This window comes from Garra rufa, chromosome 20, assembly GCF_049309525.1.
Source record: "Garra rufa chromosome 20, GarRuf1.0, whole genome shotgun sequence".
In the NCBI taxonomy this organism is placed as follows: domain Eukaryota; kingdom Metazoa; phylum Chordata; class Actinopteri; order Cypriniformes; family Cyprinidae; genus Garra; species Garra rufa.
Window position 1 is genome coordinate 17,001,357 of NC_133380.1, and position 72,089 is coordinate 17,073,445.

General features: G+C 38.2%; 5 protein-coding genes across 5 annotated transcripts in view; 1 reads left to right on the plus strand and 4 right to left on the minus strand.

Moving 5' to 3' along the window:
• Positions 1 to 17,254: 17,254 nt before the first annotated feature.
• fam83d (family with sequence similarity 83 member D) lies at positions 17,255 to 25,937 on the minus strand. Its single transcript, XM_073826253.1, has 4 exons — positions 25,449 to 25,937; positions 23,403 to 23,570; positions 23,191 to 23,315; positions 17,255 to 18,651 (listed from the first exon to the last, which is right to left on the minus strand). The coding sequence occupies exons 1-4, from the start codon at positions 25,920 to 25,922 to the stop codon at positions 17,769 to 17,771; spliced, it is 1,650 nt and encodes a 549-aa protein (XP_073682354.1). The 5' UTR covers positions 25,923 to 25,937; the 3' UTR covers positions 17,255 to 17,768.
• Positions 25,938 to 28,571: 2,634 nt separating this feature from the next.
• Positions 28,572 to 39,258, plus strand: zhx3a (zinc fingers and homeoboxes 3a). Its single transcript, XM_073825662.1, has 3 exons — positions 28,572 to 28,892; positions 34,558 to 37,634; positions 38,129 to 39,258. Exons 2-3 carry the CDS (start codon positions 34,720 to 34,722, stop codon positions 38,160 to 38,162), a joined length of 2,949 nt encoding a protein of 982 aa, XP_073681763.1. The 5' UTR covers positions 28,572 to 28,892; positions 34,558 to 34,719; the 3' UTR covers positions 38,163 to 39,258.
• A 571-nt stretch (positions 39,259 to 39,829) lies between these two features.
• On the minus strand, positions 39,830 to 56,692 carry top1a (DNA topoisomerase Ia). Its single transcript, XM_073825997.1, has 21 exons — positions 56,557 to 56,692; positions 56,129 to 56,153; positions 52,418 to 52,514; positions 52,072 to 52,186; positions 51,879 to 51,925; positions 47,315 to 47,404; positions 47,082 to 47,163; positions 46,877 to 46,974; positions 46,578 to 46,693; positions 46,120 to 46,241; positions 45,908 to 46,030; positions 45,629 to 45,816; positions 45,405 to 45,549; positions 44,149 to 44,292; positions 43,705 to 43,890; positions 42,227 to 42,295; positions 42,032 to 42,146; positions 41,833 to 41,960; positions 41,607 to 41,701; positions 41,338 to 41,487; positions 39,830 to 41,253 (listed from the first exon to the last, which is right to left on the minus strand). Exons 1-21 carry the CDS (start codon positions 56,587 to 56,589, stop codon positions 41,151 to 41,153), a joined length of 2,271 nt encoding a protein of 756 aa, XP_073682098.1. The 5' UTR covers positions 56,590 to 56,692; the 3' UTR covers positions 39,830 to 41,150.
• Positions 56,693 to 60,085: 3,393 nt separating this feature from the next.
• Positions 60,086 to 67,088, minus strand: cyld2 (cylindromatosis (turban tumor syndrome) 2). Its single transcript, XM_073825494.1, has 13 exons — positions 66,666 to 67,088; positions 65,579 to 65,705; positions 65,093 to 65,337; positions 64,842 to 64,995; positions 64,623 to 64,755; positions 64,432 to 64,539; positions 64,214 to 64,293; positions 64,027 to 64,141; positions 62,953 to 63,085; positions 62,513 to 62,621; positions 62,279 to 62,397; positions 61,953 to 62,157; positions 60,086 to 60,466 (listed from the first exon to the last, which is right to left on the minus strand). The coding sequence occupies exons 1-13, from the start codon at positions 67,086 to 67,088 to the stop codon at positions 60,294 to 60,296; spliced, it is 2,124 nt and encodes a 707-aa protein (XP_073681595.1). The 3' UTR covers positions 60,086 to 60,293.
• Positions 67,089 to 71,512: 4,424 nt separating this feature from the next.
• tp53inp2a (tumor protein p53 inducible nuclear protein 2a) overlaps positions 71,513 to 72,089 on the minus strand; it is a 3,801-nt gene continuing 3,224 nt past the window's right edge. The window contains exons 3-4 of the mRNA XM_073826370.1: positions 72,074 to 72,089; positions 71,513 to 71,962 (exon numbers count right to left, since the gene is read on the minus strand). The exon at positions 72,074 to 72,089 is cut by the window's right edge and continues 84 nt beyond it. Of these exons, the coding sequence (XP_073682471.1) occupies positions 71,707 to 71,962; positions 72,074 to 72,089 (272 nt within the window). The 3' untranslated portion in view covers positions 71,513 to 71,706. The remainder of the gene's footprint in view (positions 71,963 to 72,073) is intronic.

The window sequence follows — 72,089 nt, forward strand, 5'->3', positions numbered from 1 at the left end:
GACTAATTGTTTGATGATTGCATTAGCTTCTCAATCTCTCAAACATGTAATGTAACCCCCTGGGCTGCTGAAGGGTGAGTAAATGTTTATCAATGCACAGTCACCTTCTGTAGTAAAAAGCATTTTGGCCAAAGGATCTGGTGTGTGATGTGAAAGTGATTACCACAATAAAAGATGAAAAAATAAATATTAGTTAATTTTGCAAAAGGTCGGACAGAATAAAGAGTCATTCTGCCTCTGGCTGTATAATAATGTGATAGAAGGTGCTGCTTCTCTGTTGCTAATTTTACATAACAAATCCTAATATCAGTTTTTTTGTTTTGTTTTAGGACTTTGCAGTACAAAAAATATTTTCTCGATCACTTCTATGTATGCAAATTGTATAATATCCAAGGCACGCATTTCTAGTAATTGTTCAGTTAATTCTCATATTGTATTTTCAGAGAGTTTTGGAATATTTGTCCTCTCCCCAAATTTTTCACTACCGAAACACAGTAATATAATTTAATGAGAAGGGTTATATTGACCTATTAAGGTTTTGCTTACATCTACTTAATATATTTACATCCCAAAACATCTCATGTTTCGGTTGTGATTGCACGTTTTCAAAGAAAACAAAGATGTCACTATGTTTTGGTTGTGTCTGTTACGGTAGTGACCATTTTATGGGATAACACCCAAAAAAACTAAAATGTCACTACTGAAACTATACCAAATGTTTCGGTCATGTCTGTTACGGTAGCGAAAATTTTATGGGATAACACCCAAAAAATACAAAGATTTCACTACCGAAACTTCACCAAATGTTTTAGTCGTGGCTGTTACGGTAGTGACCATTTTATGGGATAACACCCCAAAAAACAAAGATTTTACTAACAAAATTTCCAATGTTTTCCGGTCATGTCTGTTACGGTAGTGACTATTTCATTGGATAACACCCAAAAAAACTAAGATGTCACTACCAAAACTTCACTAAATGTTTCAATCGTGTCTGTTACGGTAGTGACAATTTTATGGGACAATACCCAAAAAAAATAAGATGTCAGTACCGAAACTTCACCAAATGTTTCAATCGTGTCTGTTACGGTAGTGACAATTTTATGGGATAATACCCCCAAAAAAACTAAGATGTCAGTACCAAAACTTCACCAAATGTTTCAATCGTGTCTGTTACGGTAGTGACAATTTTATGGGATAATACCCCCCAAAAAACTAAGATGTCAGTACCGAAACTTCACCAAATGTTTCAATCGTGTCTGTTACGGTAGTGACAATGTTATGGGATAATACCCAAAAAAACTAAGATGTCAGTACCGAAACTTCACCAAATGTTTCAATCGTGTCTGTTACAGTAGTGACCATTTTATGGGATAACACCCCAAAAAACAAAGATTTCACTAACAAAATTTCCAATGTTTTCCGGTCATGTCTGTTACGGTAGTGACTATTTCATTGGATAACACCCCAAAAAACTAAGATGTCACTACCAAAACTTCACTAAATGTTTCAATCGTGTCTGTTACGGTAGTGACAATTTTATGGGATAATACCCAAAAAAAACTAAGATGTCAGTACCGAAACTTCACCAAATGTTTCAATCGTGTCTGTTACGGTAGTGACAATTTTATGGGATAATACCCCCAAAAAAACTAAGATGTTGTCAGAGTTCTACCACAACAAGATCCACCAACCACGCCCCCTGAAGACACACACACACGTTCACTGTCACCTGATTACTAATTACTCACCTGCATCCAATCAGCTCCCCTATATATACCCGGACAGATTCATTCCTCGTTGTCTGATCTACCGATCACACCCCTGCATGCTCTTCCCGTGGACTCTATGGTTTCCTGGTTCCATAGTTGGATTTACTTACCTGAACGCTGGACATCTCAGATAAGAACTCTTACCTCAATACCTGCTTCAATATACTTACCAAACCTGTTAATAAACTTACCTTTTATTTTATACACTCACCTCCGTCTCTGCCTCCCTCTGTGCAGTGACAGAAGATCAGACCAACAACATAATGGACAACGAGGAAACACCTGCACCAGATCAACTCACCGAACTCATCAAAGTCTTCAAAGCGGCGCTAACACCATCTCCCGCGCCGCCATCTGCCTCAGGAAGTCCCATGGCTTTACCAAACACATATTCGGGTGAAGCGGCTGAGTGTAGCGGTTTCCTACTGCAAGTCCAACTATTCATCAAGATGCAACCACAGCAATTTTCTACGGATGAATCGAAGGTAGCGTTTCTCATTTCCCTACTCACCGGAAAAGCTCTACAATGGGCGAAGTCAATATGGCAAGCTAAAACTCCTTTAATTCAGTCTTTTGAGCAATTCCCCTGTCATTTCTCTGAGGTTTTCAGTTCAAACACAGATGTACTCACCGTTTCTGATCAGCTCTTCCGACTGCAACAAGGTTCTTCTTCCATCCACGAGTACACCCTTCATTTCCGGACGCTGGCGGCGGCTAGTGGCTGGAATGAGACATCGCTGCTGGGTGCCTATCGTCACGGTCTCCACCCGGATATTCGCGCCGCTATGGCCATCTATGACGACAACATCGGGTTGGAGACCTTTCTACAGCGAGCTACGAGGGTATCCCAGCGCCTAGCCGCCTGCCAGCCACCTGAAACCGCTCCTCAGTCCGCTATGGTGGCAGCTTGCTCTCCAGTACCAGAACCCATGCAAATCGATTCAACACGTCTCTCATGGTCAGAACGTCAACGCCGCATCAAGGAAAGACTCTGCTTATACTGTGGACAACCTGGTCATCTTCTACGAACCTGTCCTGTTAAACCCCCACGTCCGGTGGTGAGTACTATTCAATCAGACATTGAAACTGCTCACCTGACTCTTATACCTGTGACACTGCGTACTGCTGAACAAGATCTTTGTGTTTCTGCTCTCCTTGACTCAGGCTCATCGGGAAACTTCATCTCACAAGAATGCATAGATCTCTTACGCTTGCCACGTCACCACCATAGCCCTGCACTTTCTGTCAAGACCATCCAAGGAAAACCACTCGGACGTGGGCGGATCCGGTATTCTTCACCATACATTACTCTGCAAGTTGGTTTATTTCATCAGGAACAAATCAAGTTTCTGGTACTGGAGAACTCCACGGTTGACATCATTCTGGGACGTCCTTGGCTCCATCGTCATCATCCAGAACTCCGCTGGGATCCATGTGATATCATCGGGTGGAGTAAACATTGCCTGAAGAACTGTTTTACCCGTTTACCCTCTCCAGCTTCTGCTCCACTGACCGTCGCATCAACCAAGATTGAAAGTCCTGAGACTGACAGTAATGTGGAGATCCCAGCAGAGTATGAGGATTACGAGGACGTCTTCAGCAAGCAAGCTGCCACCCAACTTCCTCCTCACCGGCCATGGGACTGTTCCATCGACCTGCTACCTGGGGCTCAATTACCTAAAGGACGCGTCTACCCTTTGTCCAACCCGGAGCGCCAGGCGATGGAGGAGTACATCCAGGAAGCTTTGAAGCAAGGATTCATTCGATCATCCACCTCACCAGCTGCCTCAAGCTTCTTCTTCGTGGGTAAGAAGGATGGAGGTCTCCGTCCCTGCATTGATTACCGTCAACTTAATGCCAACATCCTCCAACAACCATACCCTCTTCCACTCGTTCCTGCCACCCTCGATGGAACTCCGTGGGGCTCACATCTTCTCCAAGCTGGACCTGCGGAGTGCTTATAACCTTGTTCGTATTCGTGCGGGAGACGAGTGGAAAACAGCATTCATAACACCTGCTGGCCACTATGAATACCTGGTTATGCCCTACGGTTTGTCCATCAGTCCCTCTGTCTTCCAAACGTTTATGAACGAGGTGTTCCGGGAATTTCTACATAAGTTTGTGGTCGTCTATATTGACGACATTCTGATTTATTCCCGGAACCAGGCCGAACATCGTCAGCACGTCCGTCAGGTCCTTCAAGTCTTGCGCCAACATCAGCTGTACCTCAAGCTTGAGAAGTGTGAGTTCCACCAGACTAAGATTCAGTTCCTGGGTTATAACATCAGCCCCGAGGGTGTGCAAATGAACCTGGAAAAGGTGCAGTCCATCCTGAAATGGCCCAAACCCAGTACAGTCAAGGAACTTCAACGCTTCCTGGGGTTTTCCAACTTCTACCGCCGATTCATAAAGGATTACAGTCTCATCACTGCACCCCTGACCTCCCTCCTACGTGGTCGACCCAAACATCTGGTCTGGACCACCTCTGCCCACGAAGCATTCCAGCAACTTAAGAAGATTTTCAGCACTGCTCCTCTCCTACACCATCCTAACCCCGATCTCCCGTTCGTAGTTGAGGTAGATGCATCCACCATCGGCGTCGGAGCAGTGCTGTCGCAAGCAGCAGGTGAGTCCACTCTCCTCCATCCCTGTGCCTACTATTCCAAGAAACTGTCTCCGGCGGAGCAAAATTACGATGTAGGCAATCGTGAGTTACTTGCCATCAAACTCGCCTTGGAGGAGTGGCGTCATTGGCTGGAAGGGGCTAACCATCCGTTTACCATCATCACGGACCATAAAAACCTTCAATACCTTCGAGAAGCCAAACGACTCAACCCCCGCCAAGCCAGATGGGCATTATTCTTCACACGTTTCCAGTTAAGATAACCTACCGTCCCGGATCCAAGAACATTCCTGCTGATGCTCTATCCAGACAATTCTCCCACAATGCCGTGGTTGAGCCTGAAACCATCATTCCCTCAGATCTCATCGTTAGCCCCATCCAGTGGGACATTGACACCTGGATCCACGAAGCCACTCTCCAAGAGCCTGCTCCGCCGGAATGTCCAGAAGGTAAAATCTACGTACCCAGCTCCCAGCGTCAACACCTTCTGGACACAGTTCACCAGTCTCCAGGGTCTGGACACCCAGGTAGCAGACGGACCCTCTCGCTCATCCAATCTCGGTACTGGTGGTCCAGTATGACCCGGGATATCATCAGGTACGTCCAAAGCTGCTCAGTCTGTGCCACCTCTAATACTCCTCGTCATCTGCCCACAGGAAAGCTGGTGCCACTACCCATCCCGCAGAGACCCTGGTCCCATCTCGGGGTTGACTTTGTGACGGACCTCCCAGAATCTGAAGGTAACACCTGCGTGCTGGTTGTAGTGGACCGTTTCTCCAAGGCCTGCAAATTTCTCCCCTTGGCAGGCCTACCTACGGCTATGAACACCGCCGAGTTACTCTTCCAGCACGTGTTCCGTCACTTTGGTCTCCCCGAGGAGATTGTGTCGGACCGGGGTCCACAATTCATCTCGCATGTATGGAAATCATTCTTCAAGTCACTTGGTGTTTCTGTTAATCTCTCATCAGGATACCACCCACAGACCAACGGCCAGACTGAGAGGAAGATCCAGAAGCTTGGACGTTACCTCCGGTCATACTGTTCCGCTGACCAACACAGCTGGAGCAGGTTCCTCCCGTGGGCCGAGTATGCACAGAACTCACTACGCCAAGAGACCACCGGACTAACTCCCTTCCAGTGCATACTCGGTTTTCAGCCGCCGCTGTTTCCCTGGACGGAGGAACCCACGAATGTTCCAGCTGTAGACTACTGGTTCCGAGAGAGCGAGAGAGTGTGGGACTCAGCTCATCAACATCTACAGCGAGCCATCCGACGCCACAAGGAATTCGCCGATGTTCGTAGAAGACCCACCCCATTATACCAACCTGGAGACAAGGTGTGGTTGTCTACGAGAGACATCAGGCTGAGGTTACCGTGCAAAAATCTGAGTCCCCGCTACATCGGTCCATTCGAGGTCCTGAGGCAGATCAACGAAGTGACTTATCAGCTTCAGCTCCCACCCAGGTACAGAATCCATCCCACCTTTCATGTATCACTCCTTAAACCGTACTTTCCCTCTGCCACAGATAATCCTGGAGCTGAAGCTGATACCCCTCCTCCGGAGATCCTGGATCAACCTTCCATCTACACCGTGAGTGAGATCCTGGATTCCCGACGTCGGGGCAACCGCCTGGAATATCTGATCGACTGGGAGGGGTACGGACCGGAGGAAAGATCATGGGTGGCCAGAGACGATATCCTCGATCCTCAACTTCTGACGGACTTCCACCAGAGCCACCCAGAACGTCCTGCCCCTCGCGGTCGAGGTCGTCCTCGACGTCGGAGAGGGGCGTCGGGAGCCGCCCCTGGAGGAGGGGGTAATGTCAGAGTTCTACCACAGCAAGATCCACCAACCACGCCCCCTGAAGACACACACACACGTTCACTGTCACCTGATTACTAATTACTCACCTGCATCCAATCAGCTCCCCTATATATACCCGGACAGATTCATTCCTCGTTGTCTGATCTACCGATCACACCCCTGCATGCTCTTCCCGTGGACTCTATGGTTTCCTGGTTCCATAGTTGGATTTACTTACCTGAACGCTGGACATCTCAGATAAGAACTCTTACCTCAATACCTGCTTCAATATACTTACCAAACCTGTTAATAAACTTACCTTTTATCTTATACACTCACCTCCGTCTCTGCCTCCCTCTGTGCTGTGACAGATATCAGTACCGAAACTTCACCAAATGTTTCAATCGTGTCTGTTATGGTAGTGACAATGTTATGGGATAATACCCAAAAAAACTAAGATGTCAGTACCGAAACTTCACCAAATGTTTCAATCGTGTCTGTTACGGTAGTGACAATGTTATGGGATAATACCCAAAAAACTAAGATGTCACTACCAAAACTTCACCAAATGTTTCAATCGTGTCTGTTACGGTAGTGACAATTTTATGGGATAATACCCAAAAAAAACTAAGATGTCAGTACCGAAACTTCACCAAATGTTTCAATCGTGTCTGTTACGGTAGTGACAATTTTATGGGATAATACCCCCCAAAAAAACTAAGATGTCAGTACCGAAACTTCACCAAATGTTTCAATCGTGTCTGTTACGGTAGTGACCATTTTATGGGATAACACCCCAAAAAACAAAGATTTCACTAACAAAATTTCCAATGTTTTCCGGTCATGTCTGTTACGGTAGTGACTATTTCATTGGATAACACCCCAAAAAACTAAGATGTCACTACCAAAACTTCACTAAATGTTTCAATCGTGTCTGTTACGGTAGTGACAATTTTATGGGATAATACCCAAAAAAAACTAAGATGTCAGTACCGAAACTTCACCAAATATTTCAATCGTGTCTGTTACGGTAGTGACAATGTTATGGGATAATACCCAAAAAAACTAAGATGTCAGTACCGAAACTTCACCAAATATTTCAATCGTGTCTGTTACGGTAGTGACAATTTTATGGGATAATACCCCAAAAAAAACTAAGATGTCAGTACCGAAACTTCACCAAATGTTTTAGTCGTGGCTGTTATGGTAGTGATTTCACTAGCGAAATTTCAAATGTTTTTCGGTCGTGTCTGTTGCGGTAGTGACTATTTCATGGGATAACACCCAAAAAAACTAAGATTTCACTAACGAAACTTCACGAAATGCTTGGTCATGTCTTTTACGGTAGTGACCATTTTATGGGATAACACCCAAAAGAACTAAGATGTCACTACCAAAACTTCACCAAATGTTTCGGTCGTGTCTGTTACAATAGTGACAATTGTATGGGATAACACCCAAAAAAAACCCAAAGATTTCACTACCGAAACTTCACCAAATGTTTTGGTCGTGTCTGTTACGGTAGTGACCATTTTATGGGATAACACCCCAAAAAACAAAGATGCCATTAACGAAACTTCACCAAATGTTTTAAGTGTGACTGTTTCTGTAGTGACAATTTTAGATACTTTTGAACCAAACTCAAAGATGCTAAACAGCACATGATTAGCTAGTCAGTTCTAAACAGTTGTACACGTAAAAAATAAATGTTATGAAATAACATCCAAAAAAGTGTGTTTATTAATAAAAAAAAAATGGTGTTTGGTAGTGACATTCTAGAAAGTTACACAGATGTTTCATACTTTTTAACACATTTACCTCAAAATGATGGTGCCTATCTACTCACCATGTAGCTATCAGAAAGAGAGAGACACATGAATATTTCCTGATCATAAATGTATAGGTATATTTTAATAAAAAAAAGTTTCATAATTTACACTTCACTTTTTTTTTTAAATCAAAAATAAATTTTTTAAAACAACAATGGGATAGAATGCAAAAACTATTTCAATAGAATTTTCACAAGTTGAAATTTAGGGGTTATAATCGTCTTGAGTCAACAAGAGACCTTCCCTGTTTCCTTTCTCAGTAATTTCTCAGTACTTCCATTAAATATTTTTGTTCTCTATCGACATGCTTTGTTTCATTTTCAGTCGCTTTGCAGTTTATCAGGTGGTCATTATTCTTGACCTAATTTGGCCTACAGTTCAATTTTGGCTGATCATTTAAAAGCCTTTAGCAGACACATGAGCAGCTAATAGATTACATCACAAAATCCATAAGAAATCAATTTGCAGGAATCAATAAGTGGATGGCGAGTCTGTGAAACAGACACCAAGAAGGTGCTGATCAATAGCCAAGAGTACATGTTATTTAACAGCTAGTCAACTACTTTCCAACCCATGTTGAAATGTTGTGAACATATAATGATTTTAATTTAAAAGTGAATATTTGTGTCAACTGCTTTAACGGGGCTTTAACAGCTCCTAGGATCAGCTGTAACTTCACACTCTGTCATAAAGTGATGAGGCAGATGGAAAGAGAGCGGGTAGAGCAGGCGCGCCTCCTCGACTGTGGCTGGTTAAACCGTGAGAGTGAGAGGGTTTGCGGTGCATCCGAGCTGGGAGATGGGTTGAGATAAAGACTCTATGAGGCAGCAGGAAACGTTGGATGAGGGTGAGTGAGTGAAGCAGAAAGGGGCCTTATCTGTTTTGAACAGCGCTCTCCTCTCAGGCATCTCTTTAACCACATGCAATCAGATTTTCAATCTCAATAAGAAAAAAAAAAGAATAAGAATCGTGAATTACCTTAATCTTTTTTGAAATTTAAACCGAAACTTGTGGTTATGAACCATAATAACTGTCTAGAGGCAATTAGTGTTTCAATAATGTGGTTTTGTAATCCAGTATTTAACATTTCAGTAATGTTAATGCAATCTTGCTGTATTTATTAGGGATGCGCAGATACTGATGAATGGCTAATATTAAAATTCTATTTTGTCTAAATAAATAAATAATGAATTAAAATCAACAAATACAATACAATCGAATTATAGCATTAAAACATTATAATGTGAAAAATGGGTATACAGTTGAAGTCAAACATTTACATACATCTTGCAGAATATGTTTTACCAAAATGATCATACAAAATGCATGTTGTTTTTTTATTTAGTACTGACCTGAATAAGATATTTCACATAAAAGACATTTACATATAGTCCACAAGATAAAACAATAGTAAATAATCCAGAAAATAATATTTCCTGCTGTTCTTCAGAAAAATCCTTCAGGTCCCACAATTTATTTTTTTTTCAGCATTTTTGTGAACCCTTTCTAACAATGACTGTATGATTTTGAATGCAACTATTACAGAATGTTCAAACAGTCGCTGATGCTTCAGAAGGAAACACTGTATTAAGAGCCAGGGTGAAAACTTTTGAATTTGAAGATCAGGGTAAATTTAACTTATTTTGTCTTCTTGGAAACATGTAAGTATCTTTTGTAGCTTCTGAAGGGCAGTACTAAATGAAAAAGAAAAGATATTTAAACAAAATAAGAAAAATGTCCACATCTTCATTCTGTTCAAAAGTTTTCACCCCCAGCTCTTAATGCATCATGTTTCCTTCTGGAGCATAAGTGAGCATTTGAACCTTCTGTAATAGTTGCATATGAGTCCCTCAGTTGTCCTCAGTGTGAAAAGATGGATCTCAAAATCATACAGTCATTGTTGGAAAGGGTTCAAATACACAAAAATGCTAAAAAACCAAAGAATTTGTGGGACCTGAAATATTTTTCTGAAGAACAGCAGGCAGTTTAACTGTTCAGGACAAACAAGGGACTCATAAACAACTATCACTAAACAAACAAACAAACAAACAAACAAACAAACAAACAAACAAACAAACAAACAAACAAAAAAACAGCTGTGGATCATTCCGAACAACATAGTATTAAGAATCAAGCATTCGTAAACTTTTGAATGGGGTCATTTTTATCAATTCCACTAATATTTTCTCTTGAGGACTATTTGTAAACATCTTTTGTGTGAAATATCTTATTCAGGTCAGTACTAAATTAAAAATAGCATGCATTTTTTAATATGCTCCCTCTTATTTTGGTAAAATAATTAACATTTTGCAGATTCTGCAAGGTGTATGTCAACTTTTCACTTAAACTGTGTATAGAAATATTAATTCTAATATTTGATACAGATGACATTTGACAGTGTTATTAAATGATTAGTGTTTTAAAGATTAACTTTAAATAAAAAGTTAATCTAAAGGTAAAAATAAGCATGCACAATTAAATATTGAATATAGACTGATACTGGGAAATAAAATAATTTATATTGGCCAATACTGAAATAAAAAACTAATAGGGTACCATTAAATTGTGTATCTCTAGTATTTTTTGTATGAATGCATCACATTTGTTTGATAGTATATTCAGAACAGGGTAGTGACTGATTCCATGTAATCTAGATGACGTAATCAGATTCCAAAAACTAAGGTACTTGTAATAAGAGTACATTAAATTTTAAAATAGTCATAATCATACTACAGTTACTTTTTTATGGATTACATGATTACATATTATTTACACGATAGCAATAATTTATTCATAATTTATTGATTCTCTCTAATTCCTCTTTTTCATCTTTTAAATGTTCCTTTCTAAAATAGCCTATTGCTTATATAAATTCAGAAAGTCTTCCGGTTTTGTGGACATTCACACAAAGATCAGTCACTAGTCAGGTGGCCATACAGCATTTGACCACTGATTTACAAAAATTATTCAGGTTTAATAAGTGTTTTAACATTGCATCAACTACTGATGAACACATTGATTTTTATTTGAATTATCAACCATGTATTTCTATATCTTTGGCAGGCGTTTGTCTTTCAAACACATTTCCTGCGGAATTGGGCTACTTTAACACAGTTGCCATGGCTTGTTTTTAATGTCCGTGGGTTGAAGCAACCCCAAAAAACGTACCCCCTTCAAAACATTAGTTTTGGGCTAGTTTTAAGTAGTAATTGGACGGTTTTTGTTGTGAAAACCTGGCAACCCTAATTAAAAAGCACAAATCATCTGATCCTCTTTCACCTTATATATTTACTTGAATTACCCCTGAGATATTCAAATAAATATTTTATTAATTAAGAATCACATTTGCATGTTCATTGGTTCTCTGAATTTGGTTATGATCACATGCAGGTAAACAAATAAAATACTTTTTTGTAAGTTTTTTAGGTTTTGATTTTAAAAGAATTTACCGTACCGTAATTTAACATTTTTATGATTTAAGCAATTATTAGGTTTTTATTAAACTCATAAACCCCCTGCAGTTCCGGAAACCTTTACGTAATATAATGTTTGATGCATTTCATGTTGTTAATAACAACACATGGAATATATATATATCTTACTTGTATTTTTATGCCAATATGGTACAATATTATCCAATTCAAATCAATATGATTAACGAGTTAGATCAAAAGTAATCTAAAAGTAATCAAAAAGTAGTCTGATTATATTACCAAAAATGTGTAACTACATTTTTTGTCATGTAGATTGAAATCAGTACACTGTAAAAGGTTTTCACCAGTTTCAACTTAAAAACTTAAGTTTAGCAGCTGCCTTAAAATTTTAAGTTAAATCAACTTAAGTCGTTTTAACTCACAAGTTAAATCAACTCATTTTATTGTAATAAGTTCAAATGATGTTAATAGTGGAGTATAATTTGTAAGTAATGAGTATATGAATGTGAGTGTTAAATGAAAGAAATATCTAAATGTAAAAATAATTAAATAGCCAGTATCAGTTGATATGAATGCATTCTAATTAGCCATAACAAATATGGTGCAATTATATTGTTTTGTATGAATGCATCAGATTTATTGTTAGACGAAAGAAAAAGGTCATCTAAATGTAAAAACCGCATAGATGAGCATGCAAAAAAAAGGTACATTGTGCATCCCTAATATATCCCCTTCTAAAATACTTGACAACTTTTCCTCCTATTTCTAGCCAAGAAACTCTGCATTGTTTCTGCATTACAAAGGCAAAAGTGCAAAACAGATGAGCTGGCCCGAACACAGAGCTGCACCTGTCACCTTCCCCAAGCCACACGCGCAGCCCACACAGCAAAGACCACAGGACACAAAGACTGCTTTCACCTGAGACACACTGTGGCTTCTATTAATAGCACAGTACGGCAGTGGTGCTGACACACACATCTAGAAGTAGCGGTGGTTACCTTCACTGACAGCAGTTACTATAATGTGGCTTGTATTACTCATATGCTGAGAGAGTGTGAACCAAGGTCATGAAGCTAAAACACTGACAAATCACTCTCATGTTATTTATCTCCGCTGTTTTTGGCCAAAGGAACAGTCTGAAATCAAGCCGTTAGCTCTGAAAGTACTAGGGGAAGATACGAAACAAAGGGCAAGAACATGTCACACCGGGGAACGAGCAGAAAAGTTTACACAGGCTATCAACTCGAACATACCGCGCTCCGCCGGATCCACAGGGATCGAAAACAACCGTGTGTCATCAGCATTTGAAGGCTGAAAATAGGAGCGTGGGCGTTGAAACCGAAATCTCTCCCGAAAACTACAAAAGACGCGGCCGGGCCGTTTTGGCACGCGTCATCACATTGTTTTCCCCTGACTTGTATTTTCATGTCATTGTTTTGTATCCTCAGGCCAAACACCCTCCTCCAGATGGTGACTGTTCTAGTCTCCTCTTGATGGAAAGTCAGATGTTTACCAGAGCCCAATGAGGGGGCAGAAGAGCTGACGAGGGCAGTCAGGTAACAAAAGGTCTCCACCTGCGAGTCTAGTTTAATTGGCATGACACATACCTGTATTAGGGATGGATGTACAACCATGTGTTGCCAAATTTGTCCCATATCCCTTTCGAATGCTGTGAAAACTTGCCAATGGCATACAACACTTTCAATTCTTATCTTGAGTAAAGTTTTTCCACCAAGCAAAATCTTGCCATGAGTTGCTCGCATCTGTTTCACGTTCAGCATTCGGCTGTTGAGATTTTAAAGTTATACACTGCCAGTCAAAAGTTTTTAGGCAGTAAGATTTTTAATGTTTTTTAAAGAAGTCTCTTCTGCTCACCAAGCCTGCATGTATTTGATTCAAAGTACAGCAAAAACAGTAACGTTTTGAATATTTGTACTATTTAAAATAACTGCTTTCTATTTGAATGTGTTTTAAAATGTAATTTATTCTTGATCAAAGCTGATTTTTTTAGCATCATTACTCCAGTCACATGATGCTTCAGAAATCATTCTAATATTCTGATTTGCTGCTCAAAAAACATTTATTATTATTATTGTTATGTTGAAAACGGCTGAGTAGAATTTTTTCATCATCATCAAATCATTTGCAACATTATAAATGTCTTTATCATAACTTCTGGTCAATTTAAAGCATCCTCGCTAAATAAAATTATTACTTTCTAAAATTTCTCTCGCTCAAAAAAAAAAAAAAAGTATACTGACTCCAAGCTTTTGAATGGGATAGTGTATAATGTTACAAAAGCTTTTTATTTCAGATAAATGCTGATCTTTGGATTGTTCTATTCATCAAAGAATCCTGAAAAAAAAATGTTCTCAACGGTTTGAAATATTGATAATAATAATAATGATAAATGTTTCTTGAACAGCCATTCAGCATATTAGAATGATTTCTGAAGGATCATGTGACACTGAAGACTGGAGTAATGATGCAAATAAAATTTAGCTTTGATCACAGGAATAAATCATATTTTAAAATACATTCAAATAGAAAGCTGTTATTTAAATAGTTAAAATATTTCACAATAGTACTGCTCTTGCTGTATTTTGAATCAAATAAATGCAGGCTTTGTGAGCAGAAGAGACTTCTTTAAAAACCATTAAAAATGTCTCATTGTTTTTGTCCATGCAATAAAAGTCAGTGGGGTTCAGTGTTGTTCTGACTTTCATTATACGGACAAAAATATTCTTCAAAATATCTTCCTTTATATCTATATTTTATATAGAAAGTCATGGCTAAAAATTATTTTCTTTTTGTCTATTTTTCCAATAGATGTATCATGATACATTAACTTAAGAATCAAAGACTTTTTTCTGAAAATATGCATCTAAATTAAACATAAGAATGCCTAAAACGAAAAATAAATAAATCTGAAGGCCAGAACCAGCAGGCAGAAAAATGGTCTTGTTTTCCATTTGAATTAAATTGATTTTTCTTTCCACATTGGCAGATTTTTTTGGTTTAAGCATAAACTCACTTAATTTTAATACACTTTTCAGGGGGGGAAAGGTCATCTCCACAGGGTAATGTACCCTGATTTAAGAATGTTTAGATATTTGTACAAAATGATCTTTTTTTATCTTTTGTTTTTTTAATGATTCAGATTTGGAACAACACAACAGTGAGTATCCACCTTGTTTACTCAACTTGAGTTTCGGTGGCTATCCACCTTGTTTTTTTCCGTTTTGTAAATGTATGTGTCTGGCTTCCGGTCTCATCCGCCACAAAACAGCTCATTGGCTGCTTGATATTTTGTAAATTGGTGTGTCTACAGTCTTACCATATTTATTAATTTATGATCTTAATTATGAACACACTGGTTTGAATTGCAAACAGTTTTACTGTTTACTGCACGTCGTTCTTCTTCTCTTTAATGAACTGGAAGTCTCACCCATAGGCTTACTTCCGCATTAAAAAATAAAGTGTATAGATTCCCCTCATTTTAACCAGTTTACATGGTTGGGTTTGAGTAGTGAAGGAGACTTCGTAATACACTGATTAAACATGAACTGTATCTTTAGTAGCAACGACTGCTGCTTAAAAACCACAAGCAGGTTTCATTACTCAAGAGGAGTGATTAAGGCTGTGATCATTGGACAGTCATTGAGCGCTACCTGAGGGGGCGACTGTGGCTCAAAACACTCACGAAAACAAGATAAATAATTAACCGCCAACAATCACTTGTTGTTCTGTTTAATCAAGCTATTAATAGTAAAGCTCAGGGGTGGCTTTTGAAAGTATAAAAATTCAAGGTAGTAAACAACATCTGAATGTTAATTTGTTTGGAGGATTAATTCAGGCCTCCCTTGCCTGGAATTTATGTTGAATATATTAATGTAATGTTTATTCATTTTTAAAATGCACTTTTACATGTTAAAATGTAATTACAATTCACATAAACAACCCATTATACAAAATCACTGTGGACCGCAAAGAACACACAGCTAAGAGAGTCATTCGTCAGTATTTTGGCATTTAGGCCATGAGGCAGTGTGCATAAATCTTCAAGATGATCCAGAAATCAATAAGAGACGGATCCTGTAAAAAAAAAAAATGTGTGAGGAAAAACAAATATAAAGTACTATTGATAGGCTGAGGTCAGTAGGCCTCAGATTTGATGTTTTTGGAAGAAAAGTCTTTTTAAGTTGCACTAGTTTGACCAAAAATAGTCAAAAACAGTACAATTTTAAATACTAGTTTCCTGTTTTAATATATTTTACATATCTGTAATAGTAAAACTCAATTTTCAGTAAGTGCAATGCTTGATCCTTCGTCCTTAAAATATCATTTTAATATGGTGATTTGGTACTCAAGAAACATTTGTAATTATTATTATTTGTTGAAAATGGTTGTGTTGTTCAATGAATTGTCTAAAAAAACCTTTTTGGTCAGTTTAATGCGTGTGTACATTTTTTATAAAGTGCATCAGTCTTATGAAGAGAGTTGAAAGGTGCAAGATAATAGCGCCCTCTTCGGTTTGCAGAGGACTATTGCCGGTGTGACATTAGGACAGAGACAGACTTCCCAGAATTCCTCGTTTTGTAACCACTGTGAACACACAGTTGTTGACCTAAAATAAGGGTAACTGATTTTATACGATTTTTTGGCTTAAATCTGCTTAAGTAACTCTTGCAGTGAGTCAGAATGAAGATCGTTTGTGCAAGATCCATTAAATTATAGTTAACTAAAGTGTGTGTGAAACCACTATCGATGCATTTAATAAAAATCGTTTTATTACACATTACCAGCACAGTGATTTAAAATGAGAAAGTAGTTTTAAAATGTACATACATTCTCTTTTCTTCAGTGGAGACAAGAACGTCTTTATTGACCTTTATACAAAGGATTTCGTAGGATTGGTGTCACGAATTAGCTTTTTTTGAATAGTGACCTAGATATGGTGCAGAATCTTACACATTACTTATTAATTTTATGTGTTAACTTTCATATACTTTTTGGAAAATCCTAAAGTTTTGGAAATTAGGTCAGTTTTTTTTTTTACTGAGATGGCATGGTTTACCTGAATTCACCCTCATGGTTAATGAAACAAGTACAATATCCTACACAGTCCTGAATACTGATATGTCCAGATAATGTTTAGTGCAGCTCTTGAGCAAATTGAGGACAACATAACACAGACATGCAAGTCAGTTACTACTTACTGTATATTAATTTATATAACTTTGCAAAAATATCTTTATTGGCATCTTTGGTTTTATGAAGAACCGTAAACATCCATAAACCCTCTCCACTGCATAAAAGGTTCTTTAGATTATTAAAGTGTTCTTAACATTAGGAAAAATGGTTCTTTTAAGAACTGTTGAGTGAAAGGATCTTTATGGAACCCAAAATGATTCTCTGTGGCATCACTGCAAAAAAACCCTCTTATTTTGAAGAGTTTACACTACTATTTAAAAGTTCACTGGTGAGATTTTTAGAGATTTTACACAGATTTTGTTTTTAAAAGAGGCGTGAATTAATTTGATAAAAATACAGTAAAATGACCAGATTTCATTATAATTTTAAAAGATTGTAATGTCATATTTTAAAATAGAATAATTGAAACATTATACATCTTTACTGTCAACTTTAATCAATGTGATGCATTTTTTTTTAAATCTATTTTATTCACAAAATCTAAACATAGTAAGTGAGCCATTATGAAGGAGTGTGACAAAATTGTTTATCAAATAAACAGTTTTATTAAAATGAGGCAGTCATGAATTTAACATTTTTTTTTTATCATTCAGCATCTTGGTGAAATAAATATTCAAATGCCTCAAGCATAGCCAAAGTACCAAACGTTTCCAATTTAGTACAATTGTTTTGATTAATTCCTTTCACTAACATCCAAGGCACATCAAACACAGTCATGAGTGACTGTTGTTTTTTTATATATATGTGAATAAACTAATAGTGTTACAAAGAAGGTCATTTTCAGAGCTTCACAACTTTAAAAAACACAAAGTAACAGAGACTGTTTTTTAAACTGGATTTCAAAATATGACTAAAAAGAAAAGTACTTTGGTCTTTCTGACTACAGTATATAAAGACTGCTTATTCCCCCATCTAATACAATTAAAGCTAAAAAAAAAAATCAGTATCGTTGCACATTTGTCCTTTTTTGTATTGCATACACATCATTCAGAATATTTTTCTGATTAATCTACAAAGCTGTTTTTTTTTGTTTTTTTTAAAGTGCTGTACTAAAACATAGCAGACCACCACCAGCGCTGTTCTTCTGAGTTTGTGTTACTGCAGACATCTCGACCTGGGCCAAGTCCCCATAATCGCATTGTCAAGTGTACCATGAACCTGCCTGCCCTCTTGCTGACCCTTACGTCCTTTGTGCAGACCAGGCCTCAGTGCTAAGTTGGTGAGGTCCACTAGTTCCCTCTTGTGAGAAAGCAGTGTCACCATGTGGTCAAGCTTGGAGCGAATGGAGCTGTAGTGGTGCTGCCGCTCTTTGGTGATCTTGAGGAAGCATTCCCTCATGGTGATGTCTTGTGGAGCAAGACAGACAGGTGGGTGACAGTCCACCTCTTGTAGGTTGCAACTGGGGTTGCTGCTGAATGAGGTTTTCGTTGTAAGCTTGTCGGCGCATGTTTGCACGCTCACATCTGCCGTTTGGCAGGTGGTTTGTGTTGAGATGTCACAGGAAGGTACAGGGGGAGAGATCATTACATCGACTGTCTGAGTCTGAGCAGTAACATTCGTTGCCGGCACAGGAGGAGGGTCATGTGAGGCGAGTGCTTCCTCTCCGAGTTCTTGCTCGATCCAGTCTTCACCTAGAGTGGAAGTATCAGAAAGTGGGTTACTCTTTCTGTCTCTATCTTCAATGTCTTTATTCATCTGTTGGATCTCTGGGGTATGAAGTCTGGCTGGAGTGCTCGTCAGACATTCTGGTTGAGGCTTTGTTGTTCGTGCCAAGTAGGAGGGAGGCGTTCCAGGTGGTTTGAGGACAAGATGGTCATATAAACCGCTGCTTCTGGCACTAGAGGGAGCTCTTGTATTCGCTGGCAGAGGTAGGGACTGGGCATAGAGGATGCGGAACTCTTCATCGAATTTCTCGGTTATCTGGCCAGATAACTCGATAAGGTTGCTGCTGTTTAGTTTGCCATCTGTCCAGTTAAACCTGTAGATAAAAATGTGCCAACATAAATAGGAAATGTATAAATAGAACTGGAGCCGTATCTATTATGTACTGATTGCCTGACATTTACAAAGTTAAAATCGATTAATTTGAAGTAGCAAATTTCTTTATAATTATTCTACACTTTCTGAAAGGATACACCAATGCAAAATAGAAAAATAACATCAAAAAAGAATATTTTGAAGAATGTTTTTGCCTACGCAGTGAAAGCCAAAAAAGTCCAAAACAATACTGGACCTAAGTGACTTTCAAAAGACATTGTAACACGAGCAGAATGAATGTTTTTCATAAAGCCGTTATGATGTAAACTTTAGAATTCATTAAATTATGTTCGTATTTTGAAAATGTTAGTCTGTATGAAAGGAATGTACACCTGCACATTAAAAAGGTGTGTAAAACTGATGACACTGAATTTTAATGCACTGCCATAATGTTTTATAAGTTCATTTGCCCTGTTTTTTTTGGGTTTTTTTTTGCACTTTTGGAAGCCCATTTCTGCCACTGAATATTTTTTTTTTTTTATTGTGACTTTTTTCCTTAGAATTGCGTGATACAAATTCACAATTGTAAGAAATAGAAACAGAATTATGTGAAGAAAAATGCCAGAATTGCGAGATAAAAACTTATTTGCAAGAAAAAGTCAGAATTGCGCAATTCTGACTTTCTCGCAAATGCGAGTTTATATCTCACAATTCAGATTTCTTTTCTTGCAAATGAGTTTATCTCACAATTCTGACTTTTTTGAGTGATACAAACTCACAGTTGCAAGAAATAAAGTCAGAATTGTGAGATGAAAAAAGTCAGAACTGTTCAATCAGCTGATCACTTGAATACGCTGAATGCGTTGCCTCAGAAGCAAATCTGACTGAAAAGACAAGAAGCTATCAAGAAGCTATCTTGTCTACACTGGATACAGTATACAGATGCATTTTTACTTTCTGACACAGTCCACGAGCTTGAGTCTGTCGTCAATAGGACAAAAGAAGTGTAAGAACATTAAATTTGACACGTTTGATTTAAACAGCTCATTTGCGCCTTTGTACAGATATCAGAAGGATCAAAGCGTATGAAAAAAGTGGATAGTTTATTTCTAACGGCATCCCAGATTGTGTCAGAGGATTGTTCGGAGTATTTTGTTTTGTAAACGAGGCACAGTGTCATGGAGAATTCACAAAGAAAGATTTGTTGAAAGATGAAGCAGTACTAGATCTGACTGCAGCTGCATCACAAACTGTAAGTAAATTATTTCATATTGCTTTGTCTAGAAATTACTGTTTTTTTTAAATTATGTTGTCAAAACACCCACATGCAAAAGCAAAGGGGTGTTGATATTGTTTCCTATGCAATGATGTTAGCCAATCATAACAGTGGCCGATTCCTGACCTTAAAGGACAACGCTCCTTAAAAACAGGTCGTTGCAGACAGAGGGTCAGAATAATAATTTTTTCACATATATATTTGTTTTTCTGCAATAATCTTTGTTAACATTATAAGTTAACATCGAGGAAGATATTAAAATAATTTGAAATGACCCCTTTAATATTTATTGTTAGCTATACGGCCTTTTAGTCTTTTTTGTATTTGTGAAATATACTGGAGCCAAACCTGAGAAGGGAGTACAGAATATGCGCTGCGTTCCTAGACATACATAGTTGTAATTCATAGGCGGGAACTATGCTAATTATGAATGAGCGTGCATGTGCGCTCTATTTAACGAATGATTGAAATTATTTTAGAGATCGACCGATATGGGTTTTTCTATAGCGGATGCCAATGCTGATGTCTAGAAGTCAGGGTCAGCCTATGGCCGATATGTGCTGCCGATTTTTTTGGCCGGTTTTTAGGGCCGATATCTTGAAGTTCTTCCCTTTATTTGCATGCTAAAATGTCACACTAATAATAAGTGGATGCACATCATTTTTTAAACTTAACATCATGAACAATGAACACAATGAACCATCTTTCGGATCTTGATTTTGTGCACTGCACAGTATTATTATAAAAGATTTAACCAAAGTTAACCAAACAGATCGAACTGACCAAGTATTAAATATATAAAACAGATAATATAAAAACTTAATTATTTACATAAGTTTAAGAGCTGAGATTAATGTTAAACTTTAATGTTATAAATATAAAATTTTGAATACAGAAATTTTAAATGATTTATATAACTGAGAGGACCTGCCAGCAGATGGCGGCAGGACACTTATTTAATTACTGAATCATATCATTCATTTGATTTGTTCGAACAGCTGATTCCTTCCTGAATAAAGCAAGTGACTCTCTTTATGAATGGAAAATTTAATCATTTCACTAGATTCGTTTAAAAACGCACGTTCATTCATAAACGAAACACCGCTGCTTAAAGGTTGTATCAGCGATTTCAAGCCTGAAACATAAAATGTCAAATTCAGCTGACCTTTCTTCACGATCCGCTCGCTGCCTGCCCCATAAATCGACTGTAAAAAAAAACGCACCAATAGGAAAGTCCACAACACCAACCCCCTGACGCTGATTGGTTGGAACACTGTTTGTTTTTCTGTGGAAAGGTTGGTAGCACCGATTGTTTTTTGGGCATATCTCGGACCCTAGGCTGACCAGAGAGACGCGTTTTTTTTACCGTCGATTTATGGGGCAGGCAGCGAGCGGATCTTGAAGAAAGGTCAGCTGAATTTGACACTTTATGTTTCAGGCTTGAAATCGCTGATACAACCTTTAAATGGATATGCACAGCGGCTCAGTTGTGACTTGTTTCAGAATACATTTGATGACAAAAGAGAGCAAAATCTTACTTTTGACGACGAAATAAAGCAAAATCAGGCAATGGCGTAATCCGCCTGCCACCCACCTGCACCTACATTTGTTCTCTGATTTAGCAAACTGCAAGCGATCTTCCTATTTCTTAGTTTTGCATGATGATATGATGAATGGATGGTTCATTTTAACAGCTGATCTTCACATCGCTGCACACTTATATAGGCTTAATCACTCGTGCTTTTAAGCCAAATCCATGCTGAAAAAAAATTACGTTTACTGACATCTGGACGTGACCATATATGTGACCCTGGACCACAAAACCAGTCTTAAGTCGCTGGGGTATATTTGTAGCAATAGCCAAAAATACACTGTAAGGGTCAAAATTCTTGATTTTTCTCTTATGCCAAAAATCATTAGGAAATTAAGTAAAGATCATGTTACATGAAGATTTTTTGTAAAATTCCTACTATAAATATATCAAAATGTAATTTTTGATTAGTAATATGCATTGTTAAAAACCTAATTTGGACAACTTTAAAGGTGATTTTCTCAGTATTTTGATTTTTTGCACCCTCAAATTCCAGATTTTCAAATAGACATATCTCGACCAAATATTGTCCAATCCTAACAAACCATACATCAATAGAACGCTTATTTATTGAGCTTTCATGTGATGTATACATCTCAGTTTTGTAAAATGTAACCTTATGACTGGTTTTGTGGTCCAGGGTCACATATATATAAACTCGCAGTATCTGAGGTGACGGAGAGGACGTACGGTGCGGTGCGGGCGCATCAGGTGCAATCATCAAATATATTTAAAAGGAAGCTGGCGCCACGGTCATGACCACATAACTCAGGTTCAGATTTTAGAAAATGTAGTTAATGTTTAAATCATTATTGATTTATCTCATCCACCCGCGACCCACCCACAAGTAATTAGAATGCATTTTTTTTATTACCCGACCCACGGATATAACCACCCTCCGTGATCACTGTGTCTGAGCGAGGCGAAGTAATCGCAAAGCTGCATTGTTTGTGAGAGCCGCCGCCTTCTCCACCCCACGCACAGAGTGAAATTCTCCGACTCCAATACAGGAAAAATAAAACAGAACTTATAACTCTGGGGCTAAAATGTTAGCAAGCTGTTGATTGTTTTCGACTACAGTCCTTAAACTTAACTGCAAGCAAACCTTTAACCAGCCGTAGCATTATGCCAGTTCCCAACGGTTCTATGCTTTTCTTTCACTAACTGAAAGCAACACTTCATAGTTTACTAGTAATATGTAGTAAATATATGACCATAGGACAGAATTTAAGCCTTACATTTATCTCTCAGAACTGTTATTGAACCTTACAAAAGTTTTGGCTTGGGGTCCTTCACAGCAGCGCGTTTTACGCACCAATAACACGGGGCTGCCCGCAGACATGCCTGACTTTAAATCGGCGCTACTAAACACGGATGTCGGCCAATGCCGATATATTAAAAAATGACAAATATCGGCCCGATATATCGGCCGAACAATATATCGGTCGACCTCTAAATGATTTACATACACACGTTTAAATCTGATGTTTCGGAAACATTTGTAAATCCAGAGGAGAGTTTTTGGGAAGGTCTGTTTTACGGCCAAATTAGAAATTTACTAACGGAAGTTTCATAAATGAGGCCCATTTTTCAAAATACCTTTTTTGTGTTGCACAGAAGAAATTAATACAGTTTTGAAAGATAAGATATTGTGGAAAAGTGGTCTTTATTACCTATATGAACCTGTGGCCACTCTGTTTCCATCAATCAGCATGAAACGCTCATGAACCTTCCCAGTGATCCGAGCACCTGATCTCATGTAGTAGGTAGAACCTGTTACGGTTCGTACTTTCATTTGCTTCAAAAATATAAATAAAATAAAAATTAAAGAAAGCAATTAAATATGATTAAATATAAAAACAACATTAGCATTAAGAACTCGTACCAGCAGCTCATCCAGCTGTACACGAAGGTTTTTACACATCTGTAAGAATGAGGGAACAGAAGTCTGGTCTAAAAGAATATACACAGGAACTCTGCGGCGTATGCAAGCTTCCTGCAGGTCTTGGAAGATATCCAGGTCTGTCAAAGAGTCTGTTACAATAGCAATCACCTAAGGATAAAAATCACTTCTGATTAATGAAAAATTAACAACAGTAAACAATTCTTTATGCAACTGAGTATTATTTGGCTGAACACGGCGGGAAATGAATTAACAGCTTAGAGCTTCAGCATCAGTGAACTCAACGTTCTAGCTCATTCGTATGATCGTCATGACTGCACAGCCGCTGGCTACACACCTTGATGATTTCTTATTACATTTGGCCTTTAAGTACATGCAAGCTGGAACAGATCCAGGCTGCCTGGAGGTATAACCTCAATACACTCAGCTCAAAAACCCCTTCATTTGAAGGACTGAAGAACCTGTTGTGGCACCTCCAGGTTCAGGCCCTCAGAGGTAACAGTTCAGTGTGATAGACGCTTCTGTGCATTCCTACCATTCCACATTTACGATCCAGAGCACTACTTTGAATAAGTCACACGTACCCTTGCATCACCTAAAAAACCCAAAGGCTGATTTTTTGATTAAAACTTAAATTAGAGATTTTTTAAATCATCATAATCTTGAATTCATTGATATTCTTTTCATTGCCGTCGCTTGGTGTTTGATGTCGTTTTAATCCTCTTAAAAGTTTAAACTGGGAAATCTGAAAACAAATTAATTTCCCAACATAACAACAATAAATCAAAAATAAATAAATGAAGGTGTTATGACATCTAAAATATTACTTCTAAATGATTAGTATCTATTTTTCTGCTTAATTATTTTTTAATAATTAAATAATTCAACAGAGACAATCTGTTTCCATTTCATCAGTAGCTAGCTACTCGTTTTTAGTAGCTACACTACTGTTTAGGTAAAAACCTGTTTAAAAAGAACTAGAAATATCTACTAGTAAAAAAATCAGTACCAGCAACTACTGGAACACACACTTGTTGGAAATAAATAGCTGATATGAACCACATCTACCAAATCAACACAGAATCAAATCTGGTCAATTTAAATTAAAATATGTTACAGATTACAACAGAATAGTTACTAGTCACTGTTGGGATAATGACTAGTACTAGTATGCATTGAATAGTAAAATTTAAAAAGATAGTAGTCACTATTGGATTACATACTAATAGTTTAGGAATAAATACCAGTAACAGAAAAATATACGTCATAGATGTGTTTATAGTAATGATTAAATGTTGTATTCTCGTAAAGTCTCTTCTGCTCACCAAGTGTGCATTTATTTGATTCAAAGTACAGCAAAAACAGTAATGTTGTGAAATATTTTTACTATTTAAAAATAACTGCTTTCTATTTGAATATATTTTAAAATGTAATTTTTTTTTTCTGTGATCAAAGCTAAATTTTCAGCATCATAATAGTTTTCGGTGTCACATGATCCTTCAGAAATCATTCTAATATGCTGATTTGTTGTTCAAGAAACATTTTTTATTTTTATTATTATAAATATTTAATATTTAATACAGTTGAGTACATTTTTTCAAGATTCTTTAATGAATAGAAAGACCCAAAGATCAGAAATTATATTAAACAAGGATGCTTTAAATTGATCAAAAGTGATGATAAAAACATTGATAATGTTACAAAAGATTTCTATTTCAGATAAATGCTGCTCTTCTGAACGCTCTATTCATCAAAGAAACCTGAAAAATTCTACTCAGCTGTTTTCAACATAACAATATTACATGTTTTTAGAGCAGCAAATCAGAATATTAGAATGATTTCTGGAGGATCATGTGACTGGAGTAATGATGCTAAAGCTTTGAAATCACAGGAAAAATACATTCAAATAAATGCAGGTTTGGTGAGCCTAAGAAACATCTTTTTAAAAAAAAAATCTTACTTTTCAAAAACTTTTGACTGGTAGTCTGTATATATAATTTTTTTTTAACAGCATGGCCTGAAAAATACCTCTTTTGCATTTTTTATCATCCTCCTGGCTGCTTCTTTGCAACTATAAATGCACTCTCCATAACTCGGCTGGAAGTAGGCGACGGCACGTGTTACTCCACGGAAGGACCCTGCAGTGAATGCTGGCCAGCCCATCTCTAAAACTGGAGGCTCAATATCAGAGACTTCGGGAAAATAAGTGACAGATGAGCAATCCAGTGTACTAGACTGGTCCAAATGAGAATCGTCTCCAATCAAAGAGAGTGATTTGGGCACTACAGCTGCGCGGGAAATCCGCCTGATCTCTTCGTCGGAGAGAAAATTAGGGATTCTTTCCTTCTGCAGGAATCCCATGAAGGACTCGACTCCACCGGCGACCAGCTCCTCCAGGGCGAGTCGGTGTCTCTCATTATAAAGTTCTTTCAAGTTTAGGTCCTGGCTTTTTCTCGGTGTCCGCCAGCCTGGCGAATCCTCAAGACACTGGGAAAGAGCCATAACTGAAGTTTTTTAATCACACTAACGTTTCCTAAGATGAATACTACACTCTCTGACGCCTGTATCCTGTACTTTCTGAGGTCCCATCCCACCGCTGGACGGCCATTGGTCGGGACGTTGTTGCCAGTCAAGTTGTTGCGTCACGTGCCCGCAAAGTAAGAACGCCATTGGACAATCTTCCCTGCGCCTATTGGTCCAGAGTTTGAATTCGGAGGCAAACAAAGGCGGCGTGTGAGATTCTCCGCTGTGTTGTTGAATGTGAAATACTCACGGTGGTGTTGTGAAACTAATGGCCTCATAAAATACAGGTAATAATACACTACATAAACACTAATATTAAATCAGTTAAAATTATGGCAGCATGTCTAAGCAGCCCTTCTTTAAAACTTCCATTCTTGCTGAAGTAACTCGTAGATTGTTATTTCTGCATATCTAGTGTTTATAAGAAAATAATGCTATTAAAAACAGATGTAGTTATCTTAATAGGTAATAGTATAAAGCTAACAGCCCCATTCTTCTCCACTGTAATCATCATATACTGTGGTCTATATATATATATATATATTTACGCACAGGCACAAACTTTAAAAACTGCTATTATTGCTTGTAGAAATGCAGTTTATTGAACACACTTTGACTGTCATAGCTGTCAGCCACGCTTTTCAGCAAAAGTTAAACATCAAATCAATTATGAAATAAAATAATTCACACTTCTATAAAAGACATAAAATCATCAAACAACTCTTACAGGTATCTCAAATTCACTGACTTGTCTTGATTCTAGGATTATTCAATAGCTATAGCAAAAAATATGATATTGACATTATAGTGGACAAAATTCATTAAAAAATTCTACTTTTTTATGAACTAAGTGTTAAAAACAACAAATAAAATCACTGCAAGAGAAAACGCACATTTACACCATTTGACTCAAAATCGTATTACTGAAATATGTGACCCTGGACCACAAAACCAGTCATAAGGGTCAATTTTTTAAAACAGGAATTTATACATCATCTGAAAGCTGTAGAAATAAATTTCCATTGATGTACGGCTTGTTAGGATAGGACAATATTTGGCCAAGAAAAATCTGAAATCTGAGGGTGCAGAAAAATCTAAATATTGAGAAAATCGCCTTTAAAGCTGTCCAAATGAAGTTCTTAGCAATGCGTATTACTGATCAAAAATTAAGTTATGATTTATTTACTGTAGGAATTTTACTAAATATTGTAATGGAACATGGTCTTTACGTAATATCTTAATAATTTTTGGCATAAAAGAAAAATCGATAATTTTGACCCATATGAAGTATTGCTGGTTATTGCTACAAATATTCCCATGCTACTTAAGACTGGTTTTGTGGTCCAGGGTCACATATAGCCACTGTGACAACTAACCTCAGTTTCCTCTATATAACATTTATAAAGCTAAGCTATATTCGTCGTGCATTTACACCAGAAAATCACAAATTCGTGCCGAGGCCCTAATGAAGGAAAAGCCCAAACCGCATGGCAACCGTCTCGTAATGGACAGTAGGTGTTTTCGGGCTTTATCCAATCAGATTCATCTCTGCCTGTACTGTCAAAAAAAAAAAAAAAAATGCTGCACATCTGAAGGTGTAATTGCCACTGTGGCGTGAGGGGGGAGCCCCTGGATAGCAGGTCTTCCACCACGTCCTAAGAAAAGAAAAGTAAAGACTTGGAAACATTATACGTATTTTATGTGCGCACATAGCCTACAAGGACCGAGTATCACACAACCTGTTGATAATAGACAGGCCGGTGTTTGTTGCACTCTGGTTGACTTGCTGTTATCAGTCCAGAGAGCACAACAGTAGGCTGTGGGAACTCTCAGATTTACTTTCACCTTATATGACCCTCTCAGGAAGAAGTAGTAACCACTGTTTATGAAACAGTTAATGGTTAAAATGACAGAACCAGGGCACATTTGCACACAGCTGTGCATATTTATCACCTTTAGTAAAAAAACTCTATAAATATTTCTGGTGATTAGTTGTCTATCCACCCTATTCTCAAATAAAAAATAATAATAATAGTTTAATATTAGTAATATTAGTGTCTGTATTTAATTGTATGTTGCACCACACCAACATCATCCATTCTATTTTATTCTATTCCATTGATAATACCAATAATAATTGCATTCTGTTGCATGTTGCATATTAATTTCCCCTGGCCACGGTTGTGTAGCACTAGAGATCATATTCTATTCTATTTTATTCTAATATTAGTATGTACAGCATGCCGCACAACAATTTTCAATTTCAGTACCATTCTATTTTAAAAGTATGTATGCTGTCCCGTGTTGCACATTAATTTTCCCCACACATGGTTGTGTATCAATGGAGGTCGTATCATGTGGCTATAAAGATTGAGTTTTATTTTATTGAATGTTATTCTGTTGTAAAATTGCGCGGCGTATTTCATATCCGTGCGGATGTTGCAAACACGCGTCTGTAGTACATGTAGTAGGCACATGCTCACGATCGGTATAGTAGGTTGTTTTCCCCCCTCGTCCTTATACGACCTACTGACCGAAAGCGCTGCTCCATATTTCTGGCTATATTAGACATTTGCGCATGAGTCACTCCCTTCAGTGTGTCTGCTCAGCCCGTCCTAGAACAGAGAGGGGTAGGATCAGGATTTTGGGTTTGGGTGACGCGTTTTAATCACGTGCCCTTATTTGAGAGCGCCTGGCGTACATTTCTTTCCCTTCTCGCCACTCCAGCAGCGCCCATGTCAGCCGGGCACATAATCAGTGTGCCATAAAGAAGTAGATGCTCCTTATCGCGGTGACCCGACGGGTTCACGTTAGTTCACAGGGTTCATCTGAGGAGAGGTCTCGGCCCCTCCTGTTCCCCCGAGACCCGGAGCGGAGCGAAACCTAAATGTTATTCATTTCTGTATCAATAACGGATTTCCATTCGCAGTCACCAGAGCCGACGAAAAGGTAGGGAACTTTGACTTTTCCAAGAAGTGAAAGCGATTTATTTGGGCGACGCGAACAGTCTCCAAAAGTAGTTCTAGAGGAGAGAAGCGTGCCTTGTTATTCTACTCATATGCGGTGCGTGAAGTCGCCTCTATGTATAAAATGGCGACAGTAGATGGGAGTGCTTAGTTAAAAATTTTGGTAATAGCCAAAATATCGCGCCGCGCTCCACACTCCAACTCCCGAGAAACGTCTCGCCGGATGGAGGTTACTAGTGCCTCAATACGAAGCGAAAGGGTTAACTTACCAGTTTGTTACAGTTTGTTACTCAATGTTCTCGTCTGCTTCCAATTTGATTATTCGCACGCTACAACGTGCCTATGTGATGTTACTATAGCCTGTCCATTTCGGAGCGTCACGCGTCAGATTTCGACTTCAAACGGGGGTCAAAATGGGACCCGTGGCTCGGATTGATCGCCGGCGAGGAGCACGGAAATACTGGCGCATAATCGATTTCCAAAAGTGATCTTTACGATGACGAACCTTTCGGGGGTGCCTGTAGTTTGAAGCTGGTGCAGATCTAGACAAGCACACGCTATCAACTGTTAATGGGTACAGAATGTACTCAAACTCGGATTTAACTCCAGATCATAACCCTGGCCCCAATACACCGCACATTATAAATCATTCTTTACAATCATAGGCTCTCAGAGCATTTCATCTCAACTCTCTGCCTCGAGCCTCTCTCCACAATAAACATCACTTTCTGCCAAAGCACGCTACTTTTTGAAAGTTAGCATGGTAAAATAAGATGCCTGCTTTCTGTAGGACTCTTAGCATGCAGTGTGTTTTGGGTGAACGTCTGTTCTCTAGTGGGAATGGTGTTCTGGTCTGCAGTGTTGTAATAAGGCAAGGCAATATTGCCTTTCATCCTGAATTTGAGCAATTAGGACAGTAAAGCGTTTAGAATGTGACCTCCGCAAAGTATCTGTGCCCACAGACTGAAGAAAATGCAATTTGTACATACATGCACACAGTTTGCCCTTTTTTATTGTGTCAGATTAGGACAGCATGACGGGGCTGAATGTTAAGTCTCTTTATTGTATGTTGATTTCCAGTAAAAGCTGGCCGTTTATGTAATATTCCTTGAATTAAGAGAGGGGAATTGTCTGGCTAATGCCAGCTGGATTTCTAAGCAGAATTATAATTACGGAGGCTCTCTACGTCCTCTTATCCGTGCTATAAAAGCAGTCAGAATGATTAAATTATTTATAATGAAAAGCTCACTGTGCATGTAATAACAAAAAATGCCCTTCTGTGATATCTCACATTACCTTATTAAATTTGTAAATCTAAAGAGTGGATGAATGACAGATATTGAGCTCCACAATAGGAGCATATCCGCAAAAGGTCCTTGAAAAGCCTGTATTAACCTCAGTACTTTTTGAGACAAACTTTTGGCTTAACGGCGGAGTGTCGGCCGTACAAGTATTTCAGCTGCTCCAGCGTGGTTTTGTATGGAGGAGCCTGGCATTCGCCGAGACCTGGCACTTGACTCAGTACAATTCATGGTGCTCCGCCATCTTTCTTTTTTGTAACTAATGAGTGTGTCGCACCGGTGATCAAACTCAGCACATCGCATCAATGATTATTTCTCTCTTATCTGCAGCCTTGCGAAGTACTTTCTTTCACGTTTCACGTTTCTAAGTCTTTACAGTAGGAGATTTTTGTGCCGTAAGAATTCTGAAAAACGCAAATCGTGCCTTTTGTAAAATTCTGGGGTGCTCTGTTCATGACAAAAAAAAAAGAAGAAGAAGAAAGAAAGAAAGAAATCTGCCATGATTACAGAGCGGAAAAAGGGACGGATCCTCATTTGTTTCCAATTTGTATATTGGCATAAACAAATAGCACAGTCAAATAAAATATTTGGAGTTTTGTCTCTTTTGGGTTGGAGGGCTACAAAAAATGTCCCCCAAGTGTGTTTTTTTGCTGAAGAATAGAGGATTTAGTCCCCTCTGTGTGTTGTGGGCAAGGAAAGGGAAAGGAGAGGGGTTGCTATGGCAATGTTAACACATGAGTGGCAGCGCAGACTGGCCTCCCAAGAGTCCGTGCAGCAGTCACTGAGGTAAGGGGGGCAAAGCGGGCACTTCTGATGGCACCCAGCTTTCTGTAGTACTCGCATAGGCTTCATTGACTGGATTTCGACGTAAACACGGGCAGCCCAGGAATAGCTGATGGTACAAACGCCTGTGTTGGTGGCATTTTGCTAATGAGTCACATCCTATAATGAAGGTGAACTGTGGGATGCCTCAGCGGCGCTTTGGTCTCTACATAATTAATGTGGACGTGTTTGACGGCGTCACTGATATAGCTCGTACAACGTTGGCATGTAGTCACATGCCCATCTTACGTACTGGCACACACATTCAGGAAATATTTCAATGGCATGCAAGCATTGAGGGCACTGCATATGGCTTCCGGCTTAGTGTCATATTTCCCTGGTAACTGGGAGCGCCATTGTGTACAATGAAGAAAAATGGTCACGACAACCCCTTACGCTGACCTCCTTTCTTCTTGTACTTATAGAAATGTAATTATTACAGCATGTGTGCGCTGACCTTTGTTATGGCTGCTTGGCGTTAAACAAAAGTCTCATTCACGCAGCACTTATAAAAGATGGTCATGTTAAAACCGACCGATATCCTTACTGGCTTATTCAGCTCAACCTCATGTAATAAAGCAGATCCAGTCTGAGAAATAAAAGAGGACGTCACGATCGTGTCTGGGAGCACTGTGTATTTTGGGCCGGTTTTTTTTTCCTGAATGGTTTCCTCCTTTATTTAAAAGACAGCTGGAAATGGTGGAAAAAAATATATACACATGGACACCACATTGTTTTTACCCAAAATGTATTTTTAGTCTAATGAAAGAGAAGCTTACGAAAATTCAGAGAAGTCTGAGAGATTTAATCAGAGCGCGTTACTCGTCTTGTGCCAGTTTTTGAAAGGGGATGTTAGGATGTGTACACAGCAGTGACTTTATTACATATGGTGGACGCTCAGATTAGCAGTCAATACGAGATATTTACATAATTGTTAAAGCGGAATGGCAGGAAAAATGTGAACCGTGGATGAACTTTATCCTAAAATGCTCCCGCACTGCCTGAAGTGTAGCGTGTGGAGGAGTGCACCAAAAAAGAAGAGGATTTAGGGGTGTGTGTGTGTGTGTGTGTGTGTGTGTGTGTGTGAGAGAGAGAGAGAGAGAGAGAGAGCACATGATCAAATAAAAGAGAAGTGGGTGCAATATGGCATGTAAGAATACAAACATACTCGCAGCTCAAAAAATGTGACTGTTCATTTTGAAAATTCTGTTTATTTTAGACCCCTTATCATGAAAAAAATTTCCTGTTGCTGCGCAGAAAAATAGAGATTTTATTTCAGCAGCATTATGAAAGATTTCCATGCTGAGAGTCTATTGATATCTTCACAGGCTCATTCAGCGTGGTCCCATGTAATAAAGGACGTCCAGTCCGGGATGCTTCGGCCTTTAATCAATAATGAGAGAGGATCTTTTATTATGTAAGGCCCGTATTGCCAGGCCTTTGGCCTCATGCTGCATTTAATACCGCACGCGTCACTATCTAAAATGTTCAAGCAGAGCCAGCCTTATTAAATGTGTAACACGTAACATGATGTAATATTTCAGTTTCGAACCGCTCAAAGACGCAAATGTAGGTCAGCGTTGTTGTGCTAATTTTCAAGCAAATCCACTGCATGCCTTGACTCCACAGGTTGCCGGGATAAAAAGGCCTCCGGTTTCTCCGCTAAAGCTACCAAAGTACAGAGGCGCACAGTAGCAGGATAGACTGTTTTGTGTGAGGTTGGTTCACCCCGGTGCTGAAACACGAGGCCTCTCTCTCTGAGTTCTCTTTTCAATAGCTCACTGTCTGGAAACCTCTTGTCCTGTGTCTAATCGCACGTCTCGGTTGCCAGATAAAGCATCCCATTCTTTGACGAGTGACCTGTTTTTTATATAACATTTTTGAACCATCTCTTGCTTGTCCGGTGCTAATCAGGCTAGTGGTTCAAAGCTTGGGTGGTGGAGTCCTCTAGATATTGGTGTGTCTGTTGTGGTTAAATAACATTTTATGGTTTATATTAGCAGAATCTGGACAGCAGATTTTTCTTGCCATCTTTGTGCCCTCATTCGTTCAGACGAACTCCACAAGATTTTAACTCCGCTGGAACTCTATAACAGCTCTATAACAAATAAGATAAGCTGCACACATTTCACTTACAAAGACATTTTTTCTCTTCAGAACAAAGTTTCTGTACACACACAATTATGAGCATGTTTATATTACTAAGCGACTCTATTCAGAGATGTCTTTCAATAGCCCTGATTCATGTCAGGGGTTAACATCCATTGATGAAATCTGAGTATCATGGACTCGTAAGCAGGCTGAACATACAGTAAATGCCCACGTCTGGATGCAGGGAACCAGGATTACAGCATAAGATGCTGGTGACCTAGTTTTATTTTTATTTATTTATTTTTCTGGCAGGAAGGCAGCCGTCATGAGAAATAAAAGAGTCAGTTGCAAAAGAGTACGTCATGGCCATGTCTGAGAGCATGGTGTATTTTAGGCAGTGTTTTTACTTCTGAATGGTTTTATCTTTTTTTTTTTTTTTTTAAACACAGCTGGTGATATTGAAAAAAAATCTATACACATGGACACCACATTGTTTTTATCCAAAATGTATTTGTAGTCTGATGAAAGAGAAGGTCAAGGAAATTTAGAGCTAAACACCAAACAGAAGTCTTGGGTGGTTTAATTAGAATCTTTCGCAGCTGCATAATGCATGGAAAATCAAGTATTATATTACTAGATTTATTCACCAGCTAGTATTTAGCTGAAGTATTGAAATGAACTAATTATGTGCTCTGCTATCGGCTTTTAAAATGGAGACAACACATACTTTCACAAATCTTTTGTTAGCGCTATTATTTTCTTCAATAGGCATACATACATTAATGTTTCAAACATATAAAGTCAGCTACATATGGTAGATGTAAGAATCCTTAAAATATATTTACATATTTTTAAAAACAGAACAGGTGGAAAAATGTGAACCACGTATGAACTTTATCCTGAAATGCTCCCTTACTTCTTGAAGTGTAGTGTGTGGAGAAGAGCAAGAAAAAGAAAAAGATTGAGAGAGTGAGTGTGTGAGAACATATGTATAAAAACTAGGTTTGATGTGCTACATAGAAATACAAACAATCACATTTTTGGAAACAAACGTTTTTGGAGTATATTTATAACAAGAAACGGTATCTTGCTATCTGTTTATTTTAGGTGCCTTATAATGAAAACGTCTTACAAGCACATTTTGTTCATTTTAGCTGCTCATAAAAAATAGAGATTTTATTTCAGCGCATCAGTACCGCCAATGTTTCTGCTCCTAATACTGAACCGTATTTAGCTCTGCTAGGAAAAGGTAAATGGAGTTTTAACTTCATATTAGTGATTTGATTATAATAAACATTAAACAGTGGTTGGTCAGAGCGTTTCAATAAACGTCTCTCTTTTAGAACAATTTTTTAATGCATATCCCATGCTGACATTAATTTCTATTTCCTATCATAGTGTTCTATATCAAAATGTCATGTTTTCTCTCCTTAGGTTCACAGGGAGTTGTTACTTCACTCCCTTTTACAATGGGAAGTCCTGATAGCTGAAAATTTCACCAATTTCTGGTTCATCACGGCTGGCTGATGACACCTCAACTCCATACAATTCCAGTATTTGTTTCTAACTCTTCACTCATCTGCACAATCCTACACTATGGCCAGCAAGAGGAAATCCAGCGTTCCCTGTATGATTCCATCAAAAAGCAAGCACATGCGGGAGGACATCATACTCGGATGCTTACCTGAGCTCCTGCCCACAATACCCGAAGACAGCATCCTCAGTATCTCTTCAAAAGATGAGGATACGCAACGATTCCATGATCTGTTGAAAGCCGAACCGAAGACTTCATGCTGGGAAAGGGGAACATACAGCTGCCCTCTGTGCTGCTTTGAGTCCGGAGACTTGAACCTGTTTCTTCACCATTTGGACAACTGTCACATGGACTTTCATGCTCAACCAAACTTCTACTGCTTGTCCTGCAAGGTTTCAGCTGTGAAGTTTGAAGGTCTCGCTTTACATAATGCAAAATCACACCCAGAACTCCAAACAGCGCACAAGAGAGTGTCCTTGCAGGTTACCAAACGAGATGGGGCTATCACAGTGGAGCAAACCCTGTTTACAGAAGAGGATTTAAGTGAATCCGGAATATCCATTACCAAGACACCCATAATGAAAATGACCAAAGGGGGGCACAAAAAAATAGTCGTCTCCCATACTGTTGAGGTACACCGGGCTGAGCCTAGCAGCGACAAGCCCGCAACTGTAACCAATGGCACTTCAGTAAGGACCTTACCCCTAACAACATCACCACATATCATCGGTGGCTTTAGTGCCTCTCCGGTCCACAAAATCCCCAACACACTTGGGATACCAGGGATGCATAATCGTGGTCCTCTGTGGAACTCTAATCCGTCATCGCCTGATTCAAACGCTGATCTCCCAAAGGTCATGATCCCTCTAAGTAGCATCCCCACCTACGATCCAGCCATGGATTTGAGCAGTTTTCTTAAGACGTCTTTTGGTAAATTCCCTTACCCCACCAAAGCAGAGCTCTGTTACTTGACGGTGGTCTCTGGATTCCCAGAGGAGCAGATCAAGCTCTGGTTCACGGCCCAAAGGCTGAAGCAAGGGATCAGCTGGTCTCCCGAGGAGATCGAGGACACGCGTCGAAAGATGTTCAACACTGTATTCCAAGCCACACCGAAAACGTCACGGAATCAGTCGCATCACCCCATTCCCCAACACTGTGTTTCTGTCCAGTCCGCCTCTTTGAGTTCCCACTACTTGCAACAGATACCAAAGGGAAGTGTAATGGGTTGGAAAGGAGGGGTCATAGTCAGCCAGCCTAGTGTGACCCAGTCCACATCCCTTAAGCAGCAGCAGCAGCCAGTGGTCCAGACACCACAGGCAAATATCCATCATGCTGTCATCACTAAGGAAACTGGAAATGAATTATCTTGTCGGACAGCAGAGAACTGCAACTTCGCTGGCAGAGGAGGTAGTGTTAGCAATCATGGACACACTGGAAAAGGTGAGACTGGCTGCAGCTCGTCCATCAAGACTGGCGTTCCCAGGAGTCAAAACAGCAGCTACACTGAGGGCAGCATTATGACTCTGACAAACATAGTCAGGAAAATTGACTGTCACGTCAATGACAGGAACGCAAATTGCACCAGCAAATCTAACATCAGTCCAACTTCCATTTATGGGCAACAGAAAGCATCCAGTAATGCGAAGGAAAACAGCAACAGCAGCTTTGCCACCACCAGCAAATATAACAACGGAAGCACTTATAAGAGCACCAGCCACAGTACTATTTGCACTAAAAGGGAGGGAAACATCTTAGACCACACCAGCAAAAGCAACACTGACACTAGTGTCATTTGTAGCAGCAGCAGCAACATACAAACTGAAGAGTTCATACCGCCCCTGGTCCCGCAGCCTGGAAGCCTCATGGATCCGTCCCTTGGAAAGGGCAAGGTATTACCTGAGCAACCAGTGACTTTGAAGCAAAGCTTTATCCATAACTCATTCCCAGAACAAAAGCAGTTTCTCGCACCCCAAGGTCAACCATACCACGTACGTACTTTGACAGACTCCCAGTCCGCGATGGGGGGATCATTTAGTAACTTGCCCCAGAGCTCCCTTCAGTCCAATTCATGTCTTCAGGAGGAAACGAGTCAGCACTCCTCTCCATCCCTCTCGGCTCCTCAGGAGCAGCATTCTCCAAAAATCCTGCTGGGAGCACCTCAGGTCCAGTCCACAGACTTAACTGCCGTCCACTACAAGGAGCATGACCCCAAGCACTTACCTGCCTTAGACAAAGACTCTAAGCAATCACATTTTGATAAAGAGAGGTTGCACAGAAACGTAATGCAAAAAGAAAACGAAGTAAGGGTTTCCGACCAGCACAGCGGAATTACGAATACATTTTACAAGGCTGACAAGAACGAGCATAGCAACCTAATTAACACACTACATACCTTCACAAACGATAACACTAACAAGGCCAAACAAGGCATGCCACTCTTACGACAATACATACAGGAAGTGGACCAATGGGAAAGCAACAGCGACTATCACAAAGAGTCGAACGTGAGCCCCATGAAGATAAACGTAATAGCGCTGAACAAAGAGGAGAGTTTGTACAAGACCAACAGCAAGCAGCTAATCAGCAAGCCGTTGGAGAACTTGATCAACGATGGTGGTCCCAGCCATAAAAACGAATCTTCAGAATGGCACGAAAGCTACCGGCATCTACCGGTGGACGCTGAGGAGCGTATATCTGATCTAGGTAACACTGAACCACATCAACCGGATAACCTTGCAGGGCTGGAAACGGAGCAAGTAAAACGTGACCTACGCCCGGAGCGGAAAAGTATTTTTCAGAGCCTAGACTCTGAGACTCCTACGCTGCAGATGAAGAAAAAATCAAAGGAGGCTACGATTGATTTAGACAAATCAACTACAGGAGAACAAGACTACTGGGAGATAAAAGACGAGGAGCGTCAGCAACCGATGGGCAACCAGAGTTTGAGGGGGCATCAAGCGCAAGACAGTCAATCAAGGTAATAACTGCAGACCATTGATCAGTTTATTCGAGAAAAATAGAAAAGCTAATTTTGAGCGCCTTCCCAAGAGACGCATTGTAGTTTTTCTAGCAACTGACTTGAGACTGACTGAGTCTGTCTACTACTCTTGGATTGTCACATCACATAGCAGCATTTAAGGTAATCAAAGTAGCGCAAATTTTAAAATTAGTTTAATTGGGAAACAAGAATTAAATTATGTGCATATTAACAACATTTGGCCTTTTGATCAACTTATTTTTGATACAGTATTTTGAATTAGGAGCACGCACATGATTATGTGCTTTATTTAAAAGGCTATTTTTGGCGTTGGTGAAGGCAGAGCTAATGAATTATAGATTTACTCAAAGTGTGTCTTAACGTGAATAAATGATGAAAATTGTGTGTAGCAAAGTGCCGGACTCTCGGATCTCTTGTGGAGTTCACGGCGCGATGCTGTTCGTTGTGTTTACACATCTTTTTCTCCCCTACAGGGACTGTCTGAGAGGAGAGCTTCTGAAAGTTTAAGAAATCCACTCCGTGAGGCGAAGAGGCCGAGGATCCCACATTCATCCTGAACATTAACGTTTCTTGTTTTCTTTGAATATGACAGCCGATGAGATTGTAATACATTTTGTGATGGTCAGTGGACTCGAGTTTTCGGAAAAAGACGGCCCAATCCAGAGAGTAGCCTCTACCAATGTAGGTCTGATTTGATTTAGGTAAACTCTGTGTAGGAAACTATGATGTATATGCTTGAAACTGCACTATCGAGGGTGTACTGGACGTTAGGAATGTCAGTTAGATATTGTGATACTTTGTAACATGTCCGATAATCAGCACTTCTGCAATGCCTTGGGTTTTACCATATACCATATTTCCCTTCTTCATGTTCAGATCAAATAAGTTCTCCATGGCTTATGTTTTCACAAAACATCGAGCAGTTAGCGACAAATCATGCACTATAACTCGCTTTAGTGGTGTCTGTCTGCACACACACACAACAAATTGGCCAGACATTGCCTTAAACGTCACCTTTCTATTTCTATGACTGGCTGCACAAACAAGCTTATCAGCAACTGTGTTGATGTGTGTATAAATTGGGGATTTGAAATCCCAACAGAACTGCTGCTATATCTTCGGAGGTGTTTTTTTTATAAGCATTAACAAGACTATTATATGTGAAAAGCTTACAAAAAAAGAAAAAAAAAAGAAATGTTAATTTATGGTGGAGAAAGTTTAAAACGGTGTGCTTACAATCCGAGGGGTATTACAGTTCTCACAGACAGTCAGATTAAGTGCTCTGCTAACTGGATATTCCCTGTGTTTGAGTTGGGCTACGATATACAAATATATATAATATATATATATATACATACACATTATGCATCATTTATATGCTGCTAAGTTCAGACCATCCAAAGTGAAAAACAGGTGCTTTTCATCCCTTATTATTTGCATTTGTATCCAACGTGGTTTCTCTTTTAAAAGTTAACACAAAGATACTATCTGGACTTACAGTATTACCTTCCCGTCAGTTCCCATTGTGCAGGTCTGTCTAAAAGAACACAGTGCACTGGAGTGTTATCCTTTCTACACATTACAAATCTTTTGGTAATAAATGGAGAATGTCAAATTTAAGAACTAGCGTCTTGAATGCATTTCATGCCACTGAAAGATATACACACAACGACTTGGCCAAAGAAACGTCAGCGACGTAAAGTTGACGCACATTTGCTTGGATTGGTTAATTGCAGCGTTCTCGGGCTAAAACGAAGCACATGCGAACGGTCGACGCACTGTCGCTTCAAGAAGAAAACCATCTCGGGGGAATAAATGATTAGAATACTTTCCTGAGCGCTAGAGTCACAGAGAGGTCCCGGGTGCACTTTTCAAAAGGAATGAAACCTTGCCTAAGACTACAGCTTGGCTAATACATCATACAGGCCGTTCTTCCAAGACAAACAGGCAGGGTCTTTTTACGCTCCCCCTCCGAGTTCTTCCTGAGGCCTGTTCTCAAAGCAAGACTTGGTGCTCGTTTCACACGATTCTGGGAACAGAGGAAGCTCTTCTACCCATTATTCTAAAGAGAATACATCTTAAAGCATCGAGTTTTTACAAAAAACGGCACGTGGAAGATGAAGACATTTAAGAGCTTAATTAAAAACACAAGGCACAGGATAAGTTGTAGGGTTTTATTTTTAAATAACCTACAGTTGAGCAAAAGAAAAAACAAAACATGATCAGAAGTTATGGCATGAGCTCGATAAGTTGGAAAAGGTTACATGGCTGCCACTAACAACATTTCTTTCCAGACTGGAGTGGAAAAACAAAACAACGATTGTTAAAATCCATGTTAAAACAAATCTATTCTTAAAATCTCAATACAATTACAAAAAAAGAAAAGAAAAAGAAAAAAAAAAACAGCTTACAAATCATAACACAGACTTTGTTTTTGGCAATGTTGATTTCCCTCACATACCCTTCAGAAATAAAAACCCTTTCGCCATACCCTGAAATAATACATCCTAATAGTGATATTTTCAAGTAACAGATACAGGAGTTTCTTTTTTTTAATCTTATGGAAACAGTCATTACACATTAAGTTAAATCCAGATGGAGACTCAAAGCCATGAAGACACAATCTGTAGGATACCGGAGACAAAGGGGGTAGAGAGAGAGGGCGGGAAGTAAAATCATTGGTTCACATTTACACTGGAAACAAAACCCTGATATATAAGCTGTAACAAAAAAAGAAATTCACATTCTGCATGTTTAAGGAAATATAGTCAAAGCTGTAATCCCCTGCAGCTCATCCAAGCATCCTACTTTGTGGTCTGGATATAGTTTACACAAGAACTCCAGTTTAGAAGTGAACAGTTCATGTAACACTCAATCAAACACAGCTTTTCATGGTCACATTTCCCATAAAATATCACACCTGGTGTACATATTTCTTCTCCTAAAAAGGCGTATGGGTGTACTTAAGCAATTCTTTGATTTTTTTCCTTTTTTAATCTTCTATTAAAATATAGAATTCATTATTATTAATACAGGAGGGCTAAAAATACAGCAAAACTAAAAATGAAACGATCCACAAAGCAAGTTGTAGTTGAATACAGTAGCTATAGGACCATGTAAGTTCATAGTTTTTCAGACATCCTTGCGCCCCTTTGTCCAGAGATGGGAGGGGAGTGAGACAGTAAAAGTGTTCAAAAGGTCAAGCCACTGATTCTCCAGTTCCCGGCTTAAAGACCATGCAACCTCGCACGGCAGTCCGTACTTCATTCTTAAAAGATCGACCCAACGAAACCTACAAGATTACAGGTCAGCCTAAAAAATTAAAATCAGTCACCACCCAAATCATGACATTCAGGCCTCCTTGACACTAAGCTTGCTTCACATCATTTCCCTGGCCAGGTTCACAACCTGCTCGAAATCACTTAGACTAAAAGTATCTATTAAAAAAAAAAAAAAGATGGGGTGTGGAGGGAGAAGTAAAATTGCGAAGAGGTTTTAAAATTCATAGTCTTTCTCAGCCATGTCGATAGCCCAGGCAAATTTCTCACGCTGAGTTTTGTTGTAGATCTTCTCTATTGGGATGCCAAACTTCTTGCACCTAGAGGAAGAAATAAATAGAAATAAGACAGCGAAAACAATCAAGGGACTTCTTTCTACGCCACATATGAAAGGGTCATCTCACCAGGCTACTGAGATACGCGGGTCCAGGTAGTTGAGCTTGGAGGTACCCAAGGCAATCTGCTTATTCTCCTCCCGATCGGTGGCCTGTACCTCCAGCTTCATGAGCTGCTCCTCGATCCTCTGCACAGCCTTCTTCCTGGTCTCCATGGCCCTGGGTTGCCAAAACAAACAACATTAAAGCAGCATACAATCACATAAGAAACGCACAAAGAGCGTCTAAGGGGCCAAATTCAGTTGGGCGCTCCTTCAAGCAAATATTTTGACACTCACTTCTTGGATTTCTCATCTCTGCGCATTTTGGCGTCAGCCTTGGCACTTTTCAGTTCTCTTTTAGCATCAGCAAGCTGTTCCTTCTTTGCGTCAATCTGGTTTTAATGAACAAGTGAATGCAGGAAAGGCAAACATTTAGATGGTCCAACAGACCCTGCACTAACAAAAAAAAAATAAAAAATACCAGCGTAAAGACAATGAGGACAAGGTCACAAACATCTCATACCTTTGTCTGAAGATTCTGCATGGACTTTTCAAATGTCTTGGGTGGTGCCCTCTGGTGGTTACACAGGATGGCTACTGCTCGGTTTGCACGGTTGTAGGAGAGGATCTTCGCAGGAACATTATCTTCAGCTAAACAAACAACCAAAGGTCACAAACTCTACTTTGTCTGGTAATCTTTACATACAGCGAACAGCACTTACAGTTTGTGAGTTCATTCAGCTGCTGCTGTAGTGTGATGGAGGCGTTGTAAGTACGGAACACTTTAGCCGTAAGGCCATCCATCAACTCCTGAAGATGCTTGTTCAAAATGGAGGTCTGCAACAGAGGGAAGTCATTTACGTTACATACGTCCGTCTTAATTTGATGCATTCACACTGGAGAAAGCAAAGGCTTACATTGAGGCGGTCGAAGAGGTCATCCTCTGGCTCCTTGTCCTCCATGAACAGCTGAAGATTTTTGAAAACCTGTAACATTTTAAATAGGATTTTACACAAAAGGCAAAACCAACACACGACTGTGAATCAATACCACTCAGATTTTTCCATTTGTATGAGGCACACACACACACACACACACACACACACACACACACACACACACACACACACACTACAGTGCCTTTCACAACCCAAGGACATTTGCGATATACAAAAGGCTATAACCAAAAACAAACAAAAAGAAAAGGATGCATAAACAGGTTGAGAAAAAAAAAAAACTGGCATGGAATTGATGTGTAGAAAACCAATAAACTGAGCAACAACAAGCAAATGAGTTTTGAAAATATGGGGACACACAACATCACGTAGCATCTACCCATGTTGGGCAATCGAAACTTGGTAACGGTCCTTCACGACAATCAAATCGGCCATATTGGATGCATTGAGCGTAATCAATGCCACTGAACCGAACGAAACTCGCATGTTTTGCCAATTTTTGCTGCTGAAAATGGTCGATTATAGTCATGTTTTGGGCTGTACTAATTGGTCAGACTGCCAAAAATTCGAACAAATCAAGCAGAAATAAAAAACGAATGAGGAACAAAAGGCGTTTGAGGTTTGGCCAAACTGAACCAAGATTTCCAGGGCAAGAATCTTGACAACATTTGTGTTTGTTCTCATTTCCTAATACACTTAATACTGCTCGTATGCATCTTTACCACCTATTTAGTTTGTCAAAACAAGGCACCCTTTCCTGCTAACTAAGTCCATCTCTATATGATTTAGCAGCTTACAAACATTTTTTCCATGGTTTAGCATAGCATAATTAGCAGAACAATGTATACAGTACTACATTAATCACGCAATCCATGCTGTTGTTTACATCTGAGTATTGCCGATATGGCCGCGCATCCGGGTAACTGACCAAATCGTGAAATAAGTGCAAACACTTTGTGTTTGCCAGACTGTGACATGCTTTAAAAACTTGAAATAGGACTTTACCGCATGCAATTAGTAACTTCTGAATTTGCTGAAGAACACTACAAGCAGACTTTTTGGTGTAAGGACATGGGCTGCAGAGTTTTGGATATATTAGTTCTGTTCCAAAACCTAATGAGACGCCTCAGGCAGCATCCTAACTGAAAAGGAACCTCATAAGTGACTGATTTAGAACGCTCCATTTCAGCAATCTGCGTGCCACACAAGAGCGCCGTGGACCTCTGCGTAATCTTTTCAATATTGAATTAAGTATTTATAAATCAACTTTTGTTTTTCCGTGTGCATCATCTTAGAGAGAGTGAACTTTTTGCAAGAGCTTATAAAATTGACCTAATCTGAAGGATACATGATACTGTCTTATTCAACTAAATTTAGCCTTCAGAAACGTGCTTATGCCTTAAAACATACAGATCACTGGGTAAACGAACACAACTTACCCTCTTCTCTACGGGGACTTTGTTGTAGTATCTAATGGAGTCTTTACCGAGGAAGTCGAACTCCACCATAAACTCCTGGCCGTCCATCTCTGGATGTAGACTTAGATGTTCCACTCTAAGTGAGCAGCAGCCCACCGTGTCAGCCGTCTCTCCTTCCTCCTTTTCATTACCTGCTCTCAGAGCCAGCTACACCAGAGAAATGTGGGAGATGCATAACACCGTTCTGCTTTTCAACTTCTGCTTTAGCTCAAAGATACTACAAAGCTCACAGTAAATGTACGGCCATTGAAAAAGGAGAAAAAAAAAAAAAGAAAAAAAAAGACTTAAACTGAACCAAATGCTTTAAGTGCTTTTAAAGGGCAATTCTGAATTAACCTATTAATCACGTTTTCAGGGTCATGGGCTTGACGCGAAGGATGTTACATTGATCTAAGCAACGCAAACCTTGTCAATGAAGTACAGAGCAACAGCGCGCTGTCTGATTCTCATCTCTTTTGATTTCCAGTCCTCGCGGTATTGCGCACGGATACGCTCCACACACTTCTTCAACCGACGGGCCGTTTCGTATTTCTGCCAATCCTTTTCTCCCTGCAAGAAACAACAGATACCAATATTAATATTATAGCCAAAACCAGTCAGTCAATTATGTTAAGACTGATACAGTTTTGAACTTTCTATTCAACAACAAAAACACTGGGGGGGAAGCCACAATTAAGCAGTTCAAGTTTAATACTGATAAGAAATATTTCTCTTAGCATATTTGAATGATTTTTAAAGAATCATGTGACATTGAAGACTGCCAAAAAATTTGCTTTGACAGAAATACTAGGTTCACTTAAAAATAACTTTAATATATACTACCAGTCAAAAGTTTTTGAACAGTAATATTTAAGGGAGTCTCTTCTGCTCACCAAGCCTGCATTTATTTGATTCAAAGTAAAGCAAAAACACTAAAATGGAAATTTTTACCATTTAAAATGACTGCTTTCTATTGGAATACATTTTAAAATGTAATTTATTCCTATGATCAAAGCTAAAATTTTAGCATCATTATCCTTCAGGGTCACCTGATCCTTCAGAAATCATTCTAATATGCTGATTTGCTGTTCTTACCATTCTTTAATTATTACCATCATCAATATTTAAAACTATTGAATACATTTTTAGGTTTCTTTTTAAATAAAATTAAATTAAAGAAAGCTTTTATATACACACTATATCATTCAAAAGCTTGGAGTAAGTATTTTGGGGGGGGGGGGGGGTTTCTAGAAATCAATATATTTAGCAAGGAGACTATAAATTGATCATAAGTGATGATAAAGATATTCATTATGTTACAAAAGACTTCTATTGCAGATAAATGCTGTTCCTTCTGGTATTTCTATTCAAAGAAACCTGAAGGGGAAAACAAAAAACAAAAAAAACACTACTCAGCTGTTTTTAAAAGGTAATTGTTTTTTGAGCAAATCAGAATATTAGAATGATTTCTAAAGTATCATGTGACTTTGAAATCACAGGAATAAATTACATGTTAAAATATATTTAAATACACAAGTTATTTTAAATGGTAATCTTTCTTCAAAAGGTTACCATTTTTGCTGTACTTTAGATCAAATAAATGCAGGCTTGGTGAGTGGAAGACATAAATAGAGCCATTGTGAGCAAACAAAAAGAATGAAGAAAAAAAAAAAACTATTTACCTTGATCCTTGAACTGGGGTTCAACATGATGTATTTGATAGAGCCTTGAATATTCTCAGTCCAGGACACCAGCCACGTCACCTTGTTGTCATGACGTACCTCCTTCCACCTCGTCCCAGGCGGTGGTTTAGGATGCTTTGAGTCCCTACAATGAGAAGCACAGAATTGTAAACATGTTTTTCCACCAAACGGGCTGATGTCAGACTGTGATGAACACTCCTTACTTGCTGCAGTTAATGATAATGTCCTCAGGTCGGATACGGCGCTTCAGCATGCCCATTTTGGGATGGTCACCTCTGCCACGGAACAAGCCTGGAGGCTCAATACGGAAGTTAGCGATGCGCTCTTTGTGATTGTCCATGATACAGAAGCCATACTCCTGCAGAATGCGCTCGTTCTCCTCTTTAATTTTCTTGAGGGGGAAAAAATGTGTACTTTGTGAAATCTTGCCATGTTTTGTTTTTAACGAAGAGTGATTTTGCCATTTAGTGGTTAAATCTTACCAGTTTATCATCTTTAGTCATGGCCTTCCTGGCTTCAGATTGAGCTTTGAAATATTCACTCATTTCAGAAAAGTTACACTTGTTCAGATCTGTGATTTTAGATTTCTCTTCAGACGTCATTTCCTAAAATGACAAGATCATGCAAGATTAATAAAAAGCATAAATAATTTATTAAACAGCAAGTGGGAAAGTTAACAGTCTAGCATCATTACCTTCCTCCAATCTTTGAAGAAATTTTTCCGAAAAATATCTTTAGTGGTGTACTCATGGTCCAACATTTTTGCGAAGAAGGTGGCCACCTCCTCTGCACCAGGGCTGAGTTTCATGTGTTTTCCTGGTGACGGACCAAAAAAGCAGGTTCAGAACAGCAGGACTATCAGGAGTTACTGAAGCCTTAACATTTGAATGTTTCCACCATAAAGCCAATTACAAAAAAGAAAGTCTAAAAATAAATAACTACAAGTTTGGTTGGAAAAACCTACATTGTCTTTTACAGACTACTGGAACAAAATACAGACACTGCATGTGTGTTCAACAGAACACAGGTGTTTAAAACATTTTAAGTTTACACAATCCAACACCTGCTTCACCGACAATTTTGATGCCCGTCCAATCGGAGCAACCCCTGAATAGGATGATCTACTACCTTGAGCGTCATTAAAAGGCGTACCGTCATAATAGAACTTGACATTGCTGGGAAGAGGCTCATATGGTGGCGCAAATACAGGCCCTTTGTGTTCCAGAAACTTCCATTTCACGCCATCTGCGTGCCTCTCTTCCTCCCACCTAAATGGTATGAAAAAGCACAGAGATAGAAGGAAGTAAACCAACATCCCAACACAAGCAACCAAAATGGCTCTGCAAAGCGCCAGAACAAGGACATTTGTGATCTGCACCATATCCCCGAATAAATCAAGAGACGAGGAGTCAGCCTACAATTACTTGACCATCAGAGGATGTGAGACTAACCATTTCCACTTCTCTTCTGGCTCCTTTTTTGCTTTTTTCTTGCCATCTGTGGCAACTTCTCCTTTCTTGTCTTTTGTCTTCTTTTTGGGCTTTATGTCCTACAGCAAATCAAAAGATTCACATTATTAAATGTATAAAAAAAAAAATAAAAAAATAAAAAAACCCAAGTTGTGGAAAGTGTATCCAAGAGACTTTATCCACGTACCTCTTCATCCTGTTTCCGTTTCTTTACCTTCTTTTCACTTCTGTCATCCTCAGTTTTAATTTTTTTGGGCTTGAACTCGGCACTGAAGAGAACAAAATATTTTCTAAATGTCTGATATCCACACACCTTTCAGATACCATTTAAACTATTACATTTTCATGACTACAGAAGATTGGAAGCTTCACTTATTGTCACATACGAGTTCAAGATGGCTTGAAGACAATGTCACTTACTCATCATCATCACGCTCCCTCTTCAGAGACTTCTCGTGTTTTGGAGAGTGGTAGAAGTCATCATTCTCAGGTTCAGACTTGATGAAAGGGCTGCGTGAAGGATGAGACAATTATTTTTTCTAGCTCAACTGATCAAATCTGAGAAGCCCTTTAAATTGTCTCAAGATAAATTCATGCTTCTAATTATGTGATTACAACCATGCCGTTGATCTTAAAGGGATCATATTATAGGGAAATTAAATTTTCCTTGATCTTTTGAGAAACAATTCGCTGTAGAATGAAAACATACTTTTTGAACTCAAAGAGGTTGAACTGCTGACTTAAGAAACCCAAAAGCATTAACATCTGAGCCCAATTTACACAAATCGCACCTATTTGGTGTCTAGAGGAAGCAGTATAGGTACCATTACACCAAACAAAAGATCATCAAGTGTAAAAAGGTGAAAGTTTGCACATTGTGTGGTAAGTCATAAGGGTCTTTTTTTTAATTAAGATTTATACATCATCTGAAACATGACAGAATAAACACGCTTTCCATTAATGTACGTTTTTTAGGACAGGACAATATTTGGGTGAGTTTTTTTTTTTAAAAACTTGAAACTTGAGAGCACCTTTAAAGGTGTTCAAATGAAGTTCTGAGCAATGCAATTACTAATCAAAAATTAAGTTTCGATATATTTACGGTAGGAAGTTTACAAAATATCTTCACGGAACACGATCTTTACTTAATATCCTAATGATTTTTGGCATAAGAGAAATCGATAATTGGCCCTTACAATGTATTGTTGGCTATTGCTACAAATATACCTGTGCTACTTATGACTGGTTTTGTGTCCAGGGTCACATGATCCCTTTAAAATAAACAGAGCTACTCAAGGCATTCATATAGTCGCATAATTTGCTGTCACATTTAAGGCCGGGACACACCAAGCCGACGATTGGCCGTCCGGCCTCGTCGGGCAGTTGGTGGGCGTCGGTGAAGCGCGTCGGTTCGGCGTGTTCCGCACGTCGGCTTTCGTCGAGCTCGCGTCGGCCAAAGTTTGCCCGATTCATCCAAGGGGCAACCTTCCGGTCTCCCTCGTGAAACCAACACGGAAGTGACTGAAACTGCAATTCATCGACTGGCCGCTTGAGGCTGGCTGCAAAAGGGAGTCAATCCCATTGACACTCCATGTTAAAATGCCCACCTTTACAGCAGAAAAAAGTATGTTTACAGCCTGGTTCAAAAAATGGTTTTGGTCTATATAGCTAGTTTTGACCTTCATGTCAACTGTGAGGGGGGTGAATTTTTTTTATAACTCATCGGTTTAAGTTATATTAATCCTTAAAGTTCAGCATAATTAAGGGCGTGGCCACTTGAGTGACAGGGGGATTGCCGCTGCTGTCACCACTGTCGCTCTAGGCGGGCGTGGTTTCAGCAACCAGCTCCACCCACATCCCGCCTTTTTGCCCATTTTTGATTATCCGGGAGTGACGCGCGATGACGCGATTCCAAGATGGCGCGGCCGAATCCCGCCCACTAGGAGCTTCAAATTAGCGCTTCAGAATCCTACGGGTGACGTCACGGATACTACGTCCATATTTTTTACAGTCTATGGATTCAACATGTTGAATCGGCGTCGGGCTTGTCGGGGGCGTCTGGGAAAGAGAGCGCTCTGATTGGCTGTTCAGACATCGAATCAGAGCGCGTGGAGGACTTGAACGTGAAGTGACGTAACACGCAAAGGAAGGATTCAAGAGGGAACCGGCTCGCTGTCATAATTTCACAATTCACATTCATATATATATATATATATATATAGTCATACTCATACATATAGGACACACAAACTATTAAGCCTGTTAACTAAAATTGTAAGAATAAGGCTGCTGTCATTTAATATGACTTATAAACAAGGTATAAAATTGTAAACAAATATATGAATATGAATTGTAAACAAATGATTTAATGATATATTTGCTGTGTACACAACGTTCGTTATGTTTGAACGATAGAAATAGATATTACTATTTGTAGTTGTAAAGATGCACTGTTGAAACTCCTTGTTGGGTCAATTTTTTTTTTACTAGTCTTGTTCTTCTGGGAGACATGAGGACCAGGTGATAATGTTAGTGCTAAGCATGCAAGCACAGGACACAATAAGCTTGGCAGACGGTAATGTCTGAATTTTTAAATGTGTGAATATTGGGTCTTTAGGGATAAGTGGCCATTTTTCGCAGCAGTGTACTTTCATTCTTATGCAATGAATAGATTTTTGCAAGAATAACGGCGATTACCGTTCACCCTAACGTGTATTGTGAGAGCTTTGAAATGTTTTAATTTTCAAATGAAAATAACTTTGACTTTTAGGAAAAAAAAATCGTCTGGTGTACTTTTAAGTCCTTTTTTATTATGTAAATAAACGCTAAACCAAAGAGCTGACAGCGCCAGGGCCATTTGCAGATTGTCAGACATCTTCACAAAACCGAATATCTCTGTGGTGAGTAGTGCTGGGCGATATGACGATATATATCGTGGGGACGATAGAAAAGTGTCTATCGTCCTATTTCTCTTCTATCGTTTCTATCGTTTCTAACCTAATTTTATCAATTACTAAAGAAAATATTGAATTAGCCTAAATAGGCTATGACAAATATATGATAATGTCTTGTTGCTATGCAATGCATACTCTACTCTATAAGTGATAATCAAGAATAAAAATGAACTCTTTCACAAAGAAACTCCGTCTTGTGGGACGTGACGCTTTACGTTGTTGCGACATGCTTTAACTCGTGAGTGCTTAGCCTAAAGATGGAGACGCAAGAGGTTGAAGATGAATGCCCGGAGTCGCAACAAACTGAAACTGCTACGCAGGCAGCAGCCAAGAAGTACTTTTGCCGAAACGTGGGGGTACGTCAGTGATTTGGTTGAATTTTGGCTTCAAGAGCTCCGACACGGAGCAGAAGACAGTCATGTGCAAACTCTGCCAAAAGACTGTCCGACGCTGACGCCTGTTTCACATACTCCGTCTGCAGTGCCTATGCGTTGCGTTTTTTTCCCCGCACCCATGTTAACGGATTAGAGCGTTCACACTGCACGCGGTTGCTGTCCGGTAGTGCGTTCCAGAAGCGGTGCGTTTGCAGCAGTGGAGCGGTCGTCTCGGCACTGAGTCTATTTTTGCTGAGCTGCATTGCGTTGCATGCGCTGAATGAAAGTGACAGCGCATTGTTCGCTGTAAAAATGAACATGGATTGACACGGAACTGTACCATAAATTCATATAAATGCAGTCTACTGTGTTTCACAGTCAACACGTGGCTTTTTGGCTAGGTTTAAAATAGTGCAGTTTTAAATAAACAAGGCAACATAATAGATGCACTTGTCCAGGTAGAAAAGTTCTTTAAAATATGGTTTTTAATAAAGATTTAATGCGAAAGAAAGGCACAGAGAGCCGACTGTTTCTGTCTGTGGTAAGTTTTAATTTAAAATATTTGTGATAGCCCAAATTCAATTAGAAAAGGAAGCTATAGCCTATAACCTATGCTGTGTTTAAATGTGTTGCAACTTGCTTGAGCAAATATACAAATCTAGAAGTCAAGTGCATTGAATAATAGCCTACGTTGTTTATAATATGTTGAGTTTAAACGTGAATATGTCTAGTATTATTGTATTAGTGTACTGTGATAAAAGTATCCCAATGCTGAAAAAGCACGTTTGGATTTGATATTAAAATAACGGATAAATGGTGTGTTTGTGGTAAACACCCGCGGATCAGGAACGGACTGCAAATGCGTCCTGTGCGAAAGCAAAACGAGTTTGCAGACGGAGTATGTGTGAAACAGACTTTGATACTTTATTTTGGTTTGCAAACTTTGCACTACAAGGTTGAAAAATGTTTTGTTTATTTTTTATAATTGAGTGCTTTTCTGCTCAGAAACTTGAAATGGCTGTGCACTTTAATAAAAAAAAAAAAGTTTATTTTGATAATACTATTTAATTATGATGTGGATAAAAAATTTGAAGACTACTGTAGCTCTCCACCACATCTGTTGTCATTTGATATTTATATTGCTGCACTAAAATGTATTTTTTCTAATTTGTGACAGTTCAATTAAATGTCACTTCAAATAACGAATAAAAATAAAGTTGCAAAAAAAATTATGCAATGATATTTTTGTCAAACTTTTCAGAGAATAACTGAAAACGTACTTTATTTTGGTATATCGTGATATATATCGTTATCGTGATATAAAATAATCCATATCGTGATACATGATTTTTCCATATCGCCCAGCACTAGTGGTGAGTGACGAAGTAAATGCTTCGGAAGCGCTGATTTGTTTGCACAGGCAACAATACTTCCATGTTCTCTTCTTGGAATGAAAATACAGACTACTGCCATCTGCCGGTACGCAACGGTATATCTCCTCACGCGTGCGCAGAAAGCACCTTCTAGTTTGTAGTCGAGTGTCGTCAGTTCGGTGTTCGAGCTGAGTTTAATTGCCCAGACGCCCACAGACGCAGCCGACTAGAGGCGACAAGACGGTCGGGTTGGTGTTTCCCGGGCTTTAGGGTTGTCACTCACCTTTCAAATCCATTCTCTTTCTCTTTTTTGGACTTGCCATCGAAAGACTTTTGAGGAAGGAAATTCAAAAAAAAGAAAAGGTCAATAACAGCACTTAATATTGTGTGAATCACAAAACACCATTTACAACTCCTCCAGAACCAGAGGAGGATAAAACTGTTGCAATGTACAAGTAAAAGAGGCTTCTACCCACCCTTTCCTCCTTTCTCTTCTCTTTGTGTTTGTCCTTCTGCTTGTCTGAGGACCCATCTTTGAGCTTCAGCCTCTCTTTATCTTTGTGCTTTTTATCCGAGGAGTCCCTGTGTTCGCTGCCAAAATGCAATAAAACATGCCGTGATCTAATTGCCACAATGGTCTGGTCCATCAACAAAATCGGCTCCAAATAGATGATAGTGTTTACAAAGGAAGTTGCAGTAAAGCCAACATTCCTTCCTGTGGTCTGAACACTAAAGGCCACGCCTTGCTTATCAAACACACTCCATAAAGAGCAAAGCGCGCCATAAACCTCCTATATATCTACTGTAGGAGTGACGCCATACCTGTTGCTGTACTTTGATTTCTCACGTTCTTTGTCTTTCTTGTGGTCCTTGTGTTTGTGTTCTTTGTCCTTGTATTTATCTTTGTGTTTGTGAGAATCTGCCAACAAAGAAATTAAAGATTAAGTAGCACATTCAAACGCCAACGAACACCTGGCAACCAAAGCATGTCCCTGAAACAGGAAAGACATTTAAAAGCACACTTAACTGGGGTTTAGAAAGTCTACAAAAGAATTAAATCAAACAAACCTACAAGAAGAAACTGTTTTGTTTTTGTAAACGCCTATAGAAGCAAAAAGAATAGTATAGCGGTTCATCTGGAAACATTATGGAGACTCATTTTGCTCACACCTGGATGAGAAATCCATTTCAGAGCGACCTGCACAAGCCTGCCAGACGCTGAAGACCATTTACAGACAACTGGTTTGAAATAAGTGCAGGATGACACATTTTGGGTTGTCCTTGCCCGACCTACTGCAGACACATTAGTCACACCTTGTAGATTTTGGCACTTTACCTCTTGACGTGAAGTGTCCAGTTTTCGATCTCAGCTATGTATGGTGTTTGTAGAGGCCCCATTCTTTGCAGACTGTTTACTTTGAGATGACTATTGCTTTAGGAAATGTGTAGGTTGATAGGCCGGATTGAGTTACAAGAGGGCCAGGCATATTCTACTGACACTGAAGCGGACAGTAAGAAAGCTGGAGGTGTTTTGTAACAGGCCTCCCAAAAGGGAGAGAGCAAAATGATCTCTCTTTCTGTCGCGAGGACCAAAAGAACGAACAGGAATTGTGCGAGGCTTCGGAATCCAAACAAAGTCAAATGTCATTCTTTAAGACCACAGAGAAACAATGAACCTCATGTTACAGTAGGATGCATTCAAGCATTAAGAGGGACAGGAGTGCTCGGTTAGGATGTGAAATCAAATCCTTTATCTTCCACAGTACGCATCAGCGCATTACCAAATACGACAAACCTTTGCCTACCTCTAGATATGCATCCTTACTTGAACTCCTGTGCTTACCTTATAGCCTTTACTTAAAAGAATCATTTTTTTTTACTAAAATAAAATGAAAATACTGGATTTAATTTAAAAAAAAAAAAAAAAAAAAAAAAAAAAACTTCACTATGGGCCAACCATTCACCAATGTTCATTTTGCCCTTCAGCAAAACACATGCACATCTGGGACCACGAAGAACTTATTTGTGAACTGTACCCTCTAGTGGACAAGTTCATTGTCAGCAGAACTGTTACATGCTGGAGCTTCATAACAAAGAGCAAATCCACTATAATGAAGTCTGAGTCTGTAGACAGAAATAAAACTTGTCTAAAAAGAATGTACTGAGGTAATCAAACAAATGAAACACTTCATAGAGTAAAAATCACTTCCAAACACACAATTAGATTTAAAGGCACACGCTAACCTAATGCAAAAAAAAAAAAAGTCACTGCATAATTTTAATTGCTTGGCCCACACTCTCATATCTAATTAAAAAAAAAAGCCATTATGATTTCAATTATGTTACATAGTTTATGGTACACATTAACATGCAAATGTAGTAAAGTATGGGAAGACCATGCAGAATGTGCAAAATAAAGCAATTTTACAAATTTCTACATAAAGCATGTCACAGTTTAATTTTATTGTGCCAGGCCTAAACATGGGTTTACGTTTGTTTATGTCCCAAACCTTGTTAAGCACTTGGTGGATGTTCAGTGGAAGGACATGGTGTAAACATGCAGCTCGTGCATTAGCACAGCCATGGGTTAAACACCTTAACTGCAAAAATGACTACTAGAAGCATTTTGCTCATTCAAAGTAAGGATAGCATGGATTTTAAATGCAGCAAAAAACAATTTGTTAATTTATGAGATGAACTACATAATGTAGTTTTATTAAAATAATAATAATTCCAAAATGTTATGACCGAAATTTACCCTAGATAGCTTTTAATATATATATATATATATATTATAAACTATAAAGGAGCAATAAACTATTTGCAAATTTATGGAGATGCACTACATAATTAATGTAGATTTAAAAAAAAAAAAAAAAAAGGCAAGTCCAAAATGTTATGACCGAAATTTACCCTAGATAGCTAAAAAAAAAAAAAAAAAAAAAAAAAAAAGCTGAAAATTAGTTGAGCACATAAATTACAGCAGCATGAAAATGCATGATCACTGCCTGTCAAGTTCAGCTGGAGTTTAGCCTGTTTTTTTTTTTTTATTACATTATATTTGAACAATGTATTTTAACAAATGTTATAACATACTACTGAACACCTTAAATGACTACTAGAAACATTTTGCTCAAAGCAAGAATGGTGTGGATTTTAAATGCAGCAAAAACTATTTGCAAATTTATGGAGATGCACTGCATAATGTAGTTTTATTTAAAAAAAATTAAAAATAAAATAAAATCCAAAATTTATCAATGTGTTTATCAGTCCAAAATGTTATGACAGAAATTTACCCTAGATAGCTTAAAAATAAAATAATTTTTTAAAAAGCTGAAAATTAGTTGAGAACATAAATTACAGCAGCATGAAAATGCATGATCACTGCCTGTCAAGTTCAGCTGGAGTTTTTAAAAAATAAAAGATTTAGAATTTCATTATATTTGAACAATGTATTTTAACAAATGTTATAACATTATACTACTAACATCTCTTTAATAGGAAGTGTCAGAAAAATCAGTAGTGCCCCATTAGATGAAGTGCATAACATCCCTGGCTGATTATGACCTAGTTGTTCGTGCATCACAGAAATCACAAAAAATGGAGCTTATTAACATGAATAATAAAACAAACAAAAAGTGTCTGGCGCTGTGGGATTGCTCATCACAGCATCCTTAACTTTTGCCAAAACTGTGTGGAAATTAGGAATAATCTAACTGATCTTTTGGAGTTTTAATTTTATTAGCATTTTTAAACAAAGTCATAAAAGCAATGACTTTAGCAATACCTTTGGTTGACCATGTTTCAAACCTCCCTGACCAACTGATCTCACCCAATGACACTTGTGTGAAATAAGGTTTAGGTCTAATGAAATTCCACAGTGCAGGTTCATTTAAGTTTATTAAGTCTTGTTGTAATTGTTTCTCTGACGCAGGTTGTTACAGCGTGTCTCATAAGAAAAGATGAGTTTTATAGATACCAGATTCCTCCATAATTGCAGTTACTGCTTTGATTAGTAAACGTGCGTTTTTCATCCAATTTGGTCGAATAAAGGTGTATTTGAGGTGGAGAGTTCATTTTCGTGCGTGGATTGGGAACAGGTCACACGTTTCTCAATCCTTCGCCTCCATAATCACGTCGATGTACACTTAACGTTCACTACACTCAGACCGCTAGACAGAGAAAAAGAAAATGGCGCAGAGACTAAGTCCTCAACCCCCAAACCCTCACTTTCACAAGCCTCGTTTGAGCATTTTCCCAACTCTACGAACGATCAACCCACACTAACTGGGAAATAATCTCTTTCTCTTTCAAAATTGCCGTTTTTCGTCGATTTCGAAGCACCACAAATACGATTTTTAAGGGCTCAATGTGAACAATAGGCGCTTGTCAGTGAGCGAGAGGGGACTTAGTCTCTGGGACGCCATTTCTGTCCTTAAAACTAACTGGTCGTCAAGCAAGCGATCACGTTAGATGTAGAACACGTTCATTTGAATTGTATCATAATGTGCTGATCAGACAAGTCCCACTCACCATTATGTCTGGATCCCGAGTCGATCTGCGGAAAAACAGTGGTGTATAAGTTAATGTTAAATCGTGCCGTGTCAATAGGCTGCTAACTTTCAACTTGATGCTAGTCGGAGGGTTAGCGCTCATGCTAACAAGCCTGTTCTTAAAACAGCGTTTAAATACCACCGCTGCGGAGGACAGAGGACTCTACAAAGTTTTTATTCCCAAAATGAAGCACTTGTTAGGAGACGTTAATGTAAGAAAAGCACCAATGGATAGCAAGGGCTGAAAACATAAAATTACTACATTCAAAGCCGACTTCTAGTGCCTGTTAGCTTAGCATGCTGGGGAAAAACTGCCGCTGCGGATGGAATTTAAACAGCCGAGCTAGTGACTACAAACCATCAAGAAAGAAAGAAATGACTGACAACGTTAAATCATAAACACTTTACCTGGGAATCGTTGTGGGAATGGTCCCCACTCATTTCTATGGGTCTTACGTTTAAAATAACACAGTTAAAAGCCTGTTAAAGTAAAATGCCGGCGAGGAGCTTGTAGGCAGAATGAAGAAAGACACAGTTGTGTAACAGACCAAGCCCGAAATTTAAAGCACTGCGCATGTCAGACGCGTTTAAAAGGATAAAAAAGGCGTTATTCCTGCCCCGGCTCCTCCCACACAGCGCCGCTCTGTGACGTCACTCCTCATTTACTATGGGGGTTAAAGCCACGTGGTACCAGTGAAGAGAGGTTTGCTGAACGTGTTATAAAGATTAATGTATCATAATCATCATGATCAGTAATAATAATAATAATAATAATACATTTTTAACAAAATAACTTGCTCAACAAAATACTTGCCACAAAGCCTCTGTCACATGGCTAGTTATTTACCTTTGATACAGTAGAATAATACAATAAGGCCAGAGCTGGGTAAATTACTTACAAATTGTAATCCGTTACTGATTTGAAATTATATGACAACGATTGTAATTAGTAACGTATTCCATTCCATTACACATTTTAGGTAAAATAGTTAATTACTTTTGACCTAACTTGTTTATCACATTGATTTAAATATGATAGGTTTGTGAAGGAACTGAAGGGGTTTATAATTTTAATGAAAAGCTAATAATCAATTAAATATATATTTTTAAATCAATCAAAATAACAAATTTTAAAAAAGAACATTTTATTTGTTTACCTGCAAGTCATGTGACCATAACCAACATCAGAGAACCAATGAACATGCAAATGTGATACTTAATTATTAAAATAGTTAGAATAAAATCTCAGAGATACTTCAGGTAAATATTAGGTGAAAGAGGATCAGATGACTAAAAAGTGTGTCCATTTTGTGTGTATTTTAACGTGTTTTAAAGACAAAAGCCTTCCAAAGAAACATAAATACATCGTTAAATAACCCACAGAGTGATAATTAAAATAAAAATCAATGTATTTATCAGTGGTTGATGCAATGCTGAAACACTTCTTAAACCTGAAATTATATTTGTAATATCCAATGGTCAAATGCTGTGTCGCCAGCTGACTAATGACTGGTCTTTGTGTGAATGTCAACAATACTGGATACTGAATACTGGACTTTCTGAATGTGTATAAGCTGTAGGCTATTTTTAGAAAGGAACATTTAAAAGATGAAAAAAGATAAATTAGGGACAATCAATAAATATGAATAATTGTTTGCTATTGTGCCAAATTACATGTAATCAGTTACTACATTTGTACTTCATTTTTTTATTAGTAAAGAGTGTTGAACTTTCTTCTCCTGCATTGTACTGTACAGACGTGAATTTACTCTTCCTTAAGCCTGAGGCTTTTCATTTCATTTTTGGTGTGAAAGGGCTTTTTACATTGGCTAAAAATAGAACATTTTTAATATTGAAAACAAACAAGCAAGCCCTGCCCAGATTTAAAAAGTAACGCAAAAAAGCTAACTTTTTAGGGAGTAACGCAATATGTGACCCTGGACCACAAAAGGATTTTTTAAAATGGAGATTTATACATCATCTGAATGAAAGCGGAATAAATAAGCTTTCCACTGATGTATGGTTTGTTAGGATAGGACAATATTTGGCCGAGATACAACTATTTGAAAATCTGGAATCTGAGGGTGCAAAAAAATCTAAATATTGAGAATATCACCTTTATGAAGTTCTTAGCAATGCATATTACTAGTCAAAATATCTTCATGCAACATGATCTAATGATTTTTGGCATAAAAGAAAAATCAATAATTTTGACTGATACAATGTATTTTTGGCTATTGCTACAAATATACCCGTGCTACTTAAGACTGGCTTTATGATCCAGGGTCACATAATGCATTACTTCTAAAAGTAACTTTCTCCAACACTGATTAGGAAGACTTTTAAACACCATTAAATGGTTTAAAATATTCAACTAATGAGTCAAGATTACTTGCAGATCTTATAGTTACAGAGACATACACCGACTAAGATGAGTTAGTCTATGTAGAAGTTGTGCTGCCATGTGTTTCTTGTCATTTTAACAAATCAATCCTATTACAAGCATGTTTCAGTGTCTTTGTTACTGTTAAATCCCTAGTGATATTATGTGTGTGTGTGCTCACTAACAAGTACAATGCCTTGCCTCTCAATGGCCACATTTATCTTAAACCTGCAGCAGGCCTATCTCCGTCAGATGTTCAGATGTGACAGATGTTCAAAGGCGGAAACTGTTTTGCATCCACGTGTTATAAGTGATCTTTGTGACTTAACAACTGCCATAATAAACTTATAACCTAAATTTGAGTCACTGTTTACAATTTGAAGGTCAGTGACCAGGCACTGCCATATGTTTTGCTTAATAACTGGGCCTAACAACAACTGCCTGATCTGTACATTGATCTTATTCGTTTGATAAGGAAAGAAGCGACGCATCCTCACCGGAGCAGACACTCCTTCAGAACTCTCAATGTTGTCAATGTTGTGATTTTCCATTAGAGGGCACCAACGACATACTTCTCTTCAACTAGGCCTCAAAACACATTTCAACCCACTGTATTTTAATAAGCATGTTTTTTTCTACTTCATGGTTTAATTCGTAATATTTTCTACTTATCATTAACACTGTTTTAAGGTAATTTGTTTCTGTAGTCTTTACTTGCACTACAACGTTTTTGAAGTAAGATTTTTAATGTTCTTTAAAGAAGTCTCTTTTGCTCACCAACCTGCATTTACTTGATCCAAATAGAGCAAAAACTAATATTTTGATATATTTTTACTATTTAAAATAACTTGTTTTCTATATATACGGTATTGTAAAATGTAATTTATTCCTGTGATTTTCTAAGATGAATTTTTAGCATCATTACTCCAGTCACATGATCCTTCAGAAATCATTCTAATATTTTGATTTGCTGCTCAAAAAACCATTTATTATTATGTTGAAAACAGAAGTAGAATTTTTCAGGTTTCTTTGATAAATAGAAAGTTCAGAACAGCATTTATCTGAAATAGAAATCTTTTGTAACATTATAAATGTCTTTATCATCACCTTTCGTCAATTTAAAGTAGAAAAACAGTCATTTTAAATGGTTAAAATATTTCAAAATGTCACTGTTTTTGCTGTACTTTGTATCAAATAAAAGCAGGCTTAGTGAGCAGAAGAGACTTCTTTAAAAAAAACATTTAAAATATTACTGTTCAAAAACTTTTGACTGATAGTGTATACAAATGGATGTATAATAGAAATATGACCAAAAGAGTGAAACAGCAGTAAGAGTTCAAACTCATAAATCAACTATGAAATAAATGAACATTTATCATTTAGACAGAAATTTGTACAGCATAATTTTTAATACAAATATAAACATTAAACAAATGTAATAATTTTTAATTACAAACAGAATATACTTATCAGTACAAATAAACTTAACTAAATAATCTAAACAATAAATCATTGAACCAAAAATCATACTAAACATACTAAACCATCAAAATAAATTAAATTATTGCTTGTGTATAAATGTCAATTTATGAGCCATTTTTTATACACAGTAAATACACTTGCATTAGAACTCATAGACAATTTGATAAAGAACAGATTGTCTAAGCAAAACATCAGTGTAACTCGTGTCAACTCTGATGACGCAATGGCACGAGATACGGTAAGGACACGTCAATCCGAAACATATCACAAATGTCTCTGCTCACTCTGTTCTCTGATACAAACACATGTATGAATCACACAGCAGTCTGCGCACCAACTCACTGCACTGACTCACATCTGCTGTGGACATCCCCTCTTCAGATTGTGAAAGGAAGTCTCCAACCTCAGGACAGGACCTGACCACAGGAACATTGTAGCCATTGTTATCATCACCTAAGGAAAAAAAAACACCCACTTAAGTGATAAACGGCATTTTATCTGGTTATAGAATCAATGGAGGAATTAAAAAAGGTGTGTGCGAGTTGCATAAATATATACAGTCAAGCCCGAAATTATTCATACCCCTGGCAAATTCTGACTTAAAGTTACTTTTATTCAACCAGAATTGTTTTTGTTTTGTTTTTTGACCAGAAATGACACAGGCTTCTCCAAAAAGATAATAAGATGATGTACAGGAGGCATCATTGTGGAAAAAAAATATTTTTTTAGCTTTTATTTACATTTGAACAAAAAGTGGCATGTCCAAAATTATTCATACCCTTTGCAAACTGTCACAGTATATGGGAAAATCCAAAGTTCTATACCATTCCAAATAGTCCAAGCTGTTCTAAAGCATCCTAATTACCCTGATTCATTGGGCACAGGTGTTTTAATCAGTTCAACAGGTGAAAAACAGAAGCTCTCTGCTGTTGGTTTGTGGACAGTCATGGCTCACTGAGGACCTGCGGCTGTGCATTATGGCTGCTCACAAGTCAGGAAAGGGCTATAAGACCATATCTAAATGTTCTGAAGTTCCAGTGGCTACAGTGCAAAGTATTATTAAAAAAATACAAGATGTTCCGCACTGTGAAAAATCTCAGAGGACATGGTCGGAAACTAAAAGTGACACCTGTGCTGGCCAGGAGGATAGTGAGAGAGGGAAAAAAAGAATCACCACCAAGGCCATCCTGATGAATCTGTTTTATGGTCAGATGAAACAAAAATTGAACTGTTTGGCCACAATGATGTAGCCTTCATTTGGTGTAAAAAAGGAGAAGCCTTCAACCCTAAGAACACCATCCCCACTGTCAAACATTGTTGTGGGAACCTAATGTTTTGGGGGTGTTTTTAAGCTGGTGGACCAGGGAACCTAATCACAGTAAACGGCACCATGAAAAAGGAGCAATACATCAAAATTCTCAACAACAACATCAGGCAGTCTGCAGAGAAACTTGGCCTTGGGCACCAGTTGACATTTCAGCACGACAACGACTTAAAACACACAGCAAAAGTGGTGAAGAAATGGTTAGCAGACAAAAACATTAACGTTTTGCAGTGGCCCAGCCAGAGTCCTGACTTAAATCCAATTGAGAATCTGTGGAGGGAGCTAAAGATCAGGGTGATGGCAAGGAGACCCTTCAACCTGAAAGAGTTGGAACTCATCGCTAAAGATGAATGGGCAAAAATACCAGTGGAGACATGCAAAAAGCTGGTCAGCAATTATAGGAAGCGTTTGATTGCTGTAATAGCCAATAAAGGCTTTTCTATTGATTATTGAGAAGGGTATGAATAATTTTGGACATGGCACTTTTTGTTCAAATGTAAATAAAAGATGAGTAATAATTTTTTCCACAATGATGCCTCTTGTACATCATCTTATTATCCAGGGGTATGAATACTTTCGGGCTTGACTGTATATTACATTTAACATTTGACATACCACATCGGTCAGCCATGCTGTCAAAGAAGATCCAGGACCGTGGGTTAGGCCCATATTTGACAAAAGATACATAATGGCTGGTGTTTATACAGAGGACTGCAAACAGTTGCATCTGGTGCCTCTGTACAGGTGCATCTTCTGGAAAATGATCTGGAACTGTAAGTTTGTGAGTAGTGTGTTCCTTTCGGGAGGGATGAGTGTGAACCTATAGAAAAGAGTAAACATATTTATTGAATGCATTGGGTTTAATAAAACACATTTAAAGAACTGTAAGAACTGTAGAAATACAAAGTACATCAATAAGATTTTTGTATTCTGTGCACTACCTGTGTGTTGCAGGTGGAGCAATACTGCTTAATTTTGCCTGGTTGGAGCTTATGGTCCATCAGGCACTGGACACACTCATATTCAGCAAGATGACCACACAGAAAACATTCCCGAGGAGCTGCCAGAGAAAACAGGAGAAGAGATATTGCATCTGAAACTGTCCAATATCTGCTTCCACAAAACAAATGTTATCAGGAACAGATTTCATTTAGAAATATGCTTGTTAGACTCACAACAATGCAAGATGTCTGAGATGTCCAGCTCTGTTGAGGGAATGATTTTAGGGAACATCTTGAACTTCTTTCCAAACCGTGGCATCTGAACTATAAGGCAAGACGGAATCTAAAATAAAAGAGGTTTTATTAATGTTTGTAATGTATCTACTAGGTAGGAAACTATGTGGTATGTAGTATAAATATAATAAAAAATAAGAATATGTGTCCGGCTTTACAAAACAGCTGATTTTGCTGCTTGATATTGCAAATTGGTGCGTCATATTATTTTAATGTATTATCTTAATTATGATTAACTGGTTTGAAGTGCAAACAGTTTTTCCATTTACTGCATGTTGTTATTTTTCTCATCATTTCCATATAGCGGCTAATGAACCGGAAGCCTTATCCATAGGCTTACTTCCGCGTTAAAGAATAAGGTGGATAAGAAATGAACAAACCTCTTCCAACTTTAGATCGCTTGATATGAAAGACATCTCAAGCAGCTGTTGAACCGAAGGCACAGCTCGCACCTGGTTCTTCTCTACAATGATCTGATGAGTATAGGCGTCCTGTGGCAAGTCTCCATGTGACCTAAAAAAAGCACATGCAGGTGTTAAGATATTCAGTTTAAGCTTGTTTTAAGTATATTATGTATACCAAGGCTGCATTTGTTTTAAACTAAAATATAGTAAAATGATAAAAGTAATATTGTGAAATATTATTGGCTTGAGAAAGCCAACCTACTGATCTGCTATTTAAGCTTCTTATTATTCTTCTTAGACTAAAATTTCTGAACGCTACTCCTCCTAGAGCTGATTGAGTGTGCTATATATTTTCAGACTGATCCAACTTATGGTTTTCATAAAACTGAAGATTAAAAATCATAAAAATCCCATAGACTCACACTGACGGAATGCTCAAATGAGCCAAGACTATTCAAACTCCATTCAAAATCTATTCATCTATTCAAAATCTGCATTATTCATGCTATTCATGTTGTCAATATGTTAAACCATGCTAGAAATGTAATAAATCATGTTAAAACCTGATAGTAGTGTGCTAAATTATTCTAAAACATGCTAGCAGTAAGTTTAAACATGCTTGCAACATTCTAACATTATGATAATCATGCTAATCATTCTAGCAACCTGCTAACCATGCCAGAAACATGCTAACAATGTGTTTATCATGCTAGAAACATGTCAGCAACATGCTAACTGTACCAGAAACATATTAGCAACATGCTACCTAGATCTATCTAAACTTTCAAACGGTTTCAAACTACAGGTCTATGCTTTCTTAAGCCAATCTCAAAGTTTATCTTGACAAACTTTTCTATCTTGTTACTATCTAAAATACCATTTTTTATTTGAATATGTATTAAAATGCTATTTAATCCTGTCATAACAAAGCTGAATTTTCAGCCGCCATTACTCCAGTCTTCAGTGTCACATGATCCTTCAGAAATCATTCTAATATGTTGATTTGGTGTTTCTTATTATTCTAAGTTATAATATAATATTGAAACAAACCTGATTTTGAGCAATGGCTCCATGTGTAAAACATGCTTTAGTAGAAGGGTGATGAACTCCTCTGGATCTGAAGGAAATAGCAGTAAAAATATTTTAGAGATCAGGTTTACATTAGCTCTAAGCCATAGATTAAAAACGTGCAGCTCTACATCAAACAAGCGAATGGCTGCTATGGGATAGTCAATACCTTTCTCCTCTGTAGCAAAAGATTTGCAGCCCAGCTGTTTACGAAACTTCATCACACTCTCTGCTGGAACAAATCCTGATCTGTAGAGAAAGACAGAGGTCGTATGAGATGAACTGTGAGTACCCTGATGACTATTAACACACATACCCATATGAAGCGTGTTTGTTCAAGCTCAACAGCTTGGTTACGTGACTTTTGTATGTATTAAGAGGCTTTACCTGCGTAAATGGTTCACAATGTCCCGTCTCAAAATGTGTGAAATGCCTTCCTCGCTATCTGCTGATCTGTTAAACATTCTGTTGAAAGCTATGGATGACGTGAAGAGACTGTAAAAGCAGAGAAAAAAAGTCCATCAATACACATTAAAAGACAGAAACATGAAATAACATGCGTTTCTTGAGATGTTTACCTAAAGAGAGTGGCATCTAGATAGCAAGAGTTAAAGTGACCTTGGATTCCCCTCATTCTGCCAACCAGATGAGACATAACGTCTTGCTCAGGAACAGGCGGAACATCTTCATTTAAATCTTCCAGGAGTGTGACTACAATAATAAAAAACAATCTTCAGGTCTTTAACTTTCAGAAAGTTTCTAAGTGGAGAACATTAATGCAGACCGAAAGGTCTCACCTGAGGGAGGTTCAAGTGGTTTTGGGATCTCATGCAGAAATCTGCTGTCTGGTTTGCAGTTGTTCAGTGGCACAAACAAGGCTTTGTTTCCTTCGCAGGTGAAATACCGCTTTGTACCAAATTTCCCATCTGAGCAAGTCGTCGCCTCATTATCCTGAAACGATTTGGGCAATATTTTTATTATTCACAAGCACAAAACACCACATAATTAACACATGCTGTGTACTAAGAGAAAAAAGGCAGATGCTTACCAGCTCAAGTCCTGCCCAGCAATTTTTCTTTCCTTCTGGAACTCCAATCCATCTGATCACACCATATACAGTCAGTCCATTCAAAGATATGACCTCTGCCATGGACCCCACCTCCAAAGAATAATGGGACAAAGCCTGAATGGAGTCGGACCCATTTGTGTTTAATAAGATGCTTTCTTTTTTCGCAATGCGTGATTTGAGAGCTGGCATGGAATTGATACGAGACACTGTTTTCCTTTTTAAACCTAAAAAAGTAAACATATAAATCATATTATTGCACTTAATTGCACAAATCATATGAATTACCCTTTTCAATCTTGGTATGAAGTATGCTAGATGCTATGGATTGTTCAAGCTTTGAGTTTTTCCAGTTTAAGATAACAATCTTTTCCGCAGTCTAGTCTCTTTTAATCTACAATAATACCCTGATCCAGTATCCTGGAGACTTCAAATATGTTTTAAGGGCTATAAAGATGATTAACTGACCCAAATCAATGCCGTCTCTCAGCGGTTGCCTGGTGTTTAAATGCGATGGAGCCACCTGGACAATGTCAGCTGCGCTGAAGATGCGAAGAGGGATAGTCTTCTTCGACAAAATATCATGCTCAGTGTCCTGTGAAAAAAATCAACAGCTTGTTAAGGGATCAAGTGGAATCTTTACATCATTAAAATGATTATTTTCTGACTGTGCGGTCAAGAGGTTGACACTTATGCCACAGTTCAAAAGTGCATGTTTAGATTATGTAAGAGAACAGATTCATATCATGTTGATTCAGATTTTAGAGGAACCAAGGACATTGTAACATTTCCTCTATATAAAATCGCATGTGATATATCCTCGTTTTTTTCCACGTAAGATTAATTTTTTTATGTTTTGCTGCTTGATATTGCAAATTGGTTTGTCTTGCCATATTATTGTAATGTATTATCTTAATTATGAACACACTGGTTTGTAGTGCAAACAGTTTTACCGTTTGCTGCAGGTTATTCTTCTCGTTATTTCCATATAGCGGTTAACAAACCAGAAGTCTCACCCATAAACTTCCCTGATAGCACATGTACATCTCGGAGACGTCTATTTGATGTCTGCATTTACATCTGCAAGATGTATTATTTACATAGTTTGCTCATCTGCAATACGTCTATTGGATGTTTCCTATCAGATGTCAAATAGACATCTATTAGATGTCCTTAAGAAGTTTAGAATTTAGAACGCATGTAAAACTGACATCTTACAGTTGTCTGCTAGATGTTTGTACACAGCAGATGCTTTCCAGATCAAGAGATCTTTAACAGACATACCTGTGCTAACTGGGTTACTGATTTGTGAATGATTTATATATACATAATAATTAAATATATTTTTGTGTTCAGCAGAAGAAAGAAATAAACAGCTTTGGAACTTGAGGGTGCACAAATGATAGATTTTTTTTTTAAATGTATTATATATTCTATCTAATAACATGTACAAAAAAAAATAAAAGACTTAAATAGTCTAATTCAATATTTTATCACATTGATTTGCATTAATAAATGAAAAAAAAAATCATCAGAAGAAGATGCTTTTCCTCACCACTAACTCAAGCTCGAATCCCAGCATCTGCAAGACTCCTGGTTTGTCTTTCTTGCCTATCTGAATCAGATTTTTCACCAGGCATGATTTAAAGTCCTTTTTGTGTTTGATTACTACAAGATCATCCTGAGCAAGAGCACAGATTGCATTGAAGAGCTGGACGTTGCACAGGAGCTCCAGTCGCCTGCTGGCAGGAGAAACGTACAGAAGTAGTTGAGCTTGATGGCGTGTGAGTGGGTATGTGTCCTGCTTCTTCACCGTGCCACTGCTCCTGGCACTGCCGCCTCCTCCATAAACCATTCCTACGAGAGCTCCCTCTGCTGTCTCCGCATCCCCGCGGCCAACTGTCCCGCGAGATAAGCCCTTCTTACTTCTCCTCACTACAATAAAGTAGGGATCCTGTTGTTCCTCGTTCAGTTCCATGTTGAAGAATGAGTGTTTGCTCCACAGCAGTCGCCTCATAAACACAGGAGTCGGTTATCTACTAATCAGTCGTGTCATTTCAACATTCCATTGTTGACATGTTACAGAATCATATGACCTGAAGATGTCCATCTGTGTACATTAATTGTATTGATTTATACATTTGCATTTATCTATAAGACTATTATAGACGATTATTTAATGACCAATACATCTTATATTTTACATTACGAGCCTTTCAATGTAGTAAATCGATTAATACTGAATGTTTAACCTCAATTTTGGGGAAGCTAAAGTCTTTTTGGTATCTTTTTTGAGACTTGTAAAGCCTAAACACGCTGTTTAAGTAGGTAACCCAGCCAGTAAATATTCACTAAAGCTAAAAACATGTTTTGAGCAGCCTCACGTGTTGTTGACAGTCGCTATTTAACATATTCAAAAGTCTGCACTGTTAGTTCCTTATGTGCATGCTTTTGTATGCACATCATGTACTTCCATTAAAAGCACCTGACCTCGAATGTCTGAGTGTCTGAACTCTTCAACTTGATGAACTTGTTTTGTAACTTGTTCTTTTCATTGTCACATACTTTGTTGAAATATTAGTCTTCGTAAAGGGTAAGATGTCAGGTGCAGCTCAGTATGCAAGGAAATATGAAATGGGAATTAAAAGTGAATGCCACTATCCATGCTTCCATATGCAGCTGAGGACAAAAGTTTACATACACCCTGCAGTATCTGCAAAATGTGAATTATTTGACCAAAATAAGAAGGATCATACAAAATGCATGTTATTTTTTTTATTTAGTACTAACCTAAATAAGATATTTCACATAAAAGACATTTACATAAAGTCTAAAGTATAAAATAATAGTTGATTTTATAAAAAAGGACCCTGTTCAAAAGTTTACACACTGTAAAAAACAATTTGTTGAGTGAACTTAAAATAATTTGTTACCTTGCTGCCTTAAAATTTTAAGTTTAGTCAACTTGAAATGTGAAGTTGTACTAAGTGACAACTTAAAATTTTAAGTTGAATCAATTCAAATATCTTAAGGCAGCTGGGTAACTTACCCAGCTTTAAGTTTAACAAATAATTTTTTTAAGTCAACTCAAATATCTAAGTTGTCACTTAGTACAACTTAACATTTCAAGTTGACTAAACCTATTTGAGTTCACTGAACTTAAAATTTTAAGGTAGCAGGGTAACAAATTATTTTAAGTTGTTTTTTACAGTGCATACAACACTTGATTTTTAATACTGTGTTGTTACCTAAATGATCCACAGCTGTCTTTTTTTTGTTTTGTTTTTGTTTAGTGATAGTTGTTCATTAGTCCCTTGTTTGTCCTGAAGAGTTAAACTGCCCTGTTCTTCAGAAAAATCCTTCAGGTCCCACAAATTCTGTTTTTTTTTTTTCAGCATTTTAGTGTATTTGAACCCTTTGCAACAATGACTGTATGATTTTGAGATCCATCTTTTCACACTGAGGACAACTGAGGGACTCATATGCAACGATTACAGACGGTTCAAACACTCACTTGTGCTCCCAAAGGAAAAACTATGCATTAAGAGCGAGGGGTGTAAACTTTTGAACAGAATGAAGATGTGTACATTCATTTAGTGCTGCCTTTCAGAAGCTACAGAAGATACTTCCGAGAAGGCAAAATAAGTTAAATTTACCCTAATCCTCAAAATCTTAATGCATTGCATTCCTTCTGGAGCATCAGTGAGCATTTGAACCTTCTGTAATAACTGCATATGAGTCCCTCAGTTGTCCACAGTGTGAAAAGATGGATCTCAAAATCATACAGTCTTTGTTAAAAAGGGTTCAAATACACAGAAATGCTGAAAAATCAAAGAATTTGTGGGACCTGAAGGACTTTTCTGAAGAACAGCAGGCAGTTGAACAGTTCAGGACAAACAAGGAACTCATGAACAACTATCACTTAACAAAACAAAAAAACACACACACAGTTGTGGATCATTCAGGTAACGACACAGTAAGTAAACTTTTGAAATTATTTTCTCTTTTGGACTACATCGTTTATGTGAACTATCTTATTCAGGTCTGTACTAAATAAAAATGTATGTAAACTTTTGACCTCAACTGTAAATATTATCTGACTGTGGTTATGTAAAACACTGCAAGTTACAGTTCTACAGACCACATCTTTTTATAAATTGATAATTCTGCCTCTATAAACATAGAAACAGGTCCCAGTGTGAACTATGAGTTAAACCTTAAGTCATGCATTTCATCTGCACCTGCTTCTTGCTGTGCCAGATAAAACTGCAGGGAACATTTGCATAAATAACTATGGACGCCACATGGCATAGTTGAAATTTATCTTGCTGCTCATCAGATCAGGTGATGTCTAAGTATGAAAGCATGTTAAAGGTGTTCACTAGATTTGCATGATAGCATGTCCTATAAGATCTGTTGACAGATTTTTTTACGTAACCGTCAAAGTTGAACAGATAACCCTTTACATTACTAATTCGAACTTGCAATTTATTAGTATAGGATCGCCATTATGAAACATTTAGTAGCATGTGATTCTGTTGACATAACATAACAAAACTAGTTTTATGCAGATGGAAACAAATTCCCAGCTTCACATGGGTTGTGTATATTGTTGCAACAGCATCTTGGTCTGTTACACATTTGATTATGTCTTGGACACACTCAAATGACCTGTTCACATGACAGCACCTGCATTCTGTGAACCTGTGATGTTTATGCTGCAGGGCTATGATAGAGGACGATGAACTGCATTCTCTCTGCTCTAATTAAAAATCAGCTGAGAAGAACAAGAAAAAGAACTTGAAGGGATAGTTCACCCAAAATGAAAATTCTGTCATTAATTACTCACCCTCATGTTGTTCCGAACCCATAAGATCTTCATTCATCTTCGGAACACAAATTAAGATATTTTTGATGAAATCCAATGGCTTTCTGACCCTGCAAAGACAGCAATGGTACTACCATGTTCAAGGCCCAAGGTGGTAAGGACACTGATAAAATAGTCCATGTGACATCAGTGGTTCAACTGTAATGTTATGAAGCTACTAGCATACTTTTTCTGTGTAAAGAAAGCAAAAACAATGACTTTATTCAACAATTTCTTTCTTTCAGTCTTGAGGAAGTCAGGAGTCATGTGGAAAACCTGACAAAGATCAACAAATAGTCAAAGCACTTTTCCTTTAGCACAAATTCTTGCAATTTACAGAAGGAATCAGCGAAAGAATGTGACATTTTCTAAGCCAGGGATTACATTTTTGGTAAGTTTTACTATAGGCCTATATACCATTTTATTTTTAACGTAATAGCGGCCATGATAACTTAAATAGCTTCCGGTGTGATTCGTGTCAAGTTATTTTACCAGTACAAAAATAGTCCATTCTGCTGCTTGATATTGTAAACTGATATTTGTTATCATATTGTTTTAATACATAGACACACTGGTTTCCAACACAAATAGTTTTACCGTTTACTGAACTTTGTTATTCCTCTAGTTATTTCCTTATAGCGACTAATGAATCGGAAGTCTCGCTCTCGCACATTTAAAGAAAATAGCTTACTTCCGCGTTGCAAAGTGAAAGTGGATAATGCTGAACGAAAAAGTTATACTATAACTGTATCTTCTGAAGCACATAACATTATAAATGCTATTTTACAATATTGTTCAGCTGATAAAAACTTTCAGTTGATTAAAACCCCACGAAGCAGTTATCATTTAACAATGATACCACTGGAAGACAGTCAGGCCTCACAGATTTGACTTTCGTCCATTGTATGGACAGTTGGACCACAGAAAAGAAGACAAGGGCTACTTTCGTGACTAGACCTCACTAGGTGAACCCAGACTCCCCTTGGTGGTTTTAATGGTGCACTGCATGACAATGACATGCTTTCTGCACAAACTTAAAGGAACAGTTCACCCAAAAATCCTGTCATTATTTACTCTCACCCTGTATACGTTTATTTCTTCAGTTGAACACAAATGAAGCTACTTTGAAAAAGAAATAAGTGGATGGTCCCCTTTGACTTCCATAGTTTTTTTTTCTCAACACTATGGAAGTCACTAGGGACAATCAACTGGTTTGGTTACCCATACTCTTCAAAATATCTTCTTTTATGTTCAACAGAAAAAAGAAACTCATACAGGTTTGGAATAACTTGAAGGTGAGTAAATGATGACAGAATTTTCCCTTTAAAATGCCCATACTAGGTTAAACAGCCCAGTTTATTATAAATAAATGACAGTCAGGATAGGAAATATCTGTCTTAATGTGTTAACCCATCTGAAATTATTCTAGATATTGATTTCACTACATGAAATATCAAACTAAAACCAATTCAGCACAGTTTCTAAATTAGCTTAATGTTACAATGAAAGAAAACAGTAGAATTCAAAAGTTTTATTTTATTGCTGCATGACAGTCTAGTACACCAGTACTTTCTAATGGCCAACATCATTTTAGCTGCCAGTGGATTTATTACACACTAAACTGTAAACAAAAAAAAGCTTTAGGCATGTTCATATCAATCTTTTATTTTGAACCAAGGTACTTGCATGTTTGTTGTTCGCTTGCGTGCTTGCATTCTCTTTCTGCATTTTAGTAACTGAAGTTGCGACGACTAGGCTGCTGGAGGATCACGCGATGTATGCGAGAGTAGTGTTGAGGAAGACGTTGACGAGTGTGGTTCTGCCGCTGAATGCAGTTGCGGCTGAGATTGTGGCGGTTGGACCGAGCCTGAGCCCGCTGTATCCGGCCCACCTGTGTCACTTTGACCAGAGCACCAGCCTGAGAGACCAAGCGCTGAGATACTCGAACACTGCTTCGAGCAACAGGGACTTCTGGATCTTCGATGCTTTAGAAAGAAAACAAAACACCATTACTGTCAGTGTCAATGTTGTTGCAACCTCTCAGTAGGAATAAAGTGATACTGACTGCGATCTCTGAGCAGATGTATTGATTTTACCTTGAATCACTGACCA

Excerpts from the sequence above, each read along its gene's own strand:
- fam83d (XM_073826253.1), bottom strand. The coding sequence starts at position 25,922 with ATGGCTCTTTCCCAGTGTCTTGAGGATTCGCCAGGCTGGCGGACACCG. Across the intron at positions 23,316-23,402 it reads TACAGCTGGATGAGCTGCTG|CAAATGAAAGTACGAACCGT; the intron begins GTACGAGTTCTT and ends ATATTTTTGAAG. Across the intron at positions 18,652-23,190 it reads GTGGCCACAGGTTCATATAG|GTTTAACTGGACAGATGGCA; the intron begins GTAATAAAGACC and ends TTTTATCTACAG.
- zhx3a (XM_073825662.1), top strand. The coding sequence starts at position 34,720 with ATGGCCAGCAAGAGGAAATCCAGCGTTCCCTGTATGATTCCATCAAAA. Across the intron at positions 37,635-38,128 it reads GCGCAAGACAGTCAATCAAG|GGACTGTCTGAGAGGAGAGC; the intron begins GTAATAACTGCA and ends TCTCCCCTACAG.
- top1a (XM_073825997.1), bottom strand. The coding sequence starts at position 56,589 with ATGAGTGGGGACCATTCCCACAACGATTCCCAG. Across the intron at positions 46,975-47,081 it reads AACGGAAACAGGATGAAGAG|GACATAAAGCCCAAAAAGAA; the intron begins GTACGTGGATAA and ends GATTTGCTGTAG. Across the intron at positions 46,694-46,876 it reads CCAGAAGAGAAGTGGAAATG|GTGGGAGGAAGAGAGGCACG; the intron begins GTTAGTCTCACA and ends CATACCATTTAG.
- cyld2 (XM_073825494.1), bottom strand. The coding sequence starts at position 67,088 with ATGGAACTGAACGAGGAACAACAGGATCCCTACTTTATTGTAGTGAGG. Across the intron at positions 64,540-64,622 it reads CTAGATGCCACTCTCTTTAG|TCTCTTCACGTCATCCATAG; the intron begins GTAAACATCTCA and ends CTGCTTTTACAG. Across the intron at positions 64,294-64,431 it reads ATTGTGAACCATTTACGCAG|ATCAGGATTTGTTCCAGCAG; the intron begins GTAAAGCCTCTT and ends CTTTCTCTACAG.